The 71,377-nt window shown below is 33.9% G+C and overlaps 8 protein-coding genes across 9 annotated transcripts; 2 read left to right on the forward strand and 6 right to left on the reverse strand.

Moving 5' to 3' along the window:
• The first annotated feature begins 14,284 nt into the window (after nt 1-14,284).
• LOC18052797 (external alternative NAD(P)H-ubiquinone oxidoreductase B4, mitochondrial) lies at nt 14,285-17,736 on the forward strand. Its single transcript, XM_006447319.2, has 10 exons — nt 14,285-14,409; nt 14,945-15,218; nt 15,317-15,523; nt 15,888-16,138; nt 16,213-16,432; nt 16,536-16,640; nt 16,839-17,111; nt 17,212-17,333; nt 17,435-17,560; nt 17,649-17,736. Exons 1-10 carry the CDS (start codon nt 14,321-14,323, stop codon nt 17,734-17,736), a joined length of 1,755 nt encoding a protein of 584 aa, XP_006447382.1. The 5' UTR covers nt 14,285-14,320.
• A 384-nt stretch (nt 17,737-18,120) lies between these two features.
• On the reverse strand, nt 18,121-20,465 carry LOC18052798 (pentatricopeptide repeat-containing protein At1g11900). Its single transcript, XM_024191263.1, has 2 exons — nt 20,228-20,465; nt 18,121-19,964 (listed from the first exon to the last, which is right to left on the reverse strand). Exons 1-2 carry the CDS (start codon nt 20,348-20,350, stop codon nt 18,915-18,917), a joined length of 1,173 nt encoding a protein of 390 aa, XP_024047031.1. The 5' UTR covers nt 20,351-20,465; the 3' UTR covers nt 18,121-18,914.
• A 2,786-nt stretch (nt 20,466-23,251) lies between these two features.
• On the reverse strand, nt 23,252-24,696 carry LOC18052799. The gene has a single exon (XM_006447321.2). It carries the CDS (start codon nt 24,560-24,562, stop codon nt 23,252-23,254), a length of 1,311 nt encoding a protein of 436 aa, XP_006447384.1. The 5' UTR covers nt 24,563-24,696.
• Nucleotides 24,697-25,474: 778 nt separating this feature from the next.
• LOC18050829 (vacuolar protein sorting-associated protein 18 homolog) lies at nt 25,475-38,672 on the forward strand. 2 transcript variants are annotated; one of them, XM_024190354.1, is made up of 24 exons: nt 25,475-25,666; nt 25,741-25,965; nt 26,499-26,711; nt 26,810-26,949; nt 27,461-27,556; nt 28,589-28,656; nt 28,908-29,009; nt 29,248-29,392; nt 29,709-29,852; nt 29,979-30,098; nt 30,329-30,385; nt 30,722-30,781; nt 31,259-31,366; nt 31,900-32,042; nt 32,474-32,552; nt 33,010-33,072; nt 33,292-33,422; nt 33,961-34,066; nt 34,627-34,815; nt 35,674-35,901; nt 36,185-36,340; nt 36,731-36,892; nt 37,466-37,582; nt 38,067-38,672. In XM_024190354.1, the coding sequence occupies exons 2-24, from the start codon at nt 25,803-25,805 to the stop codon at nt 38,238-38,240; spliced, it is 2,964 nt and encodes a 987-aa protein (XP_024046122.1). In that variant the 5' UTR covers nt 25,475-25,666; nt 25,741-25,802; the 3' UTR covers nt 38,241-38,672. The 2 variants fall into 2 exon arrangements, with proteins under 2 accessions (XP_024046122.1, XP_006447386.1); XM_006447323.2 differs by having other exon boundaries at nt 25,475-25,965.
• A 92-nt stretch (nt 38,673-38,764) lies between these two features.
• LOC18050831 lies at nt 38,765-39,491 on the reverse strand. Its single transcript, XM_006447322.2, has one exon. The coding sequence runs from the start codon at nt 39,220-39,222 to the stop codon at nt 38,980-38,982; it is 243 nt and encodes an 80-aa protein (XP_006447385.1). The 5' UTR covers nt 39,223-39,491; the 3' UTR covers nt 38,765-38,979.
• A 4,790-nt stretch (nt 39,492-44,281) lies between these two features.
• Nucleotides 44,282-49,134, reverse strand: LOC18050830 (vesicle-associated protein 4-2). The gene is made up of 7 exons (XM_006447325.2): nt 48,480-49,134; nt 47,357-47,427; nt 46,511-46,592; nt 46,311-46,429; nt 45,295-45,372; nt 45,042-45,161; nt 44,282-44,951 (listed from the first exon to the last, which is right to left on the reverse strand). Exons 1-7 carry the CDS (start codon nt 48,778-48,780, stop codon nt 44,892-44,894), a joined length of 831 nt encoding a protein of 276 aa, XP_006447388.1. The 5' UTR covers nt 48,781-49,134; the 3' UTR covers nt 44,282-44,891.
• Nucleotides 49,135-65,787: 16,653 nt separating this feature from the next.
• LOC18050832 lies at nt 65,788-66,480 on the reverse strand. Its single transcript, XM_006447326.2, has one exon. The coding sequence runs from the start codon at nt 66,259-66,261 to the stop codon at nt 66,010-66,012; it is 252 nt and encodes an 83-aa protein (XP_006447389.1). The 5' UTR covers nt 66,262-66,480; the 3' UTR covers nt 65,788-66,009.
• A 3,850-nt stretch (nt 66,481-70,330) lies between these two features.
• On the reverse strand, nt 70,331-70,772 carry LOC18050833. The gene has a single exon (XM_006447327.2). It carries the CDS (start codon nt 70,679-70,681, stop codon nt 70,397-70,399), a length of 285 nt encoding a protein of 94 aa, XP_006447390.1. The 5' UTR covers nt 70,682-70,772; the 3' UTR covers nt 70,331-70,396.
• Nucleotides 70,773-71,377: the final 605 nt, after the last annotated feature.

A 71,377-nucleotide genomic window follows, 5' to 3' on the forward strand; every position in this document is an offset into this window, starting at 1 on the left:
AGCATTGATTTTATGCACTGAGAAATATTTATTCAAAAAATTTAGTTACCATTTGTTCCCATGATGTAATGCTATTAGCAGGCAATGTATTAAGCCATGATCGAGCTCTATCCTTTAAAGAAAATGGGAATAATCTAAGCTTAACATTATCATCTGAAAAATTCTCGTATTTAAAAGTTAGACAAATAGCATGAAAATCATTCAAATGATTATATGGGTCCTCATTTTATAGGCCATAGAATGTTGGGAGACAATTTAGCACACTAGGTTTTAGTTCAAAACTCCTAACAGCTATATTTGGGTATCTTATACATGATGTACTCAAATTAGCTAAAGGACTGAAGTAGTCCTTAAATGGCCTCTCCTGTGGTTGCAAATCCATTTTATTTTTAACTTGTTTGTGTGTGCGAAGTGTTTTCTCAAGTTCAAGGTCTATAGGTTCAAGATTATGTAATAATGACCTTCGACCATGCATGCAAAACAAATAAAATAAAAATAAAGATGGGAACAAAACAAATAAAAATAAAGAAGAGGGAGAAATTACAATACTAACCTTATTGCACTATTACAACCTTACTATAAAAAATGCACAAAAACAAATATGTGAAATAAATTAACTAAAAATAAATTAATAAGATAAACCAAAAAAAATAATAATAAATTTATAAAGAAAAATAAATTAAAAATTAAATTACAGAATTTTAATAAAAGAGAAAAAGAAAAGAAATACTAACCTTTAAATGTAGATTCACTTTTTTTTTCTTTTCTATTAAGAAAAAAATACAAGAAAATAATTAAATGGAATTATTCACAAAAATTAATTCTATGAATTAAAATTACTTAACTCCCCGGCAACGGTGCCAAAAACTTGCTGTGCAAATTTTATTGAACTCGCAAGTGCACGAATCTATTGTAGAATAGATTAATGGAGACAAGTGTCGATCCCACAAGGAGGTGAATTTTAATTGTGTGTAGAATTAATTTTGTAAATGGGTGGTTGGATTTGTGGTGAAAATGATTTGGATTATCCTAAAATTGGAATTGAAATTGCGAGAATAAATTCGAAAATTGGAATTGAAATGGCGAGAATTAATGGAAGAGAAATCTATTGAGATGACGTACTTGGGTATCTGGATCCGTATCAACATGCATCATGGGCTAAATAATCCTTATTAATGCCATTTAAATCATGAGGGGGGAATCCACACCTTATGAACCACGCTCTAATCAATATGGTGCTAAGGGCTTATCGTGCCAAATAATAATAAGCTTGTACTAAGGGGCCGGTGAAACCAAGGCTGTACTAGACAAGATTAATATTATTTATCGATGAGAAGTCAAAACATCCACAAAAATTAGAGGGGGAGAGAAAATAAATTTACCAAATAAAGCCCATGACACATGTTGAGACTTCACCTTCAACCCAAGCTTGAAAGAAAATTAGCTACTCATAATTGAACTAGGGGTAAAATAGAAATTTATTAAAATACGTAGAAAATACAAGATGGAGAATGAATTACAGAAAATAGAGTCCAAAAATGGATTTAGAGCTATCAAATTAGGGGGGAGAGGCCCCTTTTTTATAGATACATGGAGTAAATCATGGCCATCGGATTAAAAACAGTTTGGACGCTCAGGATTACGCCACGTCCTCAGTCAACAGTACGTGGTTTGACCACGCGGATGAACAGTAACACGGTTTGACCCGGGTTGAACAGTGACGCGGTTTGGTTGAAAATAATCCTGTATGATGCATGTACCATACACGAGATTTTTCTTCCACTAATATGCTGCCGCGTCACCATCAACAGTACATAAGAATTTTAGCCCAACAGGATCGTAACACCTCATCAGTCAATGCCACATCATCGGTCAATGCCATGCCATCGATCCGTCTATGTGAACAGTATCATGAACAGTAACGTAGACAGTACCGTACATGTGAATAGTGTCATTTGTCCTTTTATGCTCCTCCTAAGGTTTTCGACTGTTCTGAGTTCAAAAGTGATGTCCGTTTTGCCGTCTGATCTCTCGTTTATTGTGAAATGACCATGATGCCCCCAAAATACATAAAATACTTAATTAAAATAAAACACACATAATTAAATTATAAGAAGCTTAAATGCATAAAAGTAAGGGTTGTTAGTAAGACTTGAAATGTAAAATGACGATTTTCTCCTTTATAAATATGCATTTTCTAACACTCAACATTACATATTATAGAATGAACTATATGAAATGGAAAATATGGCTATATAATACCTCTTTGGTAGCAATAAAGTTTTCATCAAAAGTCTTCATACGCTTCACTTGCTCGTCGTTGCAAGAGAGACAATGAACCATTACATGATTAGATATCAAGACTATAGAACACCAATATACAGGTGTGGAGGCCCATTAAGAGCACTAGGGACTTAAGTCCCCAATAAGAAAAAAAATCATTCAAACTATCACTTGAAATTTTAACTAAGACATTATAAGCCCCACTACACATACTGTATTAAGTAGATTTTCTTTCTTTTTTTTTAATAAACAAAATTAATATCTTTTGCTATGTTCAATATAATAATATGAATAAAGAAAAGTTTGATTAACAAAATAATAACTTCAACTGACAAGTATGACACAAAACTATATGATGAATTACCGCAATTGTCAATGATAGTATCAACATTCCCCTCTTGGTAACTGACGACGTCATTTGACTGTTTCTTCTGCTAATAGTCTCCTTTTGCCATAAGCAGTCTCGAAAATAAAATGTTTGAGAGCAATTGAGCAATTAAATAAGTTAAAATAGTCTAGGTCACTAGGAATAATAAAACAAACATATTTTGAACAAACAAATGAATTCATGCTGAATTTGTCACATAAGAAGCAACCATAACCACTAATTATAGGAATAGGATTCACGAACTCGCTTCTACAATTAGCATTTAAGATCTTCCTTCACTAACCTTGACACGGTCTTATCCAGATAACAAGACTTTATTATTAAGTGTCTGATCAATTCAGCCAACTTTATTTTTTTCTGCTGTCACTACTCAGGGGAACTTAAATTTTCAGTAATAAATCTCAGAATACTTACTTCAATCACAATTATCATTTTTAGAGGCATCTCTTAAAACATGTATAGTATCAATCTAATAAATACGATAGAAGAAGAAACTATATTCAGCAACATTTTAAAGCTATATTGCAAATTTTACTCACCCCTTCATCATAGATATTTTCCACTTAAGAACAGGCTCCATTATTCTTTGCTTAGTATGAGAATATGAGCATATTTTGTATAGGAATTAAAATCTCCAAAAGTACTTAGGGCTAAATTATGGTTAATTTTTATTGATTGAATAAAAAGAAAGAACAATCCTGACCTACTATTCAAGAGGTAGGTCAATCTCTCTCAAAACTCCTAATTACTCCTAATACTAGATAAAACTCATCATAAACCCTAAATGACTCTTTAATCTCATATTTATACCTAAGCCCTAATTAACGAATAAATAAAATTACTAAACTACATCTACCCCTAAAATTATAAATTGTCTCTACCCCTTTATATTTGCACCTAACATTAGTTTTATTGGTCTAATATTACTCAAAGTGAAATCCAAGAAACTTCTGCCTCTTCTTCTTCGGTTTCTTTTCCGCCTTCCTACTCATCATACACAATCAAGACTTGTAGTGATTTGTCCTTACATCGATGCCCCAATGAAAATTTCTCATCGCATCGAAAACACAACCCCCTTTGTCCTTTTGTCTTGAATCTCTATCTCTGTGAGGCATTTAAAGTCACCCCCAATTGTGCACCACTAACTCGATCCTTTTGGGAATCTCTTTGTAACGCCATTATTTGTGTTTTCTAGCCTTCCGGTGTTCTTTGGAACTCTCGCTAAAACCCCAAGGTCTGAGTTTTCTCTCTTACTAATGGTGTACTATTTCGATATGCAAAATTGAATAAATTATTATTATTATTAACCCATTTTGTTGTGTTCTTATCCTCAATCATCTGTGCCAACTCTATTGACTCCCTTAACCCTCTCGGTCTCAACAAGCGTATCGAGGCTTGGATTTCTGGCTTCAGTCCCTTCATAAAATTACTTTCCAATACTGCCTTTGGGATTCCCCTTAAACGCCCCAATAGCAACTCAAAGGTCAGAGCAAAACATTGTTCATGCAAATCTCCCTCTTAAGTGGCCCGAAACCTCTCCAACAGTCGATTCTTAAATTCACCCCCACACCTAATGGTTGTCATTATTCTTGCTAATGAAACCACTCAAGGGCCTTTCCCTCCAAACATAACACCGCTGCCATCGGTTTTTCCATTTCTAAGAGTCCATTAATGGTGAAATAGCACTCTACCCTATACACTCATCCATAAGCATCCTCACCTTCGAAAATAGGCATTTTCAGTTTCCTTATCTTAAAATCCTCCCTAAATTAAGTCTGCCCCACCCAATTTCGCGCCATTGGAGGTCTTCAACCTCCTGAAACTACTCTCGTTTCTACAAATCCCAAAGTTCCAGCTCAAAATTCTCCTTGGGCTGAAATCCCTTACACAGCCGCATTCCGGTCATAACTGCTCCCTCTTCGCCGAAAACCCCTCCTCTTATCCATCCGCCTCCAAATCCAACCTGTCTAGACCCAAAACCACCATGTCAGACTAAATCTAGCATGCCCTACCCCAAAGTAGCCCTACCCGGCCTACCCAAACCCAAAACAGCCCTGCTTAGCCTAAAATTCAACTTTCTGAGGTCCTGCATCACCCCCAAACACTGCTGAGTCGCCAACCCAGGCCACCCCCGACTCTCGTGCGCCTCACTCTGGTGCCAAAATGCTAATTCCTAACCCTAAGCCACCTCATCCAACTGCGTAACCCTCATATCCACCACACTCAGCCACAACCCAGCTTCCTCTTCCACGCCCGACGCTGGGAAAGGCTCCCTTAGGCCGCGAGTCCTCTAGGCCGACCTTCCCGCCTCCAAATTAGATATGACCCATCACCCCTTGCTGTACTAGATTAGTGGTTTTCAGCCCTCCACCCTCTGTGTCACCGCCGACCACAGGTTCTATACCATTGGATCCTTCTCCTGCCATGCCGCCATGGCCCATCGATGTTGCTAATGGTGGGTTAAGGTGGAGTTCCGTCAATTTCAACAACATGGCTTCAAGGGATGAAAATTGTTGTTGAACGGTGTTAAATCACTCGTCAATGATTACCTTGAGGGATCCAACCTCCGCTTGCAATTTCTCTTCAAGTGTGTCCACCTTCTTCGCTACCATTGTCTCAGAATTCTTGCTTTGATACCACTTTGATAGGACTTAGGGCTAAATTAAGGCTAATTTTCATGGATTGAATAAAAAGAAAGAACAATATGGACCTACTATTTAAGAGGTAGGTCAATCTCTCTTAAAACTCCTAATTACTCCTAATACTAGATAAAACTCAGCATAAACCCTAAATGACTCCTTAATCTCATATTTACACATGAGCCTTAATTAATAAATAAATAAAATTACTAAACTATCCATGCCCCTAAAATTACTAAATTGTCCCTACCACTTTATATTTGCACCTAACATAAGTTTTATTGGTCTAACAGTCACTAATTATTTTAGACCAAGAAATAAAAAATAAAAAATGATCCATTACAGTCAATTCAAACCTGGCGTGGATTGGTGTCAACGAAAAACGAGTGTTTGCATAGCCTTATGCGTAGACTATATACATAATCGCTCACAAAAGTGGATAGAGAAGATATATCTTTTTGCATATTAGCAAGGGGTAGATCTCACTTCTATGCAACGTAGATTTCTGAGCTATGCTTAATAACTATAAGTATATAAATTTAGACATCTGGTACACTTTATAATGTAATGTCATACTTATACGAATATAAAGTTGTTAGGTAATAGTTTAAAAGCATAACCCATATTTGCATTAAAAAAAAATTAGCAAAACCAAAAATAAAATTATGAAGCCTTAAAAATAATCCCAAAATTTCTATCACAATGGTATTTTATTTATTTTTGAATTTTTAAGGTAATTAGCTAAACATTGTGATGTAATTATATACATAAGCATCTATACACAATCTTAAAAATACCTATTAAATAAGTCATGAGAAAGGGAATGATGGATACTAGTTGTAAGTGGAGCATCAATTAGATTGAGACCATCCAGCAAAATACTATCAATCTAAATTAAAAAAAAAATGCATGTTGGATTAAATGTCCTCAAATCAAAAATAAAAATCTACAAAATTAAATCAATGCACAAGTAAATTAATCAAAATTGTTTATCACGGCCAGCAGGTAATGAGGCATTTACATAAATGGTTAATTAACAATAATTTACCATAGAGTGACTTGACTGAAGCCTGCACACAATCAATCTAAGTCTACTGCTCTAATACAGCTAACTACGTAACTACTTTCAAGCATGGTTGATAACAGTAAACAGCATCAAACTCCTTCACTCTAATCATCAAACTTCTTTAATTGCAACTTTAGTATTTCAATCAAATAAAACTCAGCAACAAAACAAATACAAATTCCATGTGCGTGTTGTGACTGTTGGTATAATGAAATCAAAGCAAAAAGTGTGTTAATCCTTACCAAATCAGTTTGTGCCCCTTTTAATTGACTGAATAAGTAAACACTAACAAAAACCAGAACCTAAAATATTTATGCACTAGCACCAATTTTTTCAGGAACATTATTATGTGTTGATGCTGAAATCTGGTCGAGCGGACGATGACGTCCAGATTGCCTTGTCAATGGTCAAATATGCCTTTACTTGAAGATGCTCTCCTATTGATCTTACAAGTATTAAATTGTCTCGATTCTTCCAATAACCTGAGACAACAGAGAAGATGGTCAGGGGTGCCAAATTTCCCGGCGTTAACTCTCCGACGCTCAAGTCAGCGATCTTATGTGATTTGCTATATTGAAGAGATGGTATCTAGCTTAAAAAGTCCAACCCCTTTTTTTAGATCTTTTCCTTGCTTTTATAGACAACCATAAGCATCAGTTATTGTGGTCGTTATCTAATTGAATGCATTGATTGTATCATTTAAGTGTGTGGGTTAATATGTTTGTTTATGCAGTTATTGGTCAGCCGTTGTAACATCTGATTATGCTTTAAACACGCTTGGACATTACAGACTAATTCCTGAAAGGAACTCCCTGCCTTCACGTGTGAAAGTCGCGCGACCAGCTCTTGATCTACTCGAGTCGTGCTGGTCGTGTTTGATACATGCAACCAGATAACGAAACTCCTCCTCGTCTTAACTAAATCTTAATATCCCAAACATTATGAAAGGAAACAAAGTGATATTACCGAATTTAAAACTACATTTGGAAACATTTCGTTATTCACATATAATAATCAAAACAAAAAAGAGTTATTTAGATTCGTATCTCTTTCAGTTAATTAATAACTACTATCTTTACCCACTAAGTCAATCACATACATGATTAAAAGCCATTTCACTTCTCTTGCCCATGTCGTTACTCATTAATATTACAACAGAATGGCAACTACAAATGCATAATATTTATAATTAGGCTAGTGATGCAATAGGCTTTCACTAAATTTAAGTTTAGTTATGTTGTTTCAATTAGCTTAATTTTCAGCAGGATCTTTAGCTTGTTGCCTATTGCTGAGCACTAATTTTTTTGTTTTAGTTTGAACCATAGAACAGAGAAGATTGAAATTAAGTCTCCAAAACGAAGTATAAAAAGATGCAGCTATCTTGCCATAACATAGAAAAAGTTAGATTTGATAAATTTAAGCTACTTGGCAACCAAGAAAATGAAGGAGAACAGAGGAAAGGAAACTGAAACTGAGAATCTTAGAACTTTTATTGATTTCAAGTGAATAAAACTATATTGATTACATTAATTAATGCTAATCCGTACAGTCTAGAAAGATCTTACTGACTGCTTCTAGAAACTGACACAATATCGAAAATAAAATATCCTTAACTCAAAAACCCAGAATGGGGTGATTAACAACTTTATAAGCTTGAGAATGGAAGAAGAATTAGTACATAGTTTTTGTCCGGTTTCAAGGGCTGTTCGCATGAAGTTTTTAAATGAATGTATTGATTAGAGTTCGCACTCTGCACACTGAAACTTTGACTAAGATTGGTGACATTACGTATAAGACAAAAGAAATGGCTTTAATCATACTTCAGTACAAGCGCCGAGATAGCCCAAGAGATCAGTTTCTTTAAAGGTGCAATTACGAATGAGCTCAATAGACTATCACGGCAAAGGCTTTGTTTTCAGAACTACTCGATCAAGCACTAGGGTGGCTTTATACAAAATGATAAAGCAACTATTGAAGTCAAACAAATTGTTGGTTGCAGCCAACAACTGTAAGGAAGTAAAATCAAATTGAATTTGAATTTTGCAGCCGAAAAGAAAGAATGGACAAAGGGGATGAAGCTAAAATGTTTGAAAAATAATAATAATTAAAAATTATATTTTTAATTATTTTATTCTTTGCATAGTAACTCATTTCTCCTATAAATAGCTAAGGATTTCATTCATCCCAAAATTGTTAAGCTTATAAGTTTCTAAGCTTTTGAGAGAAATGAGAGAAGTGTGTCTGGGGAATTTATCTTTCCTGCTGAGTGTAAGAGTACTGAATATATTTGGGTTTCTGGGAAGTGAGATTCGTTACTCAAATATTTATACCCTATTAATTGTTAAATAAATAATTATTCTTTCTTGCCTCCGTGGATGTAAGTTTAATTACCGAACCACGTTAAATAATTGTGTCCTTTATTTTTCTGTAATTATTTTGTGTGCTTGATTCCGCATTCCGCGCACAACAAGTGGTATCAGAGCCGACAGTTCATACTTTGGGGGATACGGTACTGTTCACGTATACGATATTGTTCACGTATACGGTACTATTCTCGTATATGGTACTATTCACGTACGGTACTATTTACGAATACGGTGAAGACGACCATTTATACTTGGGAGACAGTCTATTGTAAGTAGTGTGTATTTTTGCATGTCTAGGAAAGTTCTGTCAATAAGGCGATAAGATTATAAGGATTTAGGTTTTTAATTGTGACCGAGTTCTAGTCCAGTCTCCTTGAAACTTTCCTTGTGCATTTATTTATGCAAAATTAACATCATAGAGGTTGTTTTTCAAGTGGAAATAGTTCATTGAGAAAATGGTAGAAGGTGAAACTTCTAAAATTTGGGAGAGATCTACCAAAACTATTTCAGAAGACACTTCAAGTGGGAGGTGAGATTTGTCAAATCACTATTCAACACCTGTTATAGGAGGCCAAAAGATCGATGTTGAAAAGTTTGATGGAAAAATCAACTTCGGCATATGGAGGCACGAAGTTATGGATGCCCTTATTCAAATCGATCTCTATGTTGTTCTGAAAAATAAAAGACACTTGTATGATGAAGAAATTTGGGATCATACGAATGAAAAAGCTTGTGATCAGATCAGTTCTTATTTGACCAAGGAAATGATATACTTGGTGAAAAATGAGGAGTGTGCAATGACTTTGTGGAGTACATTGGAGGAGAAGTACTTGCTGAAAAGTCCTCAAAATCACCTTCATGCAATGAGCCAAGTATATGTAGGGGTGGGCAAAAAAACCGTAGTGTTAAAAAAACCGAACCGAACCGACGGTTTTTTCTAATTCGGTTCGGTTTTTATTTTTTAAAAAAACCGAATATACCGTTTGTAAAAAAAACCGAAATGTCGGTTCGGTATTCGGTTCACTTAGCTGAACCGAAAAACCGAACCGAAAAACCGAATTATTTTTTGATTTTATTCAAATCAAACATGTGTTAATAATTTTATTCAAATCAGACATGATTTTATTCAAATCAAACATGTGTTATTTCTCTTTATAATATTATGATTATGTTTATATAGATGGAGTATTGGAGTTTGGTTATGTATTTTGAAATTTTAATATTTCATATTTTGGGAGTATCTTATTAATAGTTAGTAAGATATTAGTGATAAAATGTGTTTTGAATACTTTGTATTTATTGTTAATATTTGTAATAAAATTAGGATAAATTAATTGTTGAAAAAAATTATTACATTCATGAGGCCCAATGGGCTAAAAAATTAAAAATTCAAAATAGGCCCAATAGGCCCAGAACCAAAAAAACCGAACCGATCCGAAAAGAACCGTTTGAGTTCGGTTCTTATTGAGTTCAGTTCTTATTCGGTTCTTTTTATAAAATAACCGATTTAAATCGGTTCTACTTAATTTCAAACCGAACCGAACCGTGCCCACCCCTAAGTATATGGCTTTCGAATGAAGCCTGGGGTGTCAATGCATAATCATGTCTCAAAATTTGAAAAGTTACTTACCGATTTGAGGAATCTTGATGAACATATTAAAGATGAAGTCAAGGCTATGATTCTATTACACTCACTACCAGTGGAATATAGCCATTTTGTGACTACTTTGATATACGGGAAGAGTGTGATCATCTTCAAAGATGTTTGCACAACATTGACTAACTTGGAGATTCAGAATAATGGTAAAAATTCTGAACGAGCATCGTCTGAAGCTTTGGTGAGCAAAGATTAGGCGATGGAGAAAAAAAAGAAGCGTGGTGGAAAGAATTCTCGATCCAAATCGAGAAGTAGAAATATAGCTCGAGGCGAGTGTGCATTTTGTCATGAAAAGGGCCATTGGAGGAAAGATTGTTCAAATGCTCAAAAGAGAGATGAGAAGAAACCAGTAGAAGTAAACATGGCACGTAAAGATGAGGACTCTGATTATTCACTAAGTATTACTCATGCAGCATACGTGGCTAGTTCGAGTGAGTGGATACTTGATACTGGAGCAACCTATCATTTATGTTATTTAAGGAATGGTTTACGGATTTTTGTAATTTGGAATCCGGTGCAGTTGTGATGGGGAATGATTAACCTTGTCGCACAATGGGGATATGAACAATTCGGCTCAAAATGTTTGATGGGATGACCAGAGAACTAAAAGAAGTTAGATATGTTCCAGCTTTGAAGAAAAATCTAATTTATGTGGGTGCTCTAGAAGCTAAAGGCTACAAGGTTACCATTGAAGATGACACAATGAAGTTTACACATGGGGCTATGGTGATTCTGCAAGGGGTTCGGCGTCACAATCTGTACTATTTGAATGGAGGTACAATTGATGAAGCAAATGTTGCTGAGGTGCGCAGTGACACCACCAAGTTATGGCATGTAGACTAGGACATGCTGGAAAGAAGTCTTTTCAAACTCTGATGAAGCATGGACTCTTAAAAGGTACCAAAACCTATAAATTAAATTTCTGTAAGTATTGTGTAGTAGGCAAGAAAACAAGGGTGAAGTTTGGTACAGCTAATCACGATACTCGTAAGATCCTTGAATATGTTCACAGTGATGTATGGGGACCAACCAAGACTGCATCAATTGGTGGAAGCCATTATTTTGTTACATTTGTGGATGATTTCTCTAGATGTGTGTGAGTGTACACCATACGAGCAAAGGATGAGGTTCTAGAGATTTTCGTGAAATGGAAGAAATTAGTGGAGACTCAAACTGGCAGAAAGATCAAAGTATTTCAATCTGATAATGGGGGTGAATATACTTCTGATCCATTCTTACAAGTATACCAGAACGAGGGTATTAAAAGACATTTCACTATGAGACATACTCCGCAACAGAACGGTGTGGCTGAGCGTATGAATCGTACTTTGCTGGAGAAAGTACGATGTATGTTATCTGATGCTGGTTTAGATAAAAAGTTTTGGGCTGAGGCTGTGAGTTACGCAAGTCACTTAATAAATCGGTTGCCTTCTGCTGTATTTGGAGGTAAAACTCCTATGAAAATGTGGTCTGGAAAGCATGCACAAGACTATGATTCCCTTCGTATATTCTGGTGTCCAATTTATTATCATGTCAAAGATGGTAAATTGGATCCTCGTGCTAGAAAAGCTATCTTTGTGGGATTCAAAGGTGGAGTAAAGGGTTTCAAGCTTTGAGATCTCGAAGATAAAAAGTTTGTGTGTAGCAGAGATGTCACGTTTGATGAAGCTTCAATGATGAAAGCTTCAAGTTCTCAGCAGGTGGAGAACAAGACCAAAGAGGTATTGCAGCGAGTGGAGTTTGATGCAACTCCATATGTACCAGTGAGTTCTACATCAAAAAATGTTCAACTATGGAGGTGACACCTAGAGTTAAAGAAGAGGTTGTGTCTTCTGATGTCCCACAAAATGAAGAAACAATTGATGATGTAGATAATGATGATTTTATAGCAACTAGGAGGCCAAGAAAAGAAATAAAGAAACTCAAATGGCTTACTAAAGACATGGTGGTAGCCTATGCACTTCCAGTTATTGATAATGACATCCCCAACACGTTCGGTGAAGCATTACGTAGCAGTAAAAGTGATCAATGGAAGTTAGCCATGGAAGAAGAGATGAAATCTCTCCACCAAAACCAGACTTGGGAACTTGTGGAGTTACCAAAGGGGGAAAAGACTATTGGCAATAAATGGGTCTACACCAAGAAGTAAGGATCTCCAAATCAAACATCTCTTCGGTATAAAGCAAGACTCATAGCAAAAGACTTTGCTCAAAAGGAAGGTATTGACTATAATAAAGTGTTCTCTCCATTTGTAAAGCATACTTCCATTCGTAACCTACTTGCCTTGGTAGTTGAATATGAGTTAGAGTTGGCTCGATTGGATGTCAAGATGACATTCTTGCATGGAGATTTGGAGGAGGAAATCTATATGACTCAGCCTAGTGGTTTCAAAGTTGCTGGAAAGGAGAATCGTATATGTAGAATGAGTAAATCTTTATACGGATTAATTCAAATTTTTCTAATTTATTAAGTTTGGAGAATCATGAACTACGGTTGGCTTGATCCCAAATTTTAGGTACATAGGCAGTCGAAACGACACAGCCATTCTGGATCTTTATTGAAGGATCACCTTAGGGATGATGATCCGTGGTAGTCGGCTCAGATTTGGCAAATTTTCACCGAGGTGGAGATTTGTTGAAGTCAAACAAATTGTTGGTTGCAGCCAACAATTGTAAGGAAGCAAAATCAAATTGAATTTGATTTTGCAGCCGAAAAGAAAGATTGGACAAAGGGGATGAGATATTTTCAATTATTTTATTCTTTGCATAATAACTCATTTCTCCTATAAATAATTAAGGATTTCATTCATCCCAAAATTGTTAAGCTTATAAGTTTCTAAACTTTTGAGAGAAGTGAGAAAAGTGTGTCTGGAGAATTTATCTTTCCTGCAGAGTGTGAGAATACTGGGTATATTTGGATTTCTGAAAAGTGAGATTCGTTACTTAAATATTTGTACTTTATTAATTGCTAAATAAACAATTATTATTTCTTGTCTCTGTGGATGTAAGTTTAATTACCGAACCACGTTAAATTATTGTGTCTTTTATTTTTCTGTAATTATTTAGTGCGCTTGATTCCGCATTCCGCACACAACAGCAACAACGCATGATCAATTCCATCTGAATTAATTTAAGGCAGTGGCTACGGTATTGTTCTACTATAGCGCTATAATTTAAGGACTTGCTTGTACAAAGAATCTTGTTAACAAAATAATATCAAAATTACATTTACTTTAAGCAACAATGCCTGTAACTTGTGAGTCTTCATCTTTAATCCTCTCTTCTAATGGCTTAAAGTCTTAAACTGAAGTGTGTTTTTTTTTTTTCTTGCCCCCTTCAAACTGGAAAATAAATATCACTTTGCTTAGTTGTTTTAATGGCTCAAAACCTAGTTTGATACAATCTCGAACATAAATTAAAATAGTGAAGTCAACGGTTCTGATCATCCCCATCAATGTGCTTTTTAAATCACCGGCTGTCCGGATTGTTTATGCACGAAGGACTTTGGAATCCTATTTATCATAATGTGGGTCCAGGGATCTGCATTCACCAACCAACCATCCAAAATCTCAAACCCGCTGATACGTCGCCGTTTAATAAGACTAAGAACCCGAGACTTGGTGGCCAAGTAATTACACAACCTGTACCTAAATTGTAAATTCCTACTAAATAGGAAGATCGCGACCATTGCCGGTTACACAAGTCAAAAAGAATATATAATTATTTTTTTTCCTCTTAATTACGTGACGGTTTCTCCGCAGCCCTCGCGCCTTGCCTCGCTTACAATTTTGTGCCCTCGGCTGCAAAATAGCTACTTTATCGTTTTCTCTATAAAATCTCTCTAAAAGTGAAAAAAAGAAAAAACTTTTGCTTTTCTCCTAGTTTTTACTAGAGCAAGAAACTCAGGGTTTAGTTATCTACAATGCGAGGTTACACGTTTTATGAGGGAGCCATTAGAGCTTTCCAAGACCGTTCCTTGCTTTCCAAGATTCTTGTTATCGGCACTGTTAGGTAGTTTAATTTGATTTTTTTAAAAAAATAATTATCGTCTTCTAGCTCTACTTTTGCTTTATTTTACTTCGTTTTCATTCTTGAATTTTTATAATTTTGCTTTTGTTGATAGCATTTTTCATTTTTCTTTACTAGAATTTCAAAATCATATTAAATAAAGTTTAGATAAATCTATAAGATATCGATAACTCTGATGAATTCAATGTTCCTAGTTGTGTTCATTGTTCGAATTAAAAGTTTTCAAATTCATTAGCTTTAGCTGTGTTTGTGATTTTTGTCTTGCGTTGGTTACTGCTTAAGCATCTACTATTACTTAGCCCAAACAAGCATACTTAAGTTACAAACCCTCAATCTCAAACAAAGTTCTGTATGTTGTAAATTGTAGGTTTTGTAATTGTAAGTTGTTAAACTTGCCATAAGCTTTACTTTCTCTTTTGTTTTTGATCTTTTTAGGTCTTGTTAAACGGTACCTGTATGTCTTATCATATTACTAAATTTACTCACGTCCTTCAATTTGTTCTACTATTTTTGGCAGTGGTGGGAGTGCAGTGGCATTTTCTGATAGCAGACCATTCCAAAGAATCTACGGTGATTCTGGGGAGGGTGAGTTCAAGAAAAAGAAGGTGGTGGTGCTTGGCACTGGCTGGGCGGGCACCACTTTCTTGAAAAATTTGAAAAGCAATTCCTTTGAAGTTCAAGTGGTTTCTCCTCGCAATTATTTTGCATTCACTCCCTTGTTGCCAAGTGTTACAAATGGCACCGTCGAAGCTCGCAGCATTGTCGAACCAACTCGCAATATTGTGAGGAAGGTAAAGATAAATACATCAATGATAATAATATAAGATGTAATAGTTCGTTAATTTGAAGATACTTGGGCAATTTATATTTTCTTTGTTTCACGTGACAGAAAGGTATGGATATTCAATTCAAGGAGGCTGAATGTTATAAGATCGACGCAGAGAAGAAGAAAATTTATTGTCGAACCACTGAAGACAGAACCTGTGGAGGGAAGGAAGAATTTGCCCTGGATTATGACATCCTGGTAATAGCTATGGGAGCTCAACCAAATACTTTCAACACGCCTGGTGTTGTTGAACATGCTCATTTTCTGAAGGTACTCAGTCAGCTACACTTTGATTGCCTTAACTGCTTCATTACACTAACCATAACTTGCTCCCAAGGTTTAAAAAGAAAAAAAAGTGTTTTAAACAGGCTTTTCAAAAAAAAAAAAAATTGTCTTTCAAGGGTTTATCTAGAGGGCATTTCAAGTGATTTTCCAATCCAAAAGTATTTATGTATCAAAGGTTTCTTTGTATTTTTGTAATTTTTACAAACTGATTATTTCCAATGATGGTTTTAACGGTAATACTGTAGACAATTTTTAGATATTTGTGGGGTTAATTTTATTGTTTTGATGCACTGCATGCAGTTACAGTTGCTACTAAGCTGAGGAAAATTGAATATCTGTCCTATTGCAGGAAGTAGAACATGCTCAAAGGATACGTAGGTCGGTGATAGATTGTTTTGAAAGAGCAAGTCTTCCAAATTTAAGTGACGAAGAAAGGAAGAAGATCTTGCATTTTGTAGTTGTTGGTGGTGGCCCAACAGGTGTGGAGTTTGCTGCTGCGCTTCATGACTTTGTCATTGATGACTTGAGTAAGCTCTATCCTTCGCTTAAAGAGTTCACAAGAATCACACTCCTCGAAGCAGGCGATCATATTCTGAACATGTGAGGCAGAAAATAAGCTTAGAATATAATTTTTGGTGCTGCAAGTTACTTAGTCGACTGCTTGATTATTGTAGGTTTGACAAAAGAATTACTGCTTCCGCTGAAGAAAAATTCAAAAGAGATGGCATTGATTTGAAGACGGGATCAATGGTCGTAAAATTATCTGATAAGGAGATTTCCACTAAAGATAGAGCAACCGGCCAAATTTCTTCAATACCATATGGGATGGTTGTCTGGTCAACAGGAATTGGCACTCGCCCTGTGATAATGGACTTTATGAAGCAAATTGGTCAGGTTAGTTTCTTTAAACCAGATTATCATATGCCGAATTTCACTTCGTATTTCTTTCTGATATCATTCCCCTCAGAGATCATGATCATCTACCTTGTGGATACAGGCCAATAGGCGGGTTCTCGCAACCGATGAATGGCTGAGGGTGGAAGGATGTGAGAGTGTATATGCTTTAGGTGATTGTGCAACGATAAATCAGAGAAAAGTTATGGTAATTATTGATGTCATGCATTGCAAACAGTTTTATGAATATAGTTTGATCATTTATCTTCCAATGATCCGTGCCTCGAGTTTATTTCTTCAGTAATTATCTTGTTCCACCCATTTATTTCCCTTTTTCATGTCTTCATTTCCTAACATTTATTTATGACAAACTTGTTCTGTCTTTTCATTTCTACCTTTTATTCAGGAAGATATTTCGGCAATATTCAGTAAAGCAGACAAGAATAATACTGGTAAACTAAATGTAAAAGACTTAAAGGAAGTCGTTAAGGACATTTGTGAGAGGTACCCTCAAGTGGAGATTTATTTGAACAAGAAACAGTTGAAGAATATTAATGTGCTACTGAAAAATGCTGAAGAGGATCCAAAGAAAGCTTCCATGGAATTTGATATTGAAAAGTTTAAGAAAGCTCTATCTGAAGTGGATTCTCAGATGAAACACCTTCCTGCAACAGCTCAGGTTAAACTCGAGAATTTATTTTCATCTGACGATATCATCCTTCCACCAACTTTTGATCTGATTGTTTTTTGTTCTGTGACTGTTTCTTCCAATATTGTAGGTTGCTGCTCAAGAAGGTGCCTATCTTGCAAACTGTTTCAATCGCATGGAGCAATGCGAAAAGAATCCTGAAGGTCCTCTTAGATTCAGGGGTGCAGGACGCCATCGATTTCATCCCTTTAGGTACAAGTTGAAGTTTTCTTAATCATCCTTCTGAAATCTAAGCTAAGGTTCTTCTCAGCAAAAAAGCTTAGCAACTAAAGTTACGATGGTTTGAAATTAAGGTACAAGCATTTCGGGCAATTTGCTCCACTGGGAGGAGAAGAAGCTGCAGCTCAACTCGAACTTCCTTTTGATTGGATTTCGGTTGGTCGTGGTAGCCAGTGGCTCTGGTATTCGGTCTATGCAAGGTAACTTCCCTTTATCCGTCTTAGCTTTTATTTGCTTTACTGAAGCTGGTACCATGTGCCCATCCTCCGATGTTCTTTGCAATTTCAGCAAGCAAATCAGCTGGCGCACAAGATTTTTGGTGATATCTGACTGGAGACGACGATTCATGTTTGGAAGAGACTCGAGTCGAATCTGAGAGTAGAATTTGCTTTTCACCATTTGTGTTTTCTTATACAGCTGAAATTTGAAATGATTTTGGTTCATTTTTTAAGTTTGTGAAATACTTTATTTTTTTCCCCTCTCTCTGTCTTTTAAATATTAGATATCTGATATGTTAGGTTACAATTTATTTATGCCATTTATCTCCGGTTCTTTTTCAACTTTTCCACATGCTTGCTTAGATAAGATTAGGCTATGACATTTTACATTAAAATGTAAAATTACAGCCAACGTGGAACAGGAACGGTAAAGGTCGGGCAATTAGTTATTTTGTTAGGAGACTTATCAACTGTAACAACAGTCACAACTCAATCTTGAACAAGAAGCAAGTACAGCAAATCTAAATATCATTGCTAGGAAATTAGTTTTGAAAGTATATACATGAAGATAGATTGGGCCATTAGATGCTTCTGCCATCCTCCTACCCAAGAAGCAGAATCATCAGACGGTTTAGGCTTATGCATCAAGTATTTATCTAATGGTTATCAATATCAAAATAGTACAGCCAACAAGTGCTGATAGGGGTTGTGTTGAAAGCTTCAATTCAACATTTGAAGGGTAGCAATAGTTTTTCAATCAGATGAAGACTGCTGCTGGTCTTGAATCTTGAATGTCGGTGGATCCAGATGCTTCCATGAATAATATGCAGAGTACCAACATTTGAACTTCTATATAACACACAACAGTTTACGAAGGCCACTTAGATACCTCAATCGGCCATCCATGTACTCCAACCAAACAATATATTTTTTTTTTTTTTGAATGGAACCAAACAATATTTTTATTGTACCTATTATAGAAGAACGAGATTATTCAGGAAGACTGATAAGAAACGTCAGAAACTACTAATTTTGCTAATTACTGAACATTGGATGATGTCAATACTTGTTGCATCATTCGGCGGATGCTTACAAGGATTATACAGTAGCAATGTGAACAAATATGGAAAAAGATGCCTAATAAATGAGATCTAACAGAAATAAAACCCTATTGCTGTGAGAAAAGAATGAGTGGAAGAAAGCAGGTACCAATATCAGCTGCAATTGCTGAAGGAGCTCTCCATGACACATATTAGCTTGAGCTAACTTATAGGCTTGAGTCTCAACTCTCAAGCAGTCCCTTGGAAGTCAGTACCTTAACATTTTGAGCATTTGACTACCTGGCTTTTCGTTTGAAATCCTTTGGACCGGCCAGATCTGAAAGAGATGAATTCATCTCTTCGAAAATAGTCATGGCCAAATCAACCTTCCCCATCTTCTTCAAATTGTCAATCAGTGATCTATAAACATAGATTGATGGACGGATCTGCTGCTGCTTCATATCATTAAAGAGTCTCAGTGATTCCTCAATGTTACCTGTTCTCCCAAAGCTATCAATCAACGCAGTATAAGTAAGCAAATCTGGTTTAATGCCGCTCTCACCCATTTCTCTAAAATATATTAAGCACAAATCCAGTCTCCTAATCTTCCTCAAATTGTTTAATAATGTATTATAAGAAATGAAATCGGGCACCACACCAGCTTCCTTCATGGAAGCAAACTCATTAAGCATATCATTTACACGACCAACACGACCCAAGATATCTAAAACTATATTATATGTGATCAAATCTGGCTTACATTTCAAACCCTTAATATGGTCAAATATCAAAAGAGCCTTTTCTATCTGCCTACTTTTAGCAAAAGCAAAGATGATTCTATTCACAACTATTATACTTTCTGGAGAGGCTATCTGCACTACTTCTTCAATAAAAATCAGTAGCTGGGTACAATCATCTGTCATAATAAAAGCTCTCGCAAAATTAGTATAACAATCTGAACTCAAGGTTCTAGATGACACCAGTAGGTCTTTCAAAATCTGAAACGAAAGATCAATATCATTTGTCTCAGCCGATGCCACCAACACGCAATTATACGCATTGGGAAGGAAGATATTTTTATCACGTAAGGATTGGAGTAATCGAACAGCAGCAGAAACATTTCCAGCCTTGCAAAGCTTTTCAATGTATCCATTACACATTTCCTTTGCAGACTTAGAACCATTTTCAACGGAGGCAAGAATTCGATTCAAAACTTCATTTGTTACGTCCTCTTCATCGAGAGATGCCCCCGTCACAAGTGACTGATAATTGCCACTGATTTTACTTACAGTTGCAAAGGATGGCAAAATCCAAAGGGAAGCAACTGGGACAGATGTGATACAATTCTGTATTAGAAGTACAGTCACTAACAATAAGCTCCAGAAAGGAATTCTTTTTTACAAAAAAAAAAAATCGAAAGTTCATATTTTAAAGTACAAGGTATAAATATAATTTCCATAAATGAAAATTTGACAAGTAATATTTGAAGTCAAATTCAATAACCTAATTACTTTTTTCCATTGACCGTATGAAATGCATCAATCAGTAGTTGCACAACAACTCTGAGCAAAATTTAATCACAGTATGTCTAGTTGAAGCTTTCACTTACAACTTTAGTTCGTCGGAGGAACGAAACCGAGATAGAATCAATGCGGCGTGAAGACGGCGCCGTCACCTTAGTGTACGGTTTGAATCGAGAAACAAATTTGTAGAATCTTGAAGCAGTTGCCATGCCTATTGCCCTATACTGCTGGGCTTAGGGTTTAATGTTAGGGTTTAGAGCTGATAGTGAGAGATAAGAATTGGGAGTTTTTGTTTTGTAATTTAAGGGAAGCGCCTGAGTATTGACTATTGAGAGCTTCCAGTTTCAGGTGACTGTTATTATCATTTAAACATTTTTTTTCTGAAATAACATATTTCTTTCTTAATTTTAAAAATGTCAATTCCATAATTATTTATTATTGCACTCAAATAATTTCATATTTTTTATCTTTTATTTTTCTTATAAGGATTAAATATAAGTTAACAACCCCTTAATTGAGATGGTCAGTACCGTCAAGTACTAATCTAGTGTCAATGAAAGTTTATTCTCTATGCTAAGTTTTTATTTAAATAATATAAAAATGTATACATAAAACAGCTTACAGATTTTCATTTATCTTGCAAAGAAAGTCAATTTTATATCTATTTACATGTCAATAATCTTTTGTTTGGATTGGGTCGGTATTTATTTCCTTAATTTTAAGATAAAAGGTTTGAGTCTTTCTAATATGGATAGAGGGTGTTAATTTATATTGGACTAAACTAAACTAAATATATTCAGTTTATAGTTTACTTCAGTTTCACCTCAAAAATCAATTGGATTGAGGATTGAAAACTGATCAGGTTACATTTAAATATAAATGTCTAAAAAAAATCCTAAATCTAAAAACAAAAAATGATTTCCCTCAAATCTCAAACCTCATTCCCTTAATTGCAAGCTAACTAAATTTTGACACGAAATTATAACCAAAACTCAAATTAAATTTGAAACCGAACCGAACTGAACTAAATTTGTAAACCTCTTTGGGTTGAATACTTGAATTTTCAAATTGAATGGGTTGCAACCCGAAACAATCACCCCTACTCTCCAGTAGTTATGTGAGTTTTTTATTATGCTCAACTTTAGTTGTATTGAACTTTGATATATTGGATTGATTATACATTTAAGTAAGACTAATCCTATTGGATTGTTATACATATACATATACACACACTCACACATACATACATACATTCATACATACATACATCTATATGTGTATATACATTCACACACACATACATATGTGTCTATACACGATATAATCTGTATGCCTTCAACAAGTTTTCCTTTTTATTTAACGATAATCAAATAATCAATAACTTTTCACTACTAATTTTTTATAAAATATTTAGCCCTTAAAGAACTTGAGTAGAACAAAATTTTATTTAAATTGTAAATATAATATATTAATTTTAAACAAAATATGCTCTCTTTCTAGTGTTATTTTAACTTTCGAAATTAGCCCTACATGTATGCTCTTCAAGATTTGAACTTCATGGAATTCTCTTCCTCAACTCATACGGGTTTAGAATTTTGTTATTTCATTCGGCATCAGCAAAATTCAATAATTTCATGTCCCACGCAACTGGATTAGCCAGATGATTAGCAAAATGTCAAAATTAAATGATTAGCAAAATGACAAAATGATTTAGGAAATCTGATAAAGTGAGAGCGGTATGATGATTCAAAAACTATCTTCTAACTGTTCACCGAGTTGAAATTTAAGATTAAAAAGATTGCTAGTGGGTTCCAAGTTGTCTAATTACAATTGTGACTCAGCATCAGGGTGCCTTGCATCTGAAAACACAATAAGAACAATCTACATCAAGAGAAATTTTGTCCTACTTGCTAGTGCATGACAGAAACATAGCAGCTAAATTAGAAATCCCCCATTCGTCCTTCTCCAGAAAACTACAACTCAAGACTAGATTGACATGATGTTAACATACCGGTGCAGATTAACATTATTGCATAAGAGAAAAAAAACTAGGCTTGTAAGAACTTAACTTCTGACAGTTTAATCTCTTTCTAGTTTGTTTTTCTTTTAGAATTGGCACTATCTTAAGGGCTTAGACTTCATGAATTTGACCCGGCTATGCAGCACCCTTCTTCGATTGTTATGAGAGGCAGCATTTTCGTTGCCGCATTCGGCATCGGGCAATCAGCAAAATTCAAGAATAAGAGAGCTATAAATCAAGCATTCTCTTTCATGCATATGTTACGAATTCAAGTTTTCAGCATACCTACTTATGTTTTTCTTTTTCTTGTGCAAATGAGCTCCCCAACAATTTTTCACTTCCATTTCTTGTAGTTTCAGACGCTACCTTTTATTTACCTCCTAAAAGCAGAATCCACTTACTTTTTGACTCCAAAGCAAGGCATGTTTAGGTTTGACAATCAAGTTTCATTTTACACCAAAACCGTCTCCAATCGAATGTCATGTGATTAGCAACATGCAAACGATTTAAGAACTATGTTTTCATTAGCAACATGAAAGCGGAATAATGATTCAAAATCTTCTTTTTACTGTTCATTGACTTGAAAAGTAAGATTAACTGGATTGCCATTTGCCAGTTCGGTTTCAATTTGCTTTAATAACAATTGTGGTTCTGCACCAAGGTAAGGCCTTGCTTCCTAAAACACAATAAGATCAAAATACATAACAAGAAAAAAAAAAAAAAAAAAAAAAAAAAAAAGCTTATCCTACTAGTTCATAACAGAAACATTACTGCTAAATTAGAAACCTCCCCCTACACATTCTTCTCCAAAAAGCTGACCAGATTGACATGAAACATTAACAATTGAGTGCAGTTTAATATCACATCCACATCAATCTCTCTATATCAAGACCAAAAAGCTAACTTATAAACATTAGCAAGCAAGGGAGGAGCTTCTCATTACATTATTGCATAACAGAAACAAGAAGCTTATATCCCATATCATAGAGCACAAATGAAAACTATTTCAAAACCATAACAATAGTTATGGCTTACAGCATTAAAGCTAAAAGAACTTACAAAGAAACTTGGAAAGAATCATCCATCATTATTACTCAAAGCTATCATCATCAAACCCCAAAGCCTGACAAACAAAACCTTCCTCCTCCTCCTCCTCCTCCTCCTCCTCCTCTTCTTCAATTGAAAAGAATGATTTCCTACCAACCAATTCAGCCACCCTTTTCGCCGCCCCTGAATCCCTTGGGCTCTGATCAACACATTGAACGGTCCTGATCTTAGGCAACACATCACTCATCTTAGCAATGGACGGAGGAGACCCCTTGTTCACCACTACCTCACTAGGAATTTCCCATTTCTTCTTCACTCTAATACTCTCAGTCTTCTGATTTCTCCCAGAAGTCACCAGGTTTTCGCGTGAAGTGCGTCTCTTATCGCACCGATTACTCTCTTCTTTATCATTATCCGGCCAAGACCTTTTACGAGCAGCATCATTTGTAATCTGATTATAACGGCTAGCCACCATTCTCCCAGGTTTCAATGGCTTTTTACTCACTGATTTTTCTCCCTCTCTGAAGAGTTTTCTTGGCTGAATGAGTGAAAGCACATTATCTTCTTTCTTGACAGTCTTTTTGGAACCTACTGTTGTCACCGCTTGAACCTTTGGCGCCGCCGTTTTGCGAGATTTTGGACTAACACTCAGACTCTTCCCCCTCTCTTTTGTAACCTTCAATTCATCAATTTCTTGCAGCTTCCAGAAACAAGATTTCCTCCGATTCTGTATTGATAGAACTGGCGTTATAATCTCTGGCTTCCCCAAAGAAGGCCTTGATTTTCCCGCGGAGAAAATCTCAGCCGGCCCTAAACTCATTCCCCTTCGATTCAGCTTTGATTTAGCGGCCGAAAGCAAATTTTCTTCGCTCTTTTTCATGTGTTTCTGCTCCATGAATTTTGCAGGCACAAACCTTCCTCGTTTTTCTGTAGCCTTTGTTTTGATGTCAATCTTTTCGAGTCGAAGCGCTTCGAGTCTTGACGATAAGCGACTGATCTCCTTCTCAATTTCCTCAATCTCGATGTCAATCTTTCTCTCATCACGCGTTTCCTCTTCTTTAGAAACACTCTTCAACTGCTTCATTTGTGAGTTCTTGATAGAGCTATTCACTTGTAGAGGCTTATTGGGTACACAAGATTTGAGAGAAGAAGTAGGGGATTTATTTAAACGAGGACTCAGATTCTCTTTACTGCAATCCAATTCAAGAGACTGATTCATGCAAACAGATTTCAAGTTAGCCCAGGAACCTTTCATTGCAGTGGAGTCTTCAGATTCTCCGTTGTCGAATGCCGCATTATTCCAAATCTGAAGCTCTTGCCCGTTAAGCGTATCTGGGTATTGAAGAACACTCATTTTAGCGTACTGGGTAAAGGCGATTCTTGAAAAGCGACGGCTTCTTTTAGAGAAAGAACGAGATTTGAAGGTTTTCGTTAAGGGAAAGACAACAACTTTTGAGAGAGAAAATTCTTTATCTCGGAATATTTGAATCTGACGAGATATTTGACCGTTGTGGGAAAAGTTGGACGTTGGGTTATTAGTGATATCTCAGCCGTTAGTTGCTAAACGGCTCCTATAGACGCTCCGATTTGATTTAAAGGTTTAATAAGGAAATATAATTTGCTAGCACTTGAGTGAGTCTGCTGAGTCGGTTGTTTCTTTCTTGATTAACTGTAACTGATGGGGTCCATGTAGAGCGTCGTTTGTTTTGTACTTTCGGATTTCGGAATGGGCTTCATTCTTGGGCAAATCAATTGAGTAAACAACAAAACAAAACGAAGCTTTCTCATGAACGAAACGACGACGTTTTCCCTGGTTTTTATTTTTTATTTTTTAATATTATTTTTTTTATATAAAGAATTACTACTTTGGATAAATTCCTGGAAATTTCCATGAAAAATTTACCGTTGCAATGTTAAATATTCCTTCAAATGTACCCTTAACCCGCCAAAAAAAAAGCATACGACATTGCCTGGCAAGAAAACAATATTATATTTTTTCGACTTTATCATATTTATCAATTGCTTTTATTCATCTCATAAGAAAAATAAAAGAAAAATTCGATTCAAGAATTGTTCGAGACTGATTAGACAATAATTTTGCTTTGTGGCAGCAGATAATAATTCATAATCTCGAATAGAATAATAATCTCTTTCTGTTTCATGTTTTGTGTTGAATCAATTATTTATGCTATTTGTTTTATTAATTTCATTGAAAGAATTTGCAGAATTTTTTTTCCCTCAAATTAGCGTTTTTGTATTTGATGAAGAAGAATGATGAATTTTCACTTCAACAAGAGCTTGGTTTGTTGTATGGCCCACTTTCGCTTCAACTTCGAATACGAAAGGGGAGTTTGGGTTTTTGTTAAATTTGTTTCTCAGAGAGCTGTTATTTGCTAATGGCGTTTTAGTCATTTTCACTTACAAAAGAGGTTATTTTTCACGAATTTCCCATATTCAGGTTAGTTTCCATTAAACGATTGCCGCTTTCTCGGTTGATCGCTCCGGCCTCGTAAACTTCTTATTCTTTTCCAGCTCTATGCGTGCGTGATGGCATTTTAAATGGAGTAATTTCAAATTCGGGGTTCAAAATAACAATGGATCTAATGCGGCAAGTATTCCAAGTTGACGTTCTTGAAAGATACGCGGCGAAGGGGCGCGGTGTAATCACGTGCATGTCAGCTGGAAACGATGTGATTGTATTGGGCACTAGTAAAGGATGGCTCATCAGACACGATTTCGGTGCCGGAGATTCTTATGGTAATCTTTTTTAAACCTATTTTCTATTTTACTTTAATTTTAATTTCCCTAAGAAAGGTTGTGTTCAGTTTAATTTGCAAAGATTTCAACCAAAGATAGAATTTTGTTGCATTTACATTAAATTTTAGGTGGTTACATCTTTAAATGAAGGATGTCTTGATTTGATATTACTGTTTTTCAGTAGAATGTTTGAAATGTATACTCCTCTGCGTAAAGATGAACCTAGCTGATCGAGCTCAATTCAGGAGCTTTAGGACACTATTCCTGAGATTGATTTTACAAAAGGTTCTCAAGATGATCACTAAAATTTTAGTAATAGGGTAAATTCTAGCATTCCAAATTGAATCAAATTACTAGCTTGTGTCCGCTTGAGCTTGAGCTTGAATTTTTTTTTTTTTTTTTTTTTTGGGCATGCTTGTGACTGGATATGGAGTTCAATTAGCCTACTCCTGGTATCAGTTGAACTTGGTCTGATTGCACTTTCATATACGATGAAGCAATGCCTGATTCCTTTTTGTCTATTTTAAATGTAGATATTGATCTTTCTGCGGGTCGACCTGGAGAGCAATCCATACACAAAGTTTTTGTAGATCCTGGAGGTAGTCATTGTATTGCCACCATAGTCGGTAGTGGTGGAGCTGAAACTTTCTACACTCATGCAAAGTGGAGCAAGCCCCGTGTATTAAGCAAACTGAAAGGTCTTGTTGTAAATGCTGTTGCCTGGAATAGACAACAGATAACAGAAGGTAATTTACTAATCACTGTGGAAATTTCTTTTGTGCTATATTGTAGTAAGGTTGGTACATATTTATTGATTTCTGCTACTGTATTTGGTTTAATTCAGCTTCCACAAAGGAAATCATTCTCGGTACGGATACCGGCCAACTTCATGAGATGGCTGTGGATGAGAAGGACAAGAGGGAGAAATATATAAAACTTTTATTTGAATTAAATGAACTTCCTGAAGCTTTTATGGGTTTGCAGGTACCTCCCCCCCCCCCCCCCCCGCTCCTTCTTTCTTTGCTAAGTGGGCTCTGGTCTGCTGTTTGTATATTCTTCCCTGGTCTTCCTTGGATGGAGAAAATCTCAAACACTTTACATATTTTGAATACTATCGATGCAGCTGGAAGTCTCTTTTGTGAGATCAAAGTTGCTAAATATTTGTATTTTTTACCTAATTGCATGTGGGTTTGTCTTTGTCCTATGTATCCAATTGAATGGACTATCAGCCGTGGTTTCCTGCTAGTCTATTTGAAGCTAATATGGATCGGTTGAAACGGTATAACCTTTTGTTAATCTATGAAGACCCTCCTGATTGTTGTTGTTTGATGATGTCAAAGAATGCATGCAGTAGAAAATTGGAATAATATTCAGAACTAGAATTTCAATTAATTTTTCCTCTAGAAACTGAAAACTATTACTTTATTCTTGGATTAAAGTTACCCATTTACACTGCTAATGTACTTACCACCTCAGTCCTATTCTTTCTTTGCAGATGGAAACAGCTAGCTTAAGCAATGGTACAAGGTATTACGTGATGGCTGTTACTCCTACACGACTTTATTCCTTCACTGGATTTGGATCACTTGATGTAAGTTTATCTCTGGTCTCTTTTCTTTCTGCTCGGATGAAATTGGTCAATGTGTTACAGAATGAATGGTAAAATATTTTCATGTGCCAGACTTGCAGTATCAAGTATAGAAAGTATAATTCAAATGGCTCCAAGATAATTCTAAATGGCCGTTACAGTGCTTATTTGCTTTGCAAGATAATTTTATTAATGCATGGTTTGTGAATACTTTGATGATAATCTCCTGGCTTTGCTTCCGGTTGGTTAATGGTTTCTCTTTTAAACGATTGAGTTTAGAGCATCTTTAGAGATGCAAGCTGAAGCCGCATGTACTTTGATGATAATCTCCTGGATTTGCCCTTAGTAGGTCAATGGTTTGTTTTTAAACCATTGAGTTTAGAGGTTCCTTAGACATGCAAGCGGAAGCTGCATATACTCTGTCGGGCATTGACCCTAACAGGCAGATTTGTTTTAGAAACACCAAGCAAGAAGTCATATTTTTCTGGAGAAAAGATTTATTGCACTATTATTTGTATATCTCTGTAAAATCATATATTCCCATTTTGCACTTTGGGCATCCTTTTATCGTCTAAGGCCATAAATTGTTTAGATACTTGTTTTTTCATTTAATCTGTTGATCATGATGGTTACAAAATAAGGGTCTATTTTCCTTTTTATTAAGTTAGTAAGGATAGCAATTAATTTGATCTTAGCCAAATGGTAGTTAAACCTGGCCCTTTCCCCTGCTTCTCACGGGAACTTCATTATTTAAATTTTTTTGTCTTCAAAGTAGCTCTATGTGTCTGTACATCTTTGCTCTTTCAGATACTTGAAATCTTGTTTGTATTTGAGACACTGTTGCTGTCTTATCTCAACATATTGGTCAGAAAGTTATTACTTTCTACATTTTAATTGGATTTTTGTGTTTCTTGAGTTTGTTTATTGATTACTAGATTCTTTATCGGTGACTTGAGGAGATAGTTATTGGCATACAGCCCTCTGTCTACTTATGCAGCAAGACATCAATGCTTACTGTTTGCATTGCTTTTCTAGACTGTTTTTGCTAGCTATTTAGATCGTGCTGTGCATTTCATGGAACTTCCTGGTGAAATACTAAACAGGCAAGTGTTTTCTTTCATGTTTAGATTATTCTAGTATTTAAGCTAGGGGAAATTGGAGAAAGAAATGAAAATTTGGACATGGGAAACTATTTATAGAGTCAAAACTGCTATCCTAATATATATTTTTTTCTTTTTATATCAATCATACATAGTTTCAAAACTGCTACGTTTTTCTTGAATTTTCTAAGTATATAATGTTTTCCTAGTTATGGTGGTAATGTTTTCCTAGTTATGGTGGTCTTCTTTATCAGTGAATTGCATTTCTTTATCAAGCAAAGAAGAGCAGTGCATTTTGCCTGGCTTTCGGGAGCAGGTATATATCATGGTGGCCTAAACTTTGGAGCACAACGTAGGTAAGGAATATCCTTAATTTTTTTTCCTCCAGGTAAATGGAACAATCTTCTAAATTGTTATTGTCTTTTCTCAGAAAATACAGTTTTAATTGCTACATGCAGTGATGCTGCACTTGTGGGCTCTCATCTCAATATAATTTTGCGACATATTCTAGAAGTTTACTGGTTGTTCATGTTTTTTGTACAGTTATGTTGTGAAATCATTGCTTACTTTTTCTTTTGTGAATATTTTGGGTAGTTCTCCAAATGGTGATGAAAATTTTGTGGAAAACAAGGCTCTTTTGAGCTATTCAAAATTGTCTGAAGGTGCTGAAGCAGTTAAACCCGGTTCCATGGCAGTGTCTGAATATCATTTCCTCCTGCTAATGGGAAATAAGGTTAAGGTATGTTGTGCTGAATGCTTATACTACATTTTTACGTATGATGATCTTTTTGGTCAAATTGTCAAATACAGCTACACATTTGGCATTCATAGGTTCTCCCCCCCCCGGGGGCCGAAGACTAGTTGGTTTTGAGTTATAAGGCACTTCAATTTCCTAGGGCCTTTTTTAAATGCCTGCCCATTCATTTTCTAGGATTTATGAAATCAAATTCACAGATTATTGGTTTTTACTTAAGATTCCCTACATAATGCCCCCACCCCCGCCCCTTTTTTCAATATATTTACACTTATATGCTGTGCTTTTCAACTTTCCGTAGGTTGTAAATAGAATCAGTGAGCAAATTATTGAGGAACTTCAGTTTGATCAAACATCAGACTCCATTTCAAGGGGTATCATTGGATTGTGCAGTGATGCAACTGCTGGGGTCTTCTATGCATATGACCAGAATTCTATTTTCCAGGTTTGTGTCTTATGAGAGCTTATTTTCACTGTTAGTGGTACTCGTTACCCTAGTCAGAGAATTTATTTATTTACCTTCTACTTTCTATTTTATTGTTTTGTGACTGTGTTTATGCACATATTCTAGGTGTCTGTCAATGATGAAGGCCGAGATATGTGGAAGGTATATCTGGATATGAAAGAGTACGCTGCAGCTTTAGCGAATTGTCGTGATCCACTCCAGAGAGACCAAGTATATTTAGTTCAGGTCACGTCTAATTGACTTTATGGATGTTGAAACTAATGGCTGTCGAGACATTGACTTCTGTTTCTTATAGCGAAATTATATTATATGCCCCTTGTGGCCTTATATGTTTGTTTATGAAATCTTCTTTTTTTTTTTTTTTGGATTTTTGATTTTTGATTTTTGATTTTTAATTTTTTAATTTTTTTATTCTTTTTACTGTCAGTGTATAACTGGAGCTATTTATGATGCAGGCTGAAGCTGCCTTTGCCACCAAGGATTTTCATAGAGCAGCTTCTTTCTATGCAAAAGTGATTTCTCTGTTTCTTTCTTATATAATGTATACGGATTTAGTTTACTGTGACATTTTAATAGCTATTTTTCTGTATCCTTGTTGGTTTTCTTATTGGTGAAACTGACATTGAAAAATATATCCTGTTGAAATACATAAATATTAACAATAGTATACTACTTATCAACCGATGATACCTTTAAGGCAAAATCTTTTGGTATCAGTGGATATATGAGCATGCACACATGCATCTTATTTTTTTGGCCTATTCAGGACAGATACCAAATGCAAACAATGTTGTTTTTATTTTTCTATCTAGTGTATATCCCTGAAGCTGATGGAAGGTGTTTTGCAGATTAACTATATTTTATCATTTGAGGAGATCACTTTGAAGTTTATTAGTGTAAGCGAGCAGGTAAATACAGAACAATACCTGTTTTTAGCTTTATGAAGATGTGGTATAGAGTTGATTAAATTGATTTCATGCCTTTTCATGTTATATCAAAAATATCCTCACATCTGTGATGGCTTTGTTAGTTTTATTTTTATTTAAGCACATATCTTGCTAGAAAGTTTGGGTTGTATCTGGACTTATTATGCTGTCCAAACTTGTGAACTCTTGGGCTGTTATTGAACTCCTAGTATATTAATATCTTTGACCTTATTTGTACTTTTTTGTAATTGCTCACTAATTATCATTATTGGGAAATACGTGCAGGAATCATTTTTGTTTTTATAGTTATTGACAAAGATTATCATATGAGAACTTATAAACATTGGTCTAGGCTCAGCAAAGAGTAGATCTAACTGAAAGTTCCTTTGAATTTCTGGTGTACTTTGTTTTGAATTCGAGCACTGCATTAAAAACTTATCCTTTGTTTTCTCCTTGCAGGATGCTTTGAGAACCTTCCTACTGCGCAAGCTTGATAATCTTGCAAAGGATGACAAATGCCAAATAACAATGATTTCCACATGGGCAACTGAATTGTACTTGGACAAGGTTTTTGCTTCTTTTTATGCCTAACTCTTGGATGACTACCTTTTTGCCACCTACATTGTGCTGGATGGCTAGTAAATTTGAATAATTTAGCACAAATTAAATGGTAAATTGCTTTGGATTTTACAATGCATCTTGAGATTCCAGGTTTGTTGTTGAAGAACTTTCTGATGCTTTTGTTATTCCTCTTACCTGCTATGGTGGCAAAACAAAGAAAACTTTTTAGTGAAAGCAAAAGAAAATGCCAAAAGAACTTGAAATTGTTCTAGAGATCATTGGTGCTTTTGGAACAATTTTCCTGACAACTGTTTTCAAGAGGTATTTGCCAACCAAGTATTCTAGTCTATGAAACATAAAAATGTTTTAGAATAATAAATAGGAGAACCAAGCATGTGTTAAGATCTTCAATTTGTTTCACTTGTATTATTGTGTGAAAATCATTTTTCTCTTTTTGTAAAAGAAGTTATAAAGCAGCAATAGATATTTACCACTATAAAATAAATGATAATGTTAGAGTTTATGTTTCAACTTTTTAGATAAATCGATTACTCTTGGAAGATGACACTGCTTTGGAGAATCGAAGTTCAGAGTACCAATCAATTATGAGAGAGTTCCGTGCTTTCCTGAGTGATTGCAAGGATGTATTGGATGAGGCAACTACAATGAAACTTTTAGAAAGGTAATTAATTTGCAAGTATTGACAGTGTTCACAATCAGTTTTTCTCCTTTAGACCATTATGCATGTTATAGAAATTATGTCAAATTACCTGCCAAACATTTCCAATTCTTAGTAACTGCCTCTTCCTTCCTTGAGTTCTCGTGTAACAAGTAGGCCATTTTAGTTGCTTAATCAAATACATGGATTTTGGAAATTGTTATGCTTCTTAAGCATCTGGCAATTTGAAGTATATTTCAGTTTTTCTTGTTCGGTTTTGCAAGCATTGTAAGAATTGATGCACTGTGATGCCTAAAATCAAATATTTATACCTATTTCTTGTACTTATGATTTCACCGTAATTTGCTTTTGCAAAATCAAAAGTAGCCTAAACACTCTTTCAATTATTATTATTGTAATTTTTTCCTTTTTTTTTATGGTACAATATTCTGCAGCTATGGTAGAGTTGAAGAACTGGTATTTTTTGCTAGTTTGAAGGAGCAGCACGAGATCGTAGTTCATCATTATATCCAGGTACTTTTATTTCCATTTTGAAATATTTACTTGTGGGATACTGTTCTATTCATTACCCATTCTTCTCCTCATGGATATTTACCAGTTGAGTTTTTCCTTTTCTAACTATTTTCAGTATTTGGACTTATTTTATTTACTTTTGCCCCATAAAGTTATCTGGAAATTGTTTTTTTTTTCCTTTTAGCTGGTGCCAAAAATCCAATTTTTTTTTTTTTTCCCCTTTGAGGTTTGTCCTTGGGTAAGCTTTCCCTGTTGTGTAATCTTTCCCTTTGGTTGATAGTGGATATTGTTAACAAGAGAGAGGAGCTAATTTGGTATGGAATTAATTTATATGGTTAACATTGCAGATTCAGATGATCCATTACTGTTTTATTTAAAGTTTTGCAACAAGATTATTCTTGAATTTGACTTGAAGTTATCTATCCATTTATTTGCTTATGTATTTTGTTTCATTCAGCAAGGAGAAGCCAAAAAAGCATTGCAAATGCTTCGAAAACCTGCTGTCCCAATAGATCTTCAGGTACAGATCAAATTCCGGATTTGGAACATCGAACCTTTAGGACTTTACCCATCACTTCAGTGCACTGGTTGCCGGTTCTTCCTGTTTTGTTTCTTCATTGTACTCAAATCACCAGTTATTTATCTTCATCTTTTACCATATCAGCTAGCTGACCTTTCATGTTTGTCAGAGACCATTATTCTTGAAAAGACAATTACTGATGGTCTTCCTACTTTGCAGTACAAATTTGCACCAGATCTTATCATGCTTGATGCATATGAAACGGTGGAGTCATGGATGACCACAAACAACCTAAATCCAAGGAAACTGATTCCTGCAATGATGCGTTATTCAAGTGAACCTCATGCGAAGTAATCTGCAGCTCTCTATTTGCATATTTTATCTGTTATATGTTTCTTTCACATCAATGATTTGAGTTCATGTGCCCTTTTTTTCCCCTCCCTGGTTGTATCTCCTCAGTAAATATGTCTAGGTCCAAAGCTGTGACAGCTGAGTTAAAAACTTTGTATGATACCATGCGGGTGCCACTACTGGATTTCCTTACCCCTTTGGCTTTTCACTGAATTCATTTTGTTAGAGATTGCAGCTGTGCACATCTTGTTGATAGATACATTCAGTGTTGGTCATTGTATAAATGTTAAAGTTATTAGGAAAAAATTGTAAATTTAGTTTTGTTTTGTTACTGACATTGCACAGATGTTGAATTAATATATTCCCTTTTCCTTTCTTGCAATTAGGTCTTGACACTGCTTTTTGTTTTAATTGTTATTGTTCCCATTTAATTAGGGAGGCATATCTATCTAGCAACATTATAATTTTGATATAATGGATGTATTTTTCTATTTGACACTCTGAAGTTATTTATTTATGCAAATCATTAAAATGCAGGAATGAAACCCATGAAGTCATCAAATATCTAGAATTCTGTGTTCATCGCTTGCACAATGAGGATCCTGGAGTTCACAACTTGCTGCTTTCTCTGTATGCCAAGCAGGTTGAGATACTCACTGTAGTATTTTAAAATTATGTTTTGAAGCAACACTACCAAATTATATTTGTATTTGTGTTTTGCATACTCCATCCCATAATATAACTGATTTTATTGTCGACCAATGTTAGGTGAATCTCATTATTACTATTATCGTCTGTTTACATCTTGAAATCCTTGTCTTGCCATAGAATACCATACATTTGTTATTTATTCTGAACATTCTTGCCTTAATGTCTAACATTGTTGTTTTGTGTGCCCAAGATATAATGATGACATTTTATGGCCTGTTCCATTGCTTCTGTTCTGTGGTATATATAACTACTTGAACATATCTTTGATGAAACCATTTGGATTCTTTAATGAGGAACTCTCAAAGATATTTCAGTAATTTCCAAGTATATTTGAAATTATGTCATGTGTGTGTGTTAATGTATTTATGATTTATGCATAGTGCAGCCAATGTGATAGTGTGGAAGTCATATTAGACACAATTCTAAGTCTTATTCTCTGTTTGTTTGTTAAGACATTTAACTTTTTAAATTTTCCTTCTCGTATTAAATTAGGAAGATGATAGTGCCCTTTTGCGCTTCCTACAATGCAAATTTGGGAAAGGACGAGAAAATGGCCCTGAATTCTTCTATGATCCCAAGTACGCCTTGCGTCTTTGCCTCAAGGAAAAGCGAATGCGTGCCTGTGTTCATATATACGGCATGATGTCTATGCATGAAGAAGCAGTTGCGCTTGCTTTACAGGTGATATGTTATCCTAATGCTTTCATGGTTTCTTTTCATATTATGTCTATCCAAGTACTTCTGTTTGTTCATAGCTTTTTTATAATAGTCCTTTCATATTATGTATCATTTTGCATAATCTAATGTAATCATTGCTGGAATTTTGTCTCAAAACCACACTGGCACTAGAGTTGTTCAAATCAATTACTTACAAATTAAGATGGATAAATCTAATTCTAGAAATGCAGCACCTCTGCTGGTTGTATTATACATATATCACTATATCAGGGATTCAATCAATTTCTCACTGCTGGGGATGGGAGATTAGGGGATGGACTGAGAAAAGCTTCACACAGGACTCTCACGGAAAGTTTCTTGCGGTTTGTTTGGGTAGTTTTTATGGAGGCATGAAATATCTACGGTCAATGTTGTACTCTTTTTTTTTTTTCAAGAAGGGTCAATATTGTACACTAAAAGTTCTTTGATTTCAAATTCACAGGGATTGGGTCTGAGTGACTTCAATCATACCATATCAAATGTAAACCTCAAAACTTTGGATCTTGTCTTATGTGGATCTCTTTTCATTATACTCTTGCTTGTTAAAGCTAAAGCTAGAGTGTGAGGAGTGACGTTAGTTAGTGCTTATTTGGTTGGTATAGTCATTGAGTTGTCTTTCCATTTTTTTTTTTTAACATTATGTATCTTGTACTAGTTCTTCAGTACTGCAATACAATAACAATGTAGACTTTTATCCTTTTCTCTTTGCCTGTATAGCTCATTCTCTCTCTATCCGTTAACATTGCTGAAGTACATTATCAAAGACATTCTAATTGCACTTCTCAAAGACATTCTAATTACACTTCTGCTTTTGGGTACTAGGTTGACCCCGAGCTAGCTATGGCCGAAGCTGATAAGGTTGAAGATGATGAAGACTTGAGGAAAAAGCTTTGGCTCATGGTTGCAAAGCATGTAATTGAACAGGAAAAGGGAACTAAAAGAGAGAATATTCGGAAGGCAATTGCTTTTCTGAAGGAAACTGATGGACTTCTTAAGATTGAGGATATCTTACCATTCTTTCCTGACTTTGCATTGATTGACGACTTCAAAGTTAGTCCTATCATTCTGGGTTTTGTTATAGTGTTCAGTAAACTTATCCACTCTTTCCTTAGCTTACAACTGTATTGAATTGGTATATTTTTTTCCAATCTTGGCATATAAAATATCTATTGTATGTATAAAGCATATTATTGTTTTTTTGGCATTCAGAAAATTTTTGCTAGTTTGTATGGAAGACCACACTAACTCTGTTGTGGTAATTTATACGTACGCTCATTCTTAAGTTTGTTCTTTCATCAAACTTGTGAATGTTAACTTTCTAATCTGTCTCCAGGAAGCGATTTGCTCATCGCTGGATGATTATAACAAGCAAATTGAACAGCTTAAACAGGAGATGAATGATGCAACACATGGTGCTGACAACATCAGAAATGATATCAGTGCTCTTGCTCAAAGATATGCTGTCATCGACCGCGACGAGGACTGTGGGGTATTGCTCTTCCTAATATTTACTTCTATTTGATACCGTTGATGAAGGGTGCACTTCATATTCTGCTTAAAAGCATACTTTTATCAGGGAACATTTTAGAATGGAACTAAACCAATATAATGCTCAATTTGCTTCACCTTTGAAGTTGTGCCTTACAGTTTGCCAAGATCTCTTGATTTGTGTTCCCACCATGGTTCCGTCTTTCCGCTTTCTTCCCTGTTCGTCTAACCATCATCTTGTTTCATTTAAGTTTTTACAAGATTATGAGTTAAGCTCTTATTGGTTTTGTTTTGGATATTCATTCGATTCGCTGTGGTGCAGTCCATGTTATTTAATCCTATTATTCAGCTTCATGCCTTTATTATGACATCTTAATCTGTAAATCATCAGGTCTGCAGACGTAAAATCTTGGTTGCGGGTAGGGATTATCGCATGGCTCGGGGTTATGCATCAGTTGGACCAATGGCACCTTTCTATGTATTTCCATGTGGACATGCTTTTCATGCACAATGCTTGATTGCCCATGTGACCCAGTGCACCAATGAAACTCAAGTAAGTGTTGTTGATATTGTTTTGTCTTATAAGCGGCTGCAGTCGGGCTGGAATACTGTGGCTTCTGGTGGGCTTCACATTAGCCACACAAAAGATGTAAAAGTTTTGGTTTTCAGCAAATATGGATGCATGCAGTAGCATGAGATCTATATATGTTGCGACTTACAAATTTGCCACTGAATATCTTTATAAGAAATTTATATGGTGTATTTGGCAAATTTGTTAAGTCAACATATATTCCATAAGAATATTCGCAGAAGAAATTTAGTCAATACACCTGATCAGTAAAAGATATGAACAGCCGTGACAGTTTCTGTCGACATTAAGATTTGTATTACACTTATTCCTCTATCTCTTATGGTCTAAGCATCACTGGACAGCTCAGAAGTTATAGTCAAGTTATAGGATGATTATCTTAGCATATAGTTACCGTTCACCTCAGCCCATCCTGCCCAAGATCTCATGTTTCTGTGGCAAGACCAATTGGGCTATCCTTCAGGGATTTATAGGATGAATAGTCATTTCAGGTTTTTCTTTTCCTTTTAAATACAGTTTTCTGAAAAAATGTTGCAGGCAGAATATATACTGGATCTGCAGAAGCAACTAACTCTATTGGGTAGCGAAGCAAGGAAGGATGCAAATGGCGTCACAACTGAGGATTCCATAACTAGCATGACCCCAACAGATAAGGTTTGTTTTCTCATTTCTGGGTTGCACCTGGGCTAACATACATTACTGAATGTGAAAAGTCTGAAATAAGAGTGTTCGTCTGATTGGCTATGACGTTATATTGAATTTTCTGTTGCATTGCATTTTGATGGGCACGAGAGTGAAGCTGAGTTTCACTCTGCTGAATGTGGAAGTCTGAAATAAGATTGTTCGCCTATTGCCCATGACAGTATGTTGAACTTTCTGTTCCATTGCTTTTTGATGAGTTCCAGAATGCAGCTGATTTATCTCATTATTAAGATCTTCGTTAATGTGCATTTTTAATTTATTACCATCATTCCTCAAAAATTATTCATGGTAACATGGAATTTAATCAAATTTATGGCTTTTGTGCACACTAGCGATTTTATAATGCTTCTAGTTGTTTCACGAAGTAAAGGTTTTTCAAATGTGGACCGAAATTGACTGATACAATTACATTTTTATTGTTTGAATTTATGGGCAGCTTCGATCACAATTAGACGATGCAATAGCGAGCGAGTGTCCATTTTGTGGAGACCTGATGATCCGCGAGATCTCTTTGCCATTTATCGCCCCTGAGGAAGCGCATCAGTTTGCTTCGTGGGAGATAAAACCACAAAACCTTGGAAACCATAGGAGCCTTTCTTTACCTGTGTAACAAGTTCTGTATGTGGATACCGTCAAGTTGCACGTTTACATTGTGTTTGCTGGGGAACTGGTTCACGACCAAATATGGAAGCTCTCTTCTTGGTGTAACATCTCGTTTTTTGCTGTCCATGAACAACGCTTCTATCTGTTATTTATTTATTTATTTCCTTGCTATCCTTTCTGGATAAAGGGCCTCCTTGAGCCCACTCATCAGGCTCCCTCTATTCATGTAATATATTGATCTCTGTTGTACTATTCATGCGTGGGCATAAAATAATATTATGGAGTTCTAGAGATGTGGAATGCCCCTTCTTTCCCAGGGTCGTGGCTTTACCTAGCAACAGTTAACTGAATTTTAAAATTTTATTCCTCCCTAAAAAAAATGTATATTATTTTGTTAATTTTTGGAATTTGGATGGAAAGCGCCATTGTGATTAGAGAGTTTGTTAATCCCACCTTGTGATCTCTTCTGCCACTGCCAGTTGCTGTGATTAACTTGAATGTGTTTGACTTGGAGCATTCTTAGAAGAGTTGAGTGTGAGATTATTGATTGATTCACTAACAAGAACAGATGAAGATGGAGGTAAATAGTTACATTAAACGATCCGACTTGCAGAGTTAGTTATATTACAGCATGTTATATCATCTCCTTCTGTACAAAATTTTTTTTCTACAATTAGACGATAAAATCGTCCGTCTGATCCGATTCAGTATATCAAACACAGTCTCTTGACTTGGATCAGACTTGATCAGACCTGACCCCAGCAGTTCAAGTACATGACTCGGCGGAGAGACTCGTCCGTTTCAGCGCCGGAAATATCGGATCCGACGAAACTGGAGAGCGGGCGAAGATCGGAGGAATCCTTGGAGGAAAATCTTTTATTGCCGTGGTGAGCGGAATTAAGGCCGGTCTTCACTTTGCAGCCCTGGTCCGTACGGCCTTGCACCACCGCCACGGTTGCCGCCATCCACACCCTGTTCAGGTAAGTCATCTCCGTAAGTATATTGTTTGAAAGAAATGAAAGGGGAATCAATTCGTTTAAGCTCGCTCAACAAGATTTGTATTTGTTTTGTTAGCGTTGTTAATTTTGTGTCTTTCGCGTTGTGAATGGTGAAAGAACTGCCGAGTTGAGCTTGCTGTTGGTTATTTATAGAAGAATTATTTATTGATGGGGAATTGGGGATGAAAGAAAAAGCGGTATTGTGAAAATGATTAGTGGGAATCCCAAACCCAAGAGTGGTTTCGGTTTCTGAGTGGAGAGCGAAATGCCCGAGGTTCTTTTGTTTTCTTCTCTTTTTGCTTTTGGATGTACATCTTATCACGACACGAGTTTCTCAACTCTGAGCAACTTATATCGCGAGATTAGATTGGGAATAACTAACTAATAAACAAAAAGCTCGTACGCCAAACGAAACGAGATGTATAGAAAGACATGGACAAGGCACGAGAAGGCGAGAAATCGCTGTAGTTTGTCGTACGCGCGAGAATGCAGTGTGTGACAGACAGGTACGGGGGGGGGCAGGTGGCTGCCTTATCCGAAGTGATATTCGATGACTCATCTCGTCGTGGACCCCGCGCAAACACTTTCTTTTTGTTAAAAAGTGTTGTCGTTTTCGTGACAGGCAAAGTGCAATCACCTACACGTGTGAAACGATGACTTTGCCACCGCCGCTCGCTCTTCTGGAGACACCATATGCCCATCACGTGCTCTACAAGTCTACTGTATTCTCTATTATTATTATTATTATTATTTCTCTTCACTTATTAAAATTTAATGCATCAAATTCAAAGTTGGGCATCATAAAAAATATCTTGCAAGTATAGAACAACAAGAGGCATGGACTAAGCTAAACCATGGCTTGGAGATTTGAATAGATACATGAAGTGGAAGACCACCCGTGGAAGGGAAATACGTAAAAATAAAAGTTCTGATTTTAGGAAACAATTCGCTAAAGCCTAAAACCACTCACTGTCTCACTCACTAAATAATGGAGGGAAGATGAGACACAACTTTTAATAGGATTTGATGGGGGTTGTTATAATTGTTATACAAATGTATCATCAAGTTGATCACCCAATGTCCCACCTCTCCTCTCTTGATAATTGCTCTTTTGCTTTTTGTCCTGGTGGGTCACAAATTTTTACTCCAATTGTGATGTGATCTCCATCCATAAATCATAATGAGCTGAGAGCTCCACCCAAAAATCTTTTTACGGGTGCCGAGAGAAAATTTTTAAGTGCTCCTAAAACCATTCGTTCTTTTTTCTATTTAGTCTCTGTCATATGTAAACCGCGGACTTGACTAGCTTACAGTATCTTTAAGCTACAGACTGCAGCATCAGCCGTTGGATGTGGAGTGAGAAACTAAACAATAGAAAATCGGATGGTGGGATGACGGGAGATGTTTGTTACAGAATCTGTACCATAGACAGGTCCGTAAACCGCAATCAATATCTATTGAATAGTGAATGGATTAAAACTAAATAAAAGAAAGATTGAATAGAAAAAGGATAAATGCGGATAAAGACTAAATGGAAAAAGACAGATTAGAAAAAAAAATAAAAATAAATAAGAACATTATGTTTGTCTTTACCCTTTTATTTAAGATGGAAAAAAATAGAAAGATAATTTGATATGCATAGTCTCGCACCCAGGGAGATCTTTGGTGCTCCTGAAATATTGAGCTTCTAGAGTGCGAGGTTATGCATATTAAATTATTTTTATAATTTTTTCAACTTAAATAAAAGGACAAATATTCAGTGATTATTTGCACTTTATTAAAAATACATAATTTTTTTTTTCTTTTTACAGCTTTCTATTTAAAATTTATAAAGTATATCACTTTTCTACTTTTCCATTAACATCCTTAAAGGATTCAACGAAATATTGACAAATGACTATTTTATCCCTAAATGTAAAAAGACTATTTATTTATTGTTATTTTAGATTGATGCAAACAAATTATAAATTCTAAGTTTCCCATAACTAATTTTATATTGTTATTTTTTATTTGTGAAAGAAACCAAAATGTTAAATGTTTTTCATAATTAGGTTTATAGTTACTTTAAATGTATTTTAGATAACCATGACCGTTTCTATTGGTGATTTATTATTATTAAAGATTTATTATTATTGTCGAAAATATGTCATTCAAGATAGATTAGATGAGCAGTGGTTCTTGATTTATGTTGTAAATGAGCTACAAATTAGTTAGGATGGTTATTTTGGTGATTATATATCTTTAAATTACAAGTTTGATGAACTAATATATCTAATTTTGTAGTCGTTATTGGTCGCAACATCCACAAAATGAAATCTAATTTTTTCTTTTTGTCATTTAGCTAGGATTAAATAGCCTTTTACGTTCAAGAGCAAAATAGTAATTTTATTAATATTGCGTTAAATCCTTTAATGGTGTTAATGAAAAAGTGGAAAATGATACACTTGGTAAATTTTAGGTAAATAGGTGCAAAATCAAAAAAAAAAAATGTATGCCGAATATCCTAATAAAACAGAGTATTTGTGATACAAATATGATTGACTAACCTACATTACCTTGTTTCGTTCGGTTTAATTTTAAGAACAATTTTTTTATTTACTAATGTTTTTTAATACCAGGAAAAAAATACGTTTAATACACTTTTTTTTCCAAGTATATGTGAAGTGACTTTCTCAAAATTTTAAAGTATTATTTTATATGTCACATGATGAGTACCACTTCGTTAAATGAGATGAATTATTTGAGGTATTTTTTGTCTGTGTGTGTTACCACTAAGCCTATAGGGCACTGTTGTATTACAAATGTACAAATTACAACGAAACAAGTTCATTTCAACTTTATGTCTTTTTAATATCAAACCTAATTTTATGTCTTTTTAATATCAAATTTGTTTATGTAATATCATATTAAAAAGTTTAAAATGTAGACATGGGCCAAAAATTGACAAACCCAATAATGCAAAGGAATCTTTCAGTTGATGGACCAGCAACAGACGATCCTAGCACTATTTAAATAAAGCCATAAGATGATGAGAGTCAATTTTTGTCATCAATAATAATAATATTGGATTTATAGTGAAAACAAAACATCAGTCCCTGTACGATTGACTGAATTTTTTGCAACGACGCTCGCCTATGTGGTCCATCAAAGATGATCAAAGTTTCAAAAATGCTAAACTTCTCTAGGCTGCATCAAGGATAATGAACCTCAAGTTCAACTTAAAAGTCCTCTTAACCTAAAAAGTACTAATAATAGAAAAACACTTCAAATTAGGATCTCTTCCATCACTTGTATTTTAGTGTTAGAGTATGATTAAGATTTAATTTTTTTTTAATTTATTAACCACTAATTATATTAATAAAATTTGCTCATAAAAAAATCAAATTAGGAAAAAATTCTATCTAAAATTTACATCTTTGATGCGAAATAATAATAAAGAAAGAAATGATAGTGAAAACCTACTCATTGTCTCATTGAATGGGCCAACCCCATTATAATAAGTTGCTAAATAAAAGCAGGTACACTTGGATTAAAGCTCTTTAATAATACTACTCCCTACTGCATGTATTGAAAGTGATTGCTTAGTATCTTTTTATTTGGATATTACCCCACCCCATTTGCAATTTCTTATATAATCAGATCTCTCTTTCATTGATCTGCTTGATTTTCAAAGTTATCCTCTATTCTTTTGTTACAAAATTTAAGGACATGTTTGGCATCTAATAGAAATACAACTTAAAAAGTGGATAAATACGATAAAATCAGTTATAAGCAGGGGCTTTGTATTATTATGTACTAGTCGATAGATTAACACAACTTCTGTTACTTTTATCAAAGTTTTGTGAACTAGTCACTTTACATATGTTTATCTTGATGAGATGAACCAAAAAATTTCAGGATAAAGAGAGAATCACAACCCTCAAATTGGAGAAAATATCTTCTTTTGTAATATAAATGCTTTTTAAACAAATGTCGTTATCGTACAGATCTTGCTCCTAATAATGTTTCTGTTAGGGTAAGTTTTGAGTTTTGAATTACTTTTCTCACAAATTAGTTATTTTTAAATCATCTCTCTTACTTTTAAAAGCCTCAAATTATCTTTATATTTGGCCAAAAGATGAAGGATAAGTAGGAGTGGATTGATTTTTTCTTCTTTTTTTTTTCCCTTCCCCTTAACAAAATACAATTAAAGTTTTCAAAAGTAAAAACGTGATTTAAAAATAATTGATTTATGAGAGAAGTAATATAATATAATGAAAAAACAAGAAGACCTCACATTAGTAAAAGGAAACACCATTCCAAAGACGACAAAATCAAATATTATTTTCCTAGATCCAAACATGCCATACCTCAATATTATTTATTTAATCACCATCGGATAGATAATCACTCACGATAGACACATACAGTAAGTAAGGATGTTAAAATAAGTTTTGTGGACCAAGTAGAATCAGAACCATATCCAGAATTGAGATCTCAAGAAAGCATATTTAATTTGACAAATAAAACAAAATTTATTTTCTCCTGGCCAAATAAATCTCCGACTATTAAGCACCCTACAGATCTTTCTTTCCAGCTATTAAGGCATCAAAATGCAAGCAATGACAACCAAACCAATAATAGGGACTTAATCAATACATAACAACAAATTCTAGCCTTTAATTAACTCTTTCTCAATTAATTTATTAATCCAAAGGTATGGCATGCTAGGAGAAGATTGGACTTGGGCTGATCCACATATATAATATACACCATGGAGAAGTTAATGATGGGGCAACTTCTTCTTCTTCTTCTTATTGTTTTGGTTTAATAATTATAAATAAAATATCACGGTTACAGGTTCTACAACTTATATTTTCTAAAAACTTAAAACATCAGTTACATCACAAGACTCATATCTTATACTAATATACTATTATAGAGCGTGGGCACAAAATAGTTCAAGATTGTAAATGAGATTTCTTTTTTTTTTTCTTGAAAGGAAGATTGTAAATGAGATTAACTCATTACTCACTGGCACTTAAAAAGTTGTAAAATTTAGGAATGTCGCTATTTTTCAAAATCGGAAAGTACAATTCAGGGCGTGCCATCAAGTAAAATTTCAGTAATTGTTTGAACCTAACCTAAATAACCTTGAAAGCCACCGACTAAAGCATTTGTTTCCAATGCTTTAAACTATCTAAAAGTTGGAATATATAAGGGGCAAAGTTTCAAGTTTAACATAAGAATGATACCCAGGAAGCCGAACTTAATGCGCTATGCAATAATTCTCCCATTCTCCAAGACTAAAATCATAAGGATACTATATAAAATAAAATAGAGATGCGGCAACATAAAGTGCATGTGATTTGGATCATACAAAATAAACAAATTCTCCATTCTAATCAAAATCCCACTATCTACAAGTTGCAAGGCACCAGCCCTGAAACAAGTGCATTATGTGAAATACAGTTTCATGTAAATACAAATAAATTATCTCACATCTACTAACAACAAACATACTTTCATTTAATACCTTTCTTGAGACTCCCTTTTGATCCTTCTTGATCACTTGGACATGCTCCCAATGACGGAGCCAATGACGGAGCCAAAGAATATAGCTTTGCATGATGAGAATTTCAGCGGTAGAAAAGTGCTCAAAAGCAAGTGGAAACAACAGTTTACACAGAATCAACCCCTTCAACCTGTTGCCGGGCCAGGTATCTTTCCCTACGTTCTTTCTGGTAAGAAAATTTGAGCAGAAGAAAATATTATTAAAAGTAAAAGGATTAGCTAGTATCAGATATACTCCATCAAGTTCAATGTCTCACCCATTCATCTATAACAAGTCCTTCCCCTACAATACGGGGTCCAGTGTCTTCTGGAGGCTTTTTGCGTGCCTCAAGTGCAGCATCTGCCTCAGCCAACTGTCGTTTAAGTTTATCAAGTGCCTTGGCATAAACAAACCGCACAAATTATTGAGTGATAATGATACATCTTAAATGTAAGGCAAGGATGGAGCCAGTAAATAAATACTCATTGAAGGAAGAATGCAACGTATAAGAAATATTTGATTATACTCACAGGGCTAGGGTGTTCTGGGTCAAGGAAAACAACTCGTAAAATTTGCTCAACAGCCACTTGATCCTTTTGCTCATCAAACTGTGTAAACATTGTTATAACACATCTTGTCAGCTTCATAGTCCACAGAAAGAATTTCGCAATAAAGGGAAAAAAATCCAAGCAGAATTCATGTAATCAAGATTTACATGGCCAAACACCTATGGGCCAGGAACATGTACACCCATTTGACTGGTGGTCTTCCAAACACCAAGAATACATTTTAAAGGTAGCCTTAAAGATTCAGACACAAAATCAAGGATTTGGAAATTGCTTGATGCAAATAATGATTCAAAAGTGGTAGTAAGACCAATAAGGATAATGATAACAAGGATCAGCAATAATATTTGAAGAAGGATTCAAGAGGAGGAGACAACCACAATTCTGAAGAAAATATTTACTTTTCAATTTAGCAGGACTTAATTGGCACATGTACAACCTGAATAATCATCAAACTATAGTGCTTTTATCGAACTTGTGAACATAACTCCCCATGGTCCAGCCAAGTGAGTTCCTGCTTCATTCACTACATTTATAATTTATAATTTAATGGTGTGCAATAGTAATTTTACAACTCCCAGTCTGCAAGCCCCAAATCAATTCACACCCAAAAGTCTTTTTCCTCTAAATTTTTCACAAAATGAAACAGACCCATCTTACAAGCACACTCCCATTTGATTTCAAAAATAGAAAGGAAACATGCTCCATATCATTTGATCAAGTTACTTATGCTGTAGAAGAAAAAATAAAATCAAAACCCAGGAAATTTTGTATTAACAAACTTCACCGATATAAAGTCAACCTTCCACTAATGGAATAACATTCTGCCACTGGCCTAGAGATTCCAAAGACAAAATTATGATTGTGACAAGGTGAAAAATATTCTTTAGAATGTAGCTTCCACAAGTTCACCAAATCAAATAGATATGGAAACAAAAATTCAATAAGATGGGTCAAGAAAGTGGGCTTGCAATGCATACCAATTCTGGAACATAATCCATCTCTCCTTTCACTTTCAAGCTCATGATCTTAAATTTGACCTTGCTTTTCTGATCCGTTGGTCGCTCATTGTTCTCAGGGGGCTCCACAAACTTGAATACTATCAGTCAAATAACCAATGGTTAAACAACTATCCAATGCAAAATAATAAACAGAACCCATGATAAGAAGGATGAATTACCTGTAGCTATAAGACTTTCCCCAGGAGCAAGTATACCCCCCGGAGGACGCATGTAACAACTTTTTGGAGCAGTAGTTTGAAACTGTACAACAATACATAGTCAATCAGAGGAGTTATATTCAGTAACTAGAATTGATGGCAAAGACATATAGCAGATAGACTCGTAGACTAGTACAACTGAACAAGGAAGAAGAGAAATGTAATGAACATGGATTGTCTACTTGAAAGCAATAATAAACAGCAGAATTACTATTAATTTATAATAAAGAGTGGACAAAAGTAGAAATTAAGCTTGAGTTTGCAGCCACTTTTTTAAGGGTTGCATCAAGATTTTCCCAATATGAATCAATTGTTTCTGATAACTTCTGTTTAAGTACATGTATTCTCAAACACCGGTCTTAACAAGATTTGAAGCTCAAACCTCTTGTACCACCCCAAAGATCAAATTTTAATCAATTTAAGTTTCTAAACTGATAAATTTTCAAAAATGTAATGATATTTGTTTTTATATGAATTCTTTATTTTTAAAATTTTTCCAAAATAATTGATTGAAGTTATTAGAGAAGCTGGCCAGTGACAGTTTCTACCTTCTAGAAATAACTTTCAGATTTAGGTTGAACATAAAATCCATAGTTTTCACATCAATGTAATCCAAATTTGATCGTGAGTACTGTGAAAATTGAATTTGATAAACTAGCCATGCCTGAGTGCAGAATTTAACCCATAGGTAACATACATTCTTTAACAATAAGAAGTAAGCATTACAAGGCCATGTATGAGACAAATCAAACGTCCACACCAATAGCAGAAAACAAAGAAATCTATAGAGGAACAGATTTTTCATACCTTAAAAGCCACATGGGACTTGCTTGTGTTTTTAATTGAAATAGCACTCCTAACCTGCTTACCGGGTTCGTCTTCTCATGCAACAGAAATTAAACAAATCAGTGGGCTTGAAAAAGACATATCTGGCTTGCAAATATCAAAAGATAAAGAAACTTGAACAACATTGTTCTTCTAATTATTAACCAGAATTTGAAAGTGAAATCATGACAAGAAAATAGAAAAAAACACTGAATGAAGAAAGAAAAAGGAATAAACCTCAATTTAAATGACTGGCAAGCTACAATCCACAGAAGCCTGATTAATTTACAAATACTGAAGAGACTAAGATATGAACATCAATGAAAACTTTCCCCCGATTATTCGACTAGAGTTATTAAACATTCTGAGCTGCTGAACTTAAATACTCACAAGAGGAAAGAGTTTATCACTTAAAACATCAATAAAGCAAATAATAAAGAATCTAATTTCCAGCAACTGAAATAAGATAATTAATCAAGAGAAAACAACAAATCATGCAACGGAAACCACTTTAAAGAATAAAGTTTCTTCAATATAGAGAATGGATGAAATCAATCCATATCAACATAATCAAATATTGAAGCACAAATCGATTAAACCAGTCAAAAGCAATGTGTAACATTCTAACGGGAGAAATAAGCAGATCATGAAATCTAAGGAGCCAACGGTAAAAGACTCTCTTAACTCGAGAGAGCAAGTGAATTAAGGAACGTCAACTTAGCAAGAAAGAAAATAAAACCACTTTCAGCTCAAAGGAACAGATCTTCCATTCTAAAAGTAGCAGTTAGCGGTTGAAACCATTGATCAAGCTATCAAATCAGCAAAGAACAATTAGAAGCACAGCAATTCAGAAGATGAGCGAATTAGTGAAGCATCAGGGGAAAAAAGGGGAAAAAAAAGTACAAACGATAATAAACTGCAGACCCAGATCAAGAATTTCCACAACACAAAATCTCATTTCTGATGAATGTATCAAGAATACCCAGATCAAAAAAATCAGCAAAGTAAAACAAGAAAGCACATTTCATATCTATCAAATCACCAAAAGAAATTTTTTTTTTTTTTAAAAGAAATAAACCATAAAGGGGGAAAAAAACAGACTTACAAGGAAAAAAGAGCTTAGTAGAAGGATCAAGCCTGAGTCTCCTTCTAGTGGGAAGCAAAGACTTAGCCATAGAAGAAACATTAGAAGAATTAACAACACTTGATCTCCCCATCACTTGTTGGCTCTGATTCTGCTGGTAAACATGACTGCTACTGTTGTTATTATTACTACTATTATAATTATTATTATTTTGCATCGAAGAGGAGGAAGAAGAAGAACCGTTGCTTGATTGCCAAAATGGCATTTTACAAAGACCCCAAACCTTGCCTTCAGCCCCTGATTTCTTCTCATCAACAGCCATTTTTCTTCTTCTGCTACTCTCTTTATTTAATAACAACTGGATATGGGTGGCAATGGGTTGGTTTGCTTTCTCTCTTTCTTTCTTTCTTTTTATTTTCTTTTTTCGGTTATAAATAAATAAATAAATTTAAATATAAAATATAATAAATATATGCAGTGTTTTTAAAGATTTGTGTTGTGTTCGGTTGGTGAAAGCTGTTTCATGTTATCAAAATCAAACAATAATATGGTTATGTTATGCTAATTGTACTTATTACTATGTATGGATAGTGGATGAGTCCTATGATAGCCTTTTTGCTCTCACTATTTGCCTTTTTTTGATTGATGAAACTGGCGGTGGATGGACACTTTTTTTTTTTATCTCCGTTGGGATATCTGAAACTCAAAAAAGTTTGGGATTTTTCTGCATTTGCTTTCACCATTTTTTTTTTTTTTTGTTTGCTGCATTTGATTTTGCATAGGATTCCCGGGCTTTTTACACTTCACTTCTTTTCTGTGTGACCCCTGTTAGTTAGGTTTCTTCTTCTATTTTGACTTTCTTGTCTACTTTCTCTTCAAATATTTTACTCTAGAGATTGACTTTCTAAATTATATAATCGGTTAAAATTTTGTTGAATAAAGAAAAGGTCAAATTTTGGGTAATCATATATGGATACCTACTTTTTAATTATTTTTTTTCAAATAACGATATAGTTTGACCATTTTATATCATATTTGTTACTGACTAATCGCTTCTAAAATGACTGAAATATCATTTTTTTTAAAGTTACATTACATAGTATTCGTATCACAAAATGTAATTTTGTATGCAAATAAATAAAGTGCGTTCTTATTTTATGAAAAGGAAAAGAAACTTGAAAATATATTAAACTCCTCTTTCGAAATTTATTAAAAGCACTCTTTGAACTAGTCATTAAAAACCTCTTTTAATTTTTGTGTGAATTTTAATAAAAGCATAAATCTCATATACTGTAGTTCAAAAGAATTGAAATTGACTCAAACTACAAATTTTATAATATTTTAGTTTAAAAAAAAAAGTAATCACACCCTTGCTTAAAGTTTAGTTGATGGTTCGTGCAATTAAATTTTCTGAAAAGGAATATATAAAAGATTTTGATTAGCATTATCTTAATTCTTAAGAGGGCAAGCCATGGGATGGGAACACATAATGTGGCATGATGTGCGAATGAGAAGATGCACTTAATGGGTGACATTCAAATAAGAAAACAAGGTAAAGGGAAAAGAAGAATGGCCACCGATTCTCCCATGTGGCCCTCTTGTAGAAAGCATCTCTTCTTTTGCAATCCTCACACAATAATTTTTTCGCCAAAAAAAAAGAAAAAAAAACACACACACACAAAATAATGTTTATTTTTAACCCTTAGGCCCAAGCAATACACACATTACACACATTGGCCAATAAGTAAAAATTGCAATTGGTTGGGTACAATCCTACAGCCTCCGCGTAAAGTCACTTTCCCATTTCTCATATCTTTGACACAAGTCAATCAACTTTGGAATTGGACCCACTCGCATTAATTATCATACTTCAAAATTTGAATGTTACCACTATTTAGCTTTATAATTAGGGTAAATTTGGTAATGTCCTATTTTTCAAAATAATATATGTATAGATAGAGAGAATTAATTAAATTTTTACTAAAATTTATTTTTAAAAATACTATGAGTATTTTTTATACTGATAATATATACAGATAACTAATATTATATTAAGTGTCTATTTGGTATGACTTATTTAATGACTATAAATACTTATTTAATCTCATAAATTTTTATCATGATTTTAATAGAGCTTTTGAAGATTAAATAAGTTATTTTACCTCTATTAGCAAAAGCCCAAATTTTGAGTTTTTAAAAGTAGAGATTGAAAAACTTTTTATAAATATCAAAATATCTAAAATATCCTCTATTTATTGAATAATCTTATTTATTGTTTTCATAATATAACGTTAAAAAAATTACCTATTAAAGTAATTTAATAAATTTTTAATAAAAACTATTATTGACAACCAAACAACTAATTTTTTTTTTAATAGAAGCTCTAGTTACAAAAGCTCTACTAACAAAATCTCTACTTAAATAAGTTCTACTTGAAAAACCGTACCAAACGGAGCCTAAATATTTACAACCACTATTTCAGCACACAATTAAATATTAAAGTACAACTACTATTTCAGCAGACAATTACATACTAGGATTATAATTTTTCATATATTAAATTCTATGAAACACATGTCTAGAGATGTGTTTGACACACTGTATTGCATTATTTTAATGCAAATGTATTGTATTATTTTAATGCGGGTGTATTGCATTATATTGTATTGCATTAGCACTGTATTATAATAATGTTGTACAACATTTGGTGCTACATTGTATTGTATTAATTTTTTATGATTAACTTAAATTATATATTTAGAAAATAATATTTATTAGTACCTAGAAAAATACTAGATATAGAAGTCTTAAATTTTAGAAGTTTAACATTATTTTTTAGTAAAAATGTTAAAAAATAACACAATTTTTTTATAAAGATCAAAGCTTATAGTCTTATATTTTCAGCAGCATAACATTTATTTTTGAATATTTTCTAAATATATAACATGTTAAATAAAGATCGAAGTAAATAATTTAATCAAATAATATCATAATGTAATGATATTTTATGTTATTATTTTTATTGGTATTAATTTTAAATTAATATTATTTAAATTTATTCATATATAAATATTTATTGTTAGTTATATTAAATTTTTAAATAATAATCAATTTTATATATTAATTATTATATAATTAAATAATACATTATTTAGTTATATTTTTAATATAATAAAAATTAAAATATGAATAATAAGTTATAAAATTACTAATTTATATTAATAATTATGATGTAAAAATAAAAATAAAAATAATATTAATCTTATATAATAATAAATTAAATCAAAAAGTCATATTTATTTATTATTATTAAAAAAAAGCAAAAGCCAGAAAATAAAAAGAGAAGCAAAAGCAAAACATTAAGGTGGCAATTGCTGCATTAGCACACCCCCTTTAACCCAATACAATTTCTTTCAAAACATGGCCTTGATATTAAGTTAATGTTAACAATATCTTAATACACTATAATCTCATACTCTAAACACACCCTAGGTTGTCTATCTTTACAAATATTTAAGGGTGGTCCGCTCCATTTGCATTTCACAATAAAGAGACTATAACTGACTGCACTCAATCATATTTAATTGAGGGACAGTGAGTCTCTAAGGACACCAACTGCTACTCTCACGTGTGTGGGAGCAGGCGGTCCACTACTCGGTCAAAGGCCAAGTAGCAAGTACTATGAGTGTTAAAAACATTCATATTTAGTTGATAAATTTTACTGTTAAGTTGATCTAAGAATATGATACTAAATTGAAAATAATGTTGAATAAAATTTATTTACATATTTATAAACATGTGTATAAAATATTTTTTTATTATGTATATATAATAATGAGTAATGATACAGCCACAAACTCTTGTACAAATTTATTTTGTACAAACTGATGTGGCATAATAAGATTGGTTGAATTAAATATCACTTGGCCCACATGATTTGTTTTTATTAATTTATATTTTCATTCAACCAATGAATTAATGCCACGTCAGTTTGTACAAAATAAGTTTGTACAAGAGTTTGTGGCTGTATCATTACTCTATAATAATTGATGACTAAAATAAGTATTTTACACTATTAATTTTATTTTGATTTTGTTATCTCAATATAATTGATAATAATAATAATATCTTTAAAGTTAATGATTTTGTTTTTAATTAATAAGGATAATTTTAGATTTTTAAATATATATGAGGATATATTAAGTATAAAATTAATTCTTAAAATCAAAATTTGAAAACTACTCATTCCTCACTTTTCAAAATCTGTTGTAGAATTGAATGATTTTGTGAAAAACAATTTTTAAAGAACTTACCAAACACTAAAATTAAGTTTTAATCTTTCAAAATCACTTTTAAACCTCGTAAAATAATCCCAAACATTGTAAAGGAAAACGATACCCATATAGTTATCAAATCTCAATAGAATATGGATTATGTAATTCTCTTTGTTGCGTTTGAACAATGAACAATAAATCGGATTTAATTTATGAGCAACAATCTATTAGAACGTCCTTTGTCACGTCGTAGAGGCCTACTTGTTGGGAAAATATGCTCTTTAAAAGCATATGTGTTTATTTAATTGTAATAAACAATTTTTTCTGATTAATAAAATAAATGAGGTATTTTATTCAAATATCTTAATTGCATTAATATTTGTATTAAAGTCCATTTAATCATATTATATGTATTTATGTGATCACCATGTGGATTCACAGAAGACATAAATACAAGTTATCTTATGATTAAATAAATTTAGTTCGCAGTTGATAAATAAAGTTGGGCACTTTATTTAGGTATAGACTGTAATAAATTCATTGAATGATTTGTCTTAATCATGTATGAATTTATTGATGTAGTACGACTACATTGAACAGGATCACATATGAGATTTAATTAACTTTGTAATAACTGTCAGACTTATTAAATCTCATAGGCGTTGATTTTATTGTAATCTTAATCTTGAGTTAATTATGATTTCATGATTGTGATTGTTATTTCATTTGAGTTACCTATGGGCACGACACATCCTTGTGATCAAGATTACCCGGTATCTTGGTGGGAGCAATTATGAGTATTGGAGTTATGGATTAACAATATAGAATTTGTACAACACATCTCTTGATAGGTTTTCGGTACTTGATCATAGAATTCTCTGGCCAGAGTGTGTCAACATATTTAGTATGTTGAAAATGATCATTAGAGAAAACCAGTAAGGATCAAGGAATAAGATGTTATTAAATTGATTGGACAGTTGAGATATCAATTTAATTAACGATGTGGTACAAAGGATTGTGCAGTAAAGAAATCAATGTGGCTTGGGACGAATTATTATTCGAGCATACAATTATGGAAGTCAGTTCCAATCTTTTAGTGGAGTAGATTTGGAATTAAATAATTGGGCTAGTTTAATTACATGCCTAATTATTGTAGCCACTATTGTATGTTCCCAAATGATCCCCGGGTTAGCTCATTTAATTGATTGCACCACTACTGGACTAATAAGTAAGATAACTAGCAATTTGGGTCAAAAGCCTAAATATATCATTTAGTGGGAGGCTCCATTTAATTAGCTTTTGTATAAGGGGCCTTATGTTATTTTACAAGGTGGGTCCCCTATTGAAAAAGCAAATAACGTGGGTTTTGATTTTTCATTATTTGGAGCCTAGGGTTTTCACTAAAGGGAGATATATAAGGCTTATTTTTCTCAACAAAAAAAAAAAAGAAGCCACTTTATACAAATCAGAGAATAAGATTTTTCTCTCCATTATTGAGAGAAAGATTTTCTCGTGCTAGTTGCTTTGGTAGTGATAAAGGCGCCCACACGTCAAGTGCAGATCGAACCTGAGTCATAACCTGGAAGATCATTGGAGACTGTTCGTGATCTAACAAGCGTGGTGGTGACGGATCGTGATCTAACAGGAGTGGTGGTGGCGGATCGTGATCTAGGAGCCTAAAACACTTCAGCGGAAAAAGCCAACTCGGATTTTCAAGGTACGATTTCTAGAATACGAATTCTCATATATTATATGAGAGCGATCTTCAAAAGGTTTAATAAAAATTTAAAAACCTAATTTTTCCCCAACAATTGGTATCAGAGCCATCTCATATTAATATATAAGAATTTCGTATGAAATCATTCTTGAAATTTATGTATTAGAGTGGCACAATTTATTCAGATATATATTAATTGTTTAATATATGAATAAAGCATGTTTTGTTTTGTCTTAATTCATGGTTAGATTTTCCGTTGTATTTTTTCTTTGGATCTGTAACAAGAGGGGTGATTTTTTATCATCATGTTTCTCTCTTGATTTATTTTACTGTTATAGAATTTTTGTAAGCCAAAAATTGGCCTAGGAAATTTGTAATTTAATCTCGGATTTTCAAGATCGGAGCGACGGAGGCCGGAAATTTTGACAGCGGCAACCAGCAGCAAGCAGCGCGTGGCCAGCAGCACATGCTGCCAACAAGCGCGCGCTGCATGCGCAGCGGCAGCAGCGCGCGGCTCGCAGCACACGCTGCCAGCAGCGCGCGCTGCAAGCCAGCAGCAGCAGCACGCAGCTCGCACAGCAAACAGCGCGCGCGGCCAGCGTGGCCAGTAGCGCCAGCTGCACGAGCAGCAAGTTGCGTGCGCGAGTTTGGAGCGTTTCCGGCGACATGGCGGCGGGTGGTTCGGCGTCGGAGATGGTCGGAAAATCATGAACAGCGGCTGGATTTTTTTGGAGATGGCGTCGGAGATGGTCGGAAAATCATGAACAGCGGCTGGATTTTTTTGGAGATGGCGGCTGGGGAAGAGAGGAAGAAAAATATGGAGTAGAAAGGTTTTTAATTTTTTGCATTTAAATCCAAAAACAGTTTTGGGTTTAATGAATCCTAGTTTTAGGCCCAATTTCAATTGGGCTTAATGGATTAAAAATGCATAGACAAAATTAAATACATTAAATTTATTTTTGGTCCAAAAGTTTTATTTTAATAAAAAAAAATAATAATAAAACTATTTATTTATTTATTTTTTTTTAAAATTAAAAATTGGACCAATTATAAATTTAAAAGCCCAATTTCCCCTAGTCCATTAACAAAGACAAGATTATGGAAGATGGACATTGACAAGAAGCCCAATGAAGATTAGGCTTAGGTTAATGTATTTTTCATTATTAGGAAAGCCATGAATTAAGATTATTTAATTGTTTTTCTATATGTTATGTTTTGGATGATAACATGCCATGATAACATGTCATATAGAATAGGTAGTGCCACTCTATGCATAATGATACATATCATTCATTAATTATGAATTTCATTTTATTGTTTGAAATTTGCACATGCTTAATAATATTTGATATCATCTAGATAATATTATAGGAAGCATGCAATTAACAATATGTATGTTTTAAAAAGGAAAAACCAATTTTAAAATATTGAGTGGGAGAGGGAAAATTCAAGATAATTTTCCCACGGGCTCCATTGTTAGTTCAATAATAAAATTATATATATACCTCGACTTCATGATACGGTGATGCTCCCTACGGAGGGTATATATATTAGATATTTTATTTGATGAACTTCAAAGATAAAATTGAAATATTTTTCAATCGATTGTTCACCCCAACGGTGACTATTGATATGAAAAATACGTAGATTGAAACAATGGTTATACACTCAACTAAAGTTTGTTATTAACCTTCCCAACGAAGCTCTGTTAACAAATTTAGGCCCAAAAAGATAACGATAATTATTTATCATGTCTTTACATGAAAGTAAATAATCTAATGGATAATTGGGTCTAGTAAGTGTAGACATGACTTCCCCAACGGATAGCTTGTCAAAGCGGTACTAGATTATCGTTACAATAAATTAAAATGCATTTATGGTTTTTTGCATTTTTGTCATTTATTGTGAATATTGTTTCAAAGTATTTATGCATGTTTATTTTGTTTTGTTTTTCAGAAAATGTCTTCCATCAACCCATTATTAATTATCCTTGTTAAAAATGAACTCACTGGCGAAAATTATTTAGATTGGAAACGCAATCTATTTAATATTCTCACTGCTAAGGGAAGCAAATATGTGTTGACCCAGCCTTGCCCTCCTGAACCATCTTTATACGATTATAGAAATCAGAGGGAGCCTTATGAGAAATGGTGCGAAGCTAACAAAATGGCTAAGCGCTATATATTGGCTTCGATTTCTGTGGAACTGCATAAGAAATATCGGAGCATGGAAACAGCCACTGAAATAATGGCTAGTCTTCATCAGATGTTTGGGCAAAATACCCATTTTGCCAGAGAAGCAGCATTAAAACGTATCACAGATACTAAGATGGAAGAGGGCACAAAAGTTCGTGATCATGTCCTCAAAATGATGGACTATTTGAATGAGGTAGAGATTCATGGTGTTCAAATCAATGATAAATCAAAGATTAACATGGTGATTGAATCTTTACCTGATACATTCAAAGAGTTTAAGGTCAGCTATATCTTAAACAATAAAGATATGACCTTAATTGAATTAATGCACGAACTACATGCTATAGAAGAATTTTATCATAGCAGAAAACTTCCTGAAAAAGGATTCCCTTCAAGGCTTAAGTCGAAAGACAAGAATGAGCAAGCAAGAGTTGGGATCAGCAAACTGTCCACTAAAAGAAGTGGCAAGCCAAAAGGCAAGTGTTACAAATGTGGACAGAAGGGTCACTGGAAGAAAGATTGTCCTAAGATTATTAAAATCAGGTATAGGAAATCTTTAAGCTTCCTAATTAGTTCAGATTTCTATTGATTCATACAATAATGAATTCTGAGATAACTAATCTTATTTGTAATTCATTTATTTGGTTTTCAGGAAACCAAGAGATTAAGTGAAGAAAGCTTCAAACAGCAGTTGAGGACGTGCTAGTTTATATCAATTGAAAGACTAGATCAATTTTACAAGACTTTAGTTTTGATATTTGTCTTTATATTAGAGGAATTTAATTTCGGTGGCTTGTTTTAATAAACAGGAGTACACTGTTATTTATGGATCCTCTGTTTATTACTTATTTTGGTTATTTATAAAGACAATTTATATCATAGAAGTACATTGATCTATTCAAAGTAAGATATAATGATAAAAAGTATATGCATTTATCTAAGAAAAGAAATGTTTCTTCTAACCAAAAATCACCTCTGATATTTATGCTTAAGTCATATAAACTATAATAAGATTTTAAGAAAATGATTAATGATAGACTTGTTGGCCTATTAAGATTGATCATTGTAACTCTATAAATCTTATTTAGAAAAGTAATATGACAAGGATGCTCTTCATGAGCTAAAAGCATAACATTGTATTTGATGATTTAGCGCATACAAATGTATACGGACTAATCATTTTACATGTTATAAGAGGTTATGAGTATTCTATCAATCTTGTTGATGAATATTCATTTTATTTATGTTTGTCTAAATGCGTCATGATTCCATTGCTTTTGAAATTCAAAAGAGAACGTGGATAAGACAGAAGCAATTAGACAGGAACATAAAAGAACTTCGATATGATCGAAACAAAGAATATCTCTATGGAGAATTCAAGTACTATTTGGTTGTCAATGAACACTATGATACAATAGTGTAATTAAATGGAGAAACAAGATTCTTTTGGATAAGACAAGATATATACTAAGTGGTTTATCATTTACCTTTTTTGATTCCAGATACTAGAATTTGAAACTACAAAGTTTATTGAACTAAGTTTCATCTATCTCGGTGTCTACTACTCCAAGATATTATGAAGAAGTCACAAACATAGTTTGAGACACATTCGTATTTGGAGTTTACTAGAATCAGAGATAGAGCAGATGAATTCGTGTTCAGAAGCTTGCATGTTTTAGGTATCTTAAAGGAATAAGGGAAAGTCTGAATTATAGTCCTCAAGATAGGAATGTATTTATTATTTACTTTCTTTGAGGAAGACTATATAATGACTTATAACCTAAGAGTAAGGTAAAACTAGAGAAGCAAAAGAGATCAGGTTGATGCTCAGCTTTCAACACCTGTTATAGAACAGGAAGAACAGCAACAACCAGCTGATCAGTACAGGATTATCCTTGAACAACCATCACTTTTAGAACCTCGTCGTAGTGGGAGGGTAACTAGGTTACCTGAGAGATACATGCTTTTGGGAGAAACCTATAAGGCTATCTCAGATGAACATGTATAAGATCCCACTAGTTACAACGAAGCTCTAATAGATAGATATGTTGAATTTTGGAAAAAGGCCATGAATCAAGAAATGGAATCTATGTATTCCAATAAAGTCTGGGAACTTGTAGAGGCACCAAATGGGGTAAAACCTATAGGGTGCAAGTGGATCTACAAGAGAAAAAGAGGAGTAGACGGAAAGGTGGAAACATTTAAAGCAAAATTAGTAGCCGAATGGTTTACTCAGAAAGAAGGAATCAATTATGAGGAAACCTTTTTCTCCGGTTGCTATGCTTAAATCCATCAGGATTCTGCTCTCCATTGCTGCAGTGCTAGATTATGAAATTTGGCAAATGGATGTCAAGACTGCCTTTCTTAAACGGGCATCTTGAAGAAAACATCTACATGCAGCAACCAGATGGATTTATACAAAAAGGCCAAGAACACATGGTATGTAAGTTGCAGAGATCCATTTATGGATTGAAGCAAGCATCCCGGTCATGGAACATCAGATTTGATCAAGCGATAAAATCGTTTGGATTCATTCAGAACATTGATGAACCATGTGTGTACAAGAAAATTCAAGAAAAATTTGTAACCTTCCTAATTCTTTATGTAGACGATATTCTTCTAATTGGAAACGATATAGGAGTGTTGACTACAATAAAGAGTTGGTTAGCAAAACAATTTGATATGAAAGACCTGGGAGAGGCAAGTTATATTCTTGGTATCAAGTTATTACGAGACCGGAAGAATAAAACTTTAGCCTTGTCTCAAGCGGTCTATATCGATAAGATATTGGCTAGATTTAGCATGGAAAATTCCAAGACTGGTTTATTACCATTCAGACATGGAATTACATTCTCTAAGGATCAATCACCTAAAACATCTGAAGAGATAGAGAGAATGAGACGAGTTCCCTATGCAACAGCTGTGGGAAGTCTCATGTATGCCATGCTTTGTACTAGGCTAGACATCTGTTTTGCGGTATGGATGGTTAGCAGATATCAATTTAATCCTGGACCTCAATACTGGACTGCAGTCAAGCATATTATAAAGTATTTGAAAAGAACTAAAAATTATATGCTTGTGTATTCTGGTGATGAACTTATTCCAGTGGGTTATACTGATTCTGACTTTAAGTCAGATAGGGATTCCAGAAAATCTACTTCTGGCTATGTGTTTGCATTGGGAAGTGGAGCTATTAGTTGGATGAGTGTGAAACAATCTTGTATCACAGACTCAATAACTAAAGCTGAATATGTGGCTACATCTGAAGCTGCAAAAGAAGCTATATGGCTCTGCAAGTTCCTACGAAATCTTGAGGTGGTACTTGTTGTAACTGCACCCCTTAAACTATTTTATGATAATGGTGGTGCGGTAGCTCAATCTAAGGAACCAAGGAACCACAAGAAACAAAACATATTAAAAGGAAGTATCATCTTATAAGGGAATAGTGTAGAAAGGTTATATAAAAGTACCTCAAATGGCATTAGATGCTAAATTGCAGATCTTATTACAATGGCCATTAGTGGGAAACCTTTATAACCTGCACTTAGAGCCCTAGAGCATGTGCAATATGCCAGATATGCTTTGAGAGCTAGTGGGAGATTGTTGGGAAAATATGCTCTTTAAAAGCATATGTGTTTATTTAATTGTAATAAACAATTTTTTCTGATTAATAAAATAAATGAGGTATTTTATTCAAATATCTTAATTGCATTAATATTTGTATTAAAGTCCATTTAATCATATTATATGTATTTATGTGATCACCATGTGGATTCACAGAAGACATAAATACAAGTTATCTTATGATTAAATAAATTTAGTTCGCAGTTGATAAATAAAGTTGGGCACTTTATTTAGGTATAGACTGTAATAAATTCATTGAATGATTTGTCTTAATCATGTATGAATTTATTGATGTAGTACGACTACATTGAACAGGATCACATATGAGATTTAATTAACTTTGTAATAACTGTCAGACTTATTAAATCTCATAGGCGTTGATTTTATTGTAATCTTAATCTTGAGTTAATTATGATTTCATGATTGTGATTGTTATTTCATTTGAGTTACCTATGGGCACGACACATTCTTGTGATCAAGATTACCCGGTATCTTGGTGGGAGCAATTATGAGTATTGGAGTTATGGATTAACAATATAGAATTTGTACAACACATCTCTTGATAGGTTTTCGGTACTTGATCATAGAATTCTCTGGCCAGAGTGTGTCAACATATTTAGTATGTTGAAAATGATCATTAGAGAAAACCAGTAAGGATCAAGGAATAAGATGTTATTAAATTGATTGGACAGTTGAGATATCAATTTAATTAACGATGTGGTACAAAGGATTGTGCAGTAAAGAAATCAATGTGGCTTGGGACGAATTATTATTCGAGCATACAATTATGGAAGTCAGTTCCAATCTTTTAGTGGAGTAGATTTGGAATTAAATAATTGGGCTAGTTTAATTACATGCCTAATTATTGTAGCCACTATTGTATGTTCCCAAATGATCCCCGGGTTAGCTCATTTAATTGATTGCACCACTACTGGACTAATAAGTAAGATAACTAGCAATTTGGGTCAAAAGCCTAAATATATCATTTAGTGGGAGGCTCCATTTAATTAGCTTTTGTATAAGGGGCCTTATGTTATTTTACAAGGTGGGTCCCCTATTGAAAAAGCAAATAACGTGGGTTTTGATTTTTCATTATTTGGAGCCTAGGGTTTTCACTAAAGGGAGATATATAAGGCTTATTTTTCTCAACAAAAAAAAAAAAGAAGCCACTTTATACAAATCAGAGAATAAGATTTTTCTCTCCATTATTGAGAGAAAGATTTTCTCGTGCTAGTTGCTTTGGTAGTGATAAAGGCGCCCACACGTCAAGTGCAGATCGAACCTGAGTCATAACCTGGAAGATCATTGGAGACTGTTCGTGATCTAACAAGCGTGGTGGTGACGGATCGTGATCTAACAGGAGTGGTGGTGGCGGATCGTGATCTAGGAGCCTAAAACACTTCAGCGGAAAAAGCCAACTCGGATTTTCAAGGTACGATTTCTAGAATACGAATTCTCATATATTATATGAGAGCGATCTTCAAAAGGTTTAATAAAAATTTAAAAACCTAATTTTTCCCCAACACTACTATGATATAAGGACAAATGATGCCCATTAAGTTTTGGGTAGCACGTCAATTTCATTCACTACTGTGAATCTTTTCACTGTTTAGTGTTCACACACAGGGTAAATCTAGTTATAGGGACCCCAATAACTCAAGAGCATAATTTTTCTGAGTGACTCCTCTGATTGATCTATTTTATCTTGCTTGCCAATGCTTCTCTTTTTGGATATCGTTTTTGAAGAAGAAGAGCTCTCCACTTGAGTAGACACAGCAGGCCACATGTTCTTAATGGCTTGGTGGTGGTGGTGGTGGTGGTGGTGCAAAGGTTCTAAGCTGGAGTTGCTTTCGTAAAGTTTATCGGTTCTCATTTTCTCTAAGGCTGCAACAGTGCCGGCAAAAGCCCAAGCTTTGCTCTTCCAACTCATGTTTTGTTCTGAATTTTGATTGAGTGTACTCACTCTTCATCTCTCGGTGACTAAGAATTGAGCTTTGCCTTATATTATAAGGTGATGGGAGCGTAGGCGGTTACAGTTCTAGCTTGTGGTTTCTGCAGCTGCCGATGGTTCAGTCTGACCAGCGGCCTCTTTTGGTGGCTTTTCAGCCCAGAATCTAAGGAAACAGTTTTGAATTGGACTATTGGCACCCCTTTAGAACACTCTAAAAACCCTTTGGATATTTTGCAACTTTAACCTTCATGATAATTATATTTAAGGACAAAATATATCTACTAAATATTTTCTACTATTATCAAATATTTCACAAAAAAAATTACTTGGATCCCAAACTACTTAACATCTGATAAAACTCAATTCTCCAAAAATAATCAATATAGGATGTAACAAATTGAAATTATAGTGCGCTTACTCTCTAGATTGGAGAACAAAAATTAAATTCAAATTTAGTTGTTGAAATAAAGAGAGGAATAGGTTACCAATGAGATTTTGGTCCAATAAGAGAATCTTTACATTTACAATGTTGAGTGCAAGAGTTCAAACCTCTATAAAAATATTATGGGGGTTAATATAGTCCTCCCTCGGTTATTAAATAATTGCGTGGAGTTAGTGTATTCCTCACTATTCTGTCAAATATTAAAGAAAGTTTAAAGAATATGGACAGTGTTTTAGAGTAGGGATGGCAATGGGGAGGGGAGGGGAGGGGACCGACCTCCCTGTACCCATCCCCGATATTTTGCGTATGTCCCTGTCCTCTCCCCGTCCTCGTCAGAATTACTTGAGAGAATCTCCATCCCCTCCCCGAATAATAACAGGGGATCCCCGAGGGTCCCCGATCCCTGAATAACTAATACATTTTTTTTCGATTTTGAGTTAATCATATTAAAATAAAAAATTCAAATAAAAGTAAAGTTCGAAATATATCTTACATTAATATCTATTAAAAAAGTCACATACATTAAATTAGTAAGTAACACAACATGCAAGGGATACAAACTTCTTTTACAAACTATCATGAACAAATTAATAGTATAATACAAAATTGTTACAAATAAAATCGAATTTAGATTCAAAATTAACTTTTTCAATGGTGGCGTGGGCACTTTATAAATGTGGATTATTCCCTTTACAACACAATAGTTAAATCGGAGCAAATCAAAAGTAAATATTATATTAGATTAGATTAGATATTAAAATTGTGATTCGTTGTGGGCAATTATAACATCTAAAAATAAATAAAAAATAGATTTAAGTTTAAAATATTTAAAAAATATTAAAATTAAAAAAATGTTTGGCTATTAGAATTTACTCGGTCTTTTTAATGTCCTAAATAAAAATTTAGGACTTTAATTAATTAATTAGGCCTAAAAGTTTAATAATATAAATATTTTGATATTTTTTATTTTTACCAATATTTATAATTTTATAATTTAAATTTTATAATTTATTTACTAGTAATTTTTAAAAATTAAAATGGGGAAATAGGTAGGGGATGGGGATTCCACATCATCCCCGTCCCCTCTCCGAATAAGAAATTGGGTAAAAAAATTTCCCCCTCCCCTCCCCGAATAAGAAATTAAGTATAAAATTATCCTCATACCCTCCCCGAATAGAGAAAATCCCCAAGGGTACCCGTCCCCGTGGGGATTTTTGTCATCTCTATTTTAGAGGAGTACATATCACGAAAAATGTCTCAGTTGTATAATTTATTTGTAAATATAATTATAATATCGTATGTAATATCAATAATATCAGTAACAGTCCTATATAACAATATTAAAAAATAAAAAGAGGAATAGGTTTGGATGGACCCCACATCAAACTGAAATCATGCATGAGAGTCTGATTTTGGGATGATTGGGTGGGTTGGAATCAGACTCCAATTCCTAAAGTTACTAAAATACCCCATTTAAATTTCATTATTACAACTTTATCCTTTATTTAAATATTAAAAAAATATAAGATACATAGAATGATTAGAAATCACAGCAATCCAAAAATAAAAAGCTACTTCATCCAGCAATCAAATTTTCTGTAGCACAAATTGGATTTACAGTCACCGTTCCCTTCAAGCAGCAGTGTCGGAATCACTTTGTTGGTCGTCGTGCAGCACCGACAGTGTTTTTTCACTTGTTGATTTGAAGATGAAGAGCAGACGAAGAAAAAGAAGAAAATAAAGAGGAGAAAAATTAACAAAGAGTAAAGAAGTGATGAAGTGAAGAGTAACAGAAAAAGAAAAAACAAAAGAACATACGAAGAAGAAGAGGAGAAACAAAAAAAAAAAACAAAAAACAAAAGAGAGAGAAAATAATATTATTGTTGTTAATATTGTAATTATTATGATTGTTGTTGTTGTTATTATTAATGTCAACAATAATTTTTTAATAATAATAATCACAATTATTATAAAAAATTATGGTAATGATTAATTAAGGGTATTTTAGTGACTTATCACAATTTATTTTAATTATGAAATAAAATAAATATATTAATGAGAATACAACTCGTTCTGATTCTGATTTTTAAAGTTCAAATAAATAATTTATTCTGATTTTTATTCCAGTCCATTCTCATTCCAGCTCATTTCAATTTTAATCCATTCTAATTACCAATTAGTCAACACGCCATTAAATTAAATTATAATTATAGAAACTCAAAAAAACACAAGTGAATAAATAAAAAATTAGTAAACAAGTTATTTTGATTCCAAATATAGGAATAATTTGAAGTTTTTAAAAGTAAGGGAGATAATTTGAAAATAGTCAATTCACGATAAGAATAATTTGAAATTAACCCTTTGTTTTACTATGTCCTTTCCTCCAATTCTTTTTGGATTAGCAATGCATCTATTAATTATTCTTTTGGGTTATATTTCACTGAAGTCGATAATTATTTTAGTATCAAATAAGGTCATCGGGTTTGTCAAATTCCAACCCGAACGAGTTGGAATTTTCATTTACTTGAATTTTTCAGGTCGGATCGGTTCAGGTTATTTACCCACTCCTAAATAGCGTTGTAAGAAATTAACATTTTTTATAAATATATTAAGGGATAAATAAAGAAAAGGGATTTTAAAAGTGTTATGGAGGATGTAATAGTCCCACTCTTTTATTTTTTTGTGAATAATTTTAATCATTTCAGTTATATAAGTTTTTTATTTTTATTTTTGGAAATAACATAGATCCAGATATATGGCTTTTCAAATGCACTAGCACTCAGATTCGCATTCAAATCACTACGGATCTTAGTTTTTAACATCTGGGTTTGCATTTCTAATAATATGAATTCAGAAAAAATTCAAATCTAAATCTTGTGGATTTTTACGGATGCCAGCTAGACCCAATTTTTTTATTTTTTTTTGGTCGCTAAGACATTGTATGATTTGTATCCATGTCGATTGAAACTATAATCTCAAAGATTGGTTGTCAGATGTCGCATACAAAACTCTTCATACTAAAATAAAGTTAACAAATGAATTGATTGTAAGTTGTAAAAGCTTTCTGATGAGAAATTGAAGATTCTTGGTTATGCTACCAAATAATACAATTGGGGCAATAAAGCAAATTTGAATGTTAGAAATCCTAGTAAGATTATTATTATATGACAGAGCTTACAATTTATAATTTACAACTCAATCAGTATTTAGAACCCTTCAGGCAGCAAACACAAATATTTACCACTGCCATCTCAATCAATTAATAACTACTTCCTACTCTACTGCCCACCAACCAAAATCTTGAACTATTATGATCTTCTTGATCAGCTGAGTAGTGGCCGTTGGGGTTTAATTGGGACCCCAACAACTCAAGTACATGACTGTCCTTAAAGACTCTTCCGATTGCTTAGCTTTGTTCACTTGACTTGAAACCACAGCAGAAGATGATGAAGAAAGCTTCCTTGTTGACCGAGAAACCGAACTTAGATTGTTCTTGGCATGTTGATGTAAATATTTGAGTGTGTAGTTCCATCTGCAGAACCCTTGATCTTTCAAGGCTTCAACTGCTCCAACAATCCACGCTCTGCTTGTTGAACTCATCTTTGATCTATATGAATGTCTTTCAGATAACTCTTTCACTTTGCTTTGCTTTAGAAAATTTGATGTTTTGATGGAGAAAAATGGCGCGGAGGGATTCTTATTATATATAAAGAATGGCCCAAGTAAAGGACAAAAGTAAAGGAGATAAAACCTTTAAACCAGCAGCTACTACTGCCTTTTACTTCGCTGGAGGTTTTAGGAGAAACAAAGGCCAAAATTATTTCGTTCATTCAAAATGGGATAAGATAACAGATGATGACATTAATGTTAATGTCATTGTAGGACCACTTCTACACTTGTGTAATGAGACTAACAAAGTGAAGAGGATAAGGTGAAGGTGGGGTTTAGATTACATCACAAGTCACGACACTGACAATTCTGGCAACGCGCACCTGGTTTCGCTTATCAAAATCCAGTTGAGCCCGGAGATTGGGAGTGAAAACCACTAGTTTCTTTATTAAGGTTGCCTCAGGATTAAGTTACATCTAGTATGTCGAAACAATCTGGGCAGACGACATAATTAAAATTTGGAGAAAATCATCCAAGCCTGTACGGACACTCGGTGACAATACCAAATGTATTTCTCATTACGGTAAGGATTAATTTATAGGACAATTTTATTCTAAGTTATATTTTTATTCGTTTATGGACCTTGACCCCTTACATAATGATGTAAGTAATATCAATTAAAAGGTTACACTAAACAAGTTATGTGTAGTTCACTTGATACAACTATGTGTGTGTTTGGTATAACTATGTCGTCGATATAGCTTATATTATTATATAAAGAATCTCTTGTCTATATTTATTTATATTTTTTTTATTTTCTAAAAAGTAAGACGGCAAGTAAAATCCTAATTAAATATTTAGCTTCTTTACTTCCTTTAAGATTCAAATCTAAGTTGTCAACTAAATAAAGTTGTTTAAAAATCACTCAACTGCTCCTGTAGAAGCTATTTAAGATATATAAATGTATAGAGCAATGATTTATGACTCTCAAATCAAGAAAAACCTTAATTAAACCTCACTGCAAAGGCAAAAAAAAATTAAAATTAAAAAATTAAAAAATATAAAAAAAATAAAAGAAAATTATCAGTCACCCGCCTTAAAAGTTTACAATACACTTGTCACATTTTAGTAATTGATTGCACTAATACTCTAGATATACTTGAGAATTTCTCCTTTTATACACTCTGGAGTTTTTTTCTTCTTCTATATAGGACAAATGATATGTACCCCACTAATAAAATCCACCTCAACCCTACCAGGACAAAATTTTTGAAGTAATTTTATCATTATCTCAAAAGTTAAGGGTATCCATTAAACTATTTCAATTTTTATTACTCTTGTGTGGGTTTGGAAAAATCAATAACATTAGCGATGAGCACAAAAAGCAAAGATCAACTTGAAACTGGAAGAAGCTATCCCAAGTGCAGGAAAAATTTACACTAATGGATTAATCTCATTTCCCTCGAAGCACGATAAGATGGGCGAGAACCAGCCATCCAACCAAGGGATGGTTTTCTCTAGGCTTTGTGTTAAACTTCACCATTTCTGCTCCATTAGACCAGGCATGTTCTTACTTAATGTAGTATAACTATGTAAAAGATTAAATTGTAAAGGTCTGTTGCCTATATTACCTGTGCGTTGCAAACCCCCTAAAATTCCAGGCCAAAGAGGCTAACTTGGCAAGTTCGAGGTATGCTAGCTCGGCTTGTCCCCAGAAACTCCCATCATTAGCAATCTCTTGCACATTCTCTTCACTTGTATATATGTAGGAACTGTCTAGATTTTGCTAGAGCATTGTACCACATAGCTTGTACATAGATTTCTTTAAAACTCACTAGACACTGCTAGGCATGACAGCTCTCACCAAATCTTGAGAATTCTCTAGACATAGAATATTCTAAAATTAGGTAAGCCTCCCCATAAATAGGGCATGACACTTAGCACACAACAACTCAAGCTAGCAATTTTGTGAGCTATCAAGCTCTCTTGTACAATTATTTGGCTCATTTGCTCACTCTTCTCCTCTAGATTTTCCGCAAGCTAGCATGACACTCCTCTTGTACAATTACTTAGCAACTTTCGGGCAATAGTTGTCTAAGAGCTAAATTGGTTTGTTACCCAAAATACTCATCGTGTGATAAGTGTCTAGCTTGTGCTTTCTCTTCGAATTTATGACTTTGACTCGGTAAATAATTAGTTTAAAATTACGAAGGAAGAACCATTTGCAAGACCAACTTTAGAGTATTTAGGATCTTAGATGATTTTTTAATGAGTTCTCCTTACAATCAATAATTTTAATACCAAACAAACATAAAAGAGCTTAAAACTTATTACACCTCAAGAAGATCCTAAAAAATTTTTAAAATGAAATAAATCATAAAAAAAAAGTCAAGAAGAGAGCAGGAAAAATTTTAATTATTGTTGATACTTTGTCCACATTTTAGAGATGATAAGGTTTTGAATGGAAATTAAAAGAAAAGTCAAAGATTCTAACATTAAATAATTAAGGTTTTTTAAAAATAAAATGTAAAAAAATTTATTTATTTATTATTAAAAGATTAACAAAGAATAAATTAATGTTAGACAATAATAAGAACATTATTAATTATAGGTTATTTAGTAATGAGGTTATCAAATATAAAATTATAGCTCTATAATATTAAGATGAGTCTGGCTATGTTGGAATCACTCTGAGATAGAGCATGCCTTCATAACCAGATGATCAAAGTCATAGCATGTTTTTCACTATTTATTACTTTGCGTGTATGGTTATGATTTGTGCTCTACTTTAGAGCAGTTCCAAGGTAGCTATTGCCTATTAAGATTATCAAATATAGAATTTGTATAAAATATGAATATTAATTTATGATAATTATTAATCAGGGAATTGTCAAAAATAGGCTTTACTACAATAGGTAACTTAAAAAATTCTTTATCAATTAGAGTATGATTAGAGAAATACTTAAAATATGGGACACTAAATGACAATTTTGTTCGTTTATACTTAAAATCGCCTTTGACCATTTGATAAATTAATAATTAATAATTTTTAAGTTTTATATAAAATTAGTACCTAACTTTTTAAGAGAAGTAGGAGTCAACCCATGGATTTCTTACTTGCCAAGTAGGATTAGGAATTGGGATGAGAATGATGGATCAAAATTCTCTAATCTCCTATTGAGCAAAAATTAAAGAAATGATTCGTTGTTAATAAATAAAAATTAAAAAAGTTAAATAGAAAATTTTTAAAAGTTCAGAAGGGTTGACTCCGAATCTCAAAATGACCCTATGTCAACCATGACTTGATGTGAATGTGATTATCTAAAAGGGGGCCAAATTGGTAATTCACTCTATGTTGATAAAGAAACTCCGGCAATGGCCAACGTGCACCACATTTTGCTATACAAAACCCATTTAAGGCCGGAATATGGTTGAAAAGTTAAGTAGTGCAAATTGATGCAGCCGACGTTATGGTGCCAAATTCATTTTATTTGATCATTGGCATCCGGCATTATCAAAATAAAATTACTGTTTACATTCCCTTTTATTTAAATTTTTGGGGATAATAAAATGATTTTTCAATTAATGTTTTCTTGGGAGTTTAAATTTATACAACGACAAACTTATGATAAAATAAAACAATCAATTAGTGTTAATTAATTAAAGGACCTAAATTCATAATATTTCAAAATTTGCACATACTTAGGAGCTAGCTTGATATTAGCTAAGAATGGCTTCTCAAACTGGCAAAAAGCATTAAGAGTGAAGCCTATTTTGAGTTGCTGTTAGACTTGCATCCAGACATGGAGTTGGAATTGGGTGCAGTTATTGTTTTTAATTTCCTTTGTCCGTGGGCTGAGGCCTGAAAGTCACCATTTCTGTTCCTCAGTAGCCCTGCCTTGAGCTTAATCTCGTTGTTTGCTTTAGTACTTCAGTGTAAGAAGATATGGGGGCGCAGATTGATGAAATCTTAAACAAGCATCATTCACAGCAAAAAGGACAAAAATTATTCAAAAGATTTTTTGAATTAATATGTGATATATAGAGTAATATTGCTCTTCCTATATTACAATATACAAATCAAAATGGTCACTTGGCAGTTGGCACTATCCAAGTTGGGGACTGGTTAATTAGGACCCCAGCAGCTCAAGTACATGACTGTCCTTAAAGACTCCTCTGATTGCTTAGCCTTGGGGTCTCTCATCAATTTGCTTGAAACCACAGCAGAAGATGAAGAAGAAGAAGAAGAAAGCTTCTTTGATGATTGAGAAACTGATGATCTTATATTGTTCTTGGCATGTTGGTGTAATGATCTTAGGGTGTAGTTCCATCTGCAGAACCCTTGATCTTTCATGGCCTCAACTGCTGCAACACTTGCTGCTACCATCCATGCTCTGCTTGTTGAACTCATCTTGAATCTATGTGAATGTCTCTCGGATACTCTTTCACTTTGTTTAGCTTTAGAAAATTTGATGTTTTGATGGAGAAAATGGCACGGCGGGATTCTTATTTATACAAAGAGGGCCAGGGGTGAGGGGATGGAGTAAAGGCCTAAAGTCATGGAAATATGTAAAACAAGTGGCCGCAGGCTTTAGCTTTTCAATTTCCTGCTGGTTTTGGGGCAAAGCAGTCAAAGCCAGTGGTTTCTATTTTGGCTGGTAGTTGGAACTGTATAATGACAGTAACACCCTTGCAGGAGCACTTGGTGCGATCAATTAGAAGGGGGACAAAATGGGTATCGGATGCATCACGAAAAGATAAATTCAGCCAATGCGCGCACCTGGGTTTCCTTTATTTTATTAAGAAATCCATTGAAATTGAAGCGTACGGTTAAATTTGACATATTTGTAAAATTGAAGCGTATGGAAAAAAAAAAAAAAAAAAACAGCACGTTTCTTTGTTGAAACGTGGGTCGTCGGGGAAAGGTCCTCGGTTCTTAGGTCTTTTTTCCCATTTACGGATAAAATTAAAAAATCAAAATTAATTGAGGTAAAATAAGGAAATATGACTTTTTAATTATGTGGATTCCAAATTTCCTTACTCATCAATCAAGAAACTAAATTCCTCGAACAATAGAAATTGGCATCGGAAGCAAATTTGATTTTCA

The sequence above is a fragment of the Citrus clementina genome, unplaced genomic scaffold (assembly GCF_000493195.1).
Source record: "Citrus clementina cultivar Clemenules unplaced genomic scaffold, Citrus_clementina_v1.0 scaffold_2, whole genome shotgun sequence".
Classification (NCBI taxonomy): Eukaryota; Viridiplantae; Streptophyta; class Magnoliopsida; order Sapindales; family Rutaceae; genus Citrus; species Citrus x clementina.

Coding starts and splice junctions, on each gene's coding strand:
- LOC18052797 (XM_006447319.2), top strand. CDS start 14,321: ATGCGAGGTTACACGTTTTATGAGGGAGCCATTAGAGCTTTCCAAGAC. Junction 15,524..15,887: donor AACATGCTCATTTTCTGAAG/GTACTCAGTCAG, acceptor GTCCTATTGCAG/GAAGTAGAACATGCTCAAAG. Junction 16,139..16,212: donor GGCGATCATATTCTGAACAT/GTGAGGCAGAAA, acceptor TGATTATTGTAG/GTTTGACAAAAGAATTACTG.
- LOC18050829 (XM_006447323.2), top strand. CDS start 25,803: ATGGATCTAATGCGGCAAGTATTCCAAGTTGACGTTCTTGAAAGATAC. Junction 27,557..28,588: donor CTGGATTTGGATCACTTGAT/GTAAGTTTATCT, acceptor TTGCTTTTCTAG/ACTGTTTTTGCTAGCTATTT. Junction 36,893..37,465: donor AGTGCACCAATGAAACTCAA/GTAAGTGTTGTT, acceptor AAAATGTTGCAG/GCAGAATATATACTGGATCT.
- LOC18052798 (XM_024191263.1), bottom strand. CDS start 20,350: ATGGCAACTGCTTCAAGATTCTACAAATTTGTTTCTCGATTCAAACCG. Junction 19,965..20,227: donor TCCTCCGACGAACTAAAGTT/GTAAGTGAAAGC, acceptor CTTCTAATACAG/AATTGTATCACATCTGTCCC.
- LOC18052799 (XM_006447321.2), bottom strand. CDS start 24,562: ATGAGTGTTCTTCAATACCCAGATACGCTTAACGGGCAAGAGCTTCAG.
- LOC18050831 (XM_006447322.2), bottom strand. CDS start 39,222: ATGACTTACCTGAACAGGGTGTGGATGGCGGCAACCGTGGCGGTGGTG.
- LOC18050832 (XM_006447326.2), bottom strand. CDS start 66,261: ATGAGTTCAACAAGCAGAGCGTGGATTGTTGGAGCAGTTGAAGCCTTG.
- LOC18050830 (XM_006447325.2), bottom strand. CDS start 48,780: ATGGCTGTTGATGAGAAGAAATCAGGGGCTGAAGGCAAGGTTTGGGGT. Junction 46,593..47,356: donor AGTCCCATGTGGCTTTTAAG/GTATGAAAAATC, acceptor ATTGTTGTACAG/TTTCAAACTACTGCTCCAAA. Junction 44,952..45,041: donor GACTTGTTATAGATGAATGG/GTGAGACATTGA, acceptor TTTTCTTACCAG/AAAGAACGTAGGGAAAGATA.
- LOC18050833 (XM_006447327.2), bottom strand. CDS start 70,681: ATGAGTTCAACAAGCAGAGCATGGATGGTAGCAGCAAGTGTTGCAGCA.